Below are 72,089 nucleotides of genomic sequence, written 5' to 3'. Positions count from 1 at the left end.
TACCTTTCAAGATATTTTGTGTGATTTTAACAAATGCACAGAAGAAATACTGCGAGAGAAGAACATTTAAGGTAGCATCTGGCTCTCCCAGATGAAATACTTTTTTATAGCCACCAAGCAATAAACATAGTGGTAAGCAGTGAGGTGGTATAGTGGAGAGAGTGGAGAGCGGCCTGAAGTCCTCCAGGAAGACCTGAGTTTCCATCCTGCCTCAGACACTTACTAACTGTGTGGCTCTGGGCAAGTCACTTAACTTCACCTGCTTCAGTTTCCCCAACTGTAAAATGAAGATAATAATAGCACTTACCTCTCAGGTTGTGAGAATTAAATGAGATTTTTGTAAGCACTTTAAAGTGCTTTCTCTTTTCGTTTCAGTTAATTGTGTTACTATGAAAATGTGGCCTACTGTATAATATTTGGGAAAGCTTACCTGTCTCATACTTTCATTAAGTATGCCCTTGATATATAGGATCACTTATTTAGAGCTAGAAGGCACCCTAGAACTTATTTTACAAATGAGGAAACTGAGGTCCATAGAGGTTTTATAGAGATATGTTTTGCAGAAATGTTGTCTTGATCAACATTTTTTCAGAAGTATTAACACATGTGACTTTTTTTCCATAGTTATTTCTTATCTACTCTCTTTCAAATATTGAAATTCTGTACTCTAATGCCCTTAGAAGTATGTCATCCTCATTAGAGAATACCTCTGGTATATTTGGCCTAGTTCAGCCAGAGCCATAACTAGTATGGTTGGTTCCACTGTAGTTGGGCGCTACAGAGATGATTTGTTCTAATAATGTTTTCCAATTTTGGGTATGTTAGTTTTTCTTCTTCTGGTTTCATATTTAAATGGTCTTGTGATCATTTGGCTTAACTTGGTCTCTTCCCAAGCTTTTTGTAAATTTTTTTTCTACAAATATGAATTATTATACAGAAAAAGACATTCAGTTATTGCCATGTATACAAAGGACAGAACAAGAGGAAAAGAGCTCAGAGTGTAGAATGACTAGTTCAGGTTCTCCGGGATTGGAATGAAGAGTCATGACTCTTTTGGTTTGGGCTCCTTGTTATCATATCTTTTTGGAATTTCACATGTGGCTTCTATATTCCTGAACGATCAGCAGCACAGTTGAAGGCAAAATTACTTCTTAGACAAATCAACAAATATTTATTAGGCACCTACCACAGTTATCCCTTCTACATCTTGGGAGCTAGAGGCATGGCACCCTCATGATCTGGAAAATCTGCATAAAATGTTTTGGCCCTCCCTTTGTACCAGAGAAGAAGTCTGAATTATTGTGGTATTAAAAGATAAAATACGTTGATATCATACAATAATATACATATATTTTATGTATTTCTCAGTTTCTAACCTTTTCTGTGTCATCTGCAGCTTCTGCAAAACTCCCCCAAAATTCCCATTTAATTTCTTATGCCCAACACATCATATATCAAAACCACAATGTGGAAAGTCAAGACGTGGAAGGGATGTGTGTACCAGGTTCTGTGCTAAGTGCCAGGGATGCAAAGAAAGGCAAAAGGCAATCCCTACTCTCCAGGAGCTTATGTCGTCTAATGGGGCAAACAGCATACAAACAATTATGTACAAACAAGAGATACACAGGATATACTGGAGATAATCCACAAAGAGGGAAGGCACCAGCATTAAAGGGGATTGGGAAAAGCTTCATGCAGAATGTGGGACTTTAGATGGAACTTAAAAGAAGGAAGGCAGGGGCAACTAGGTGACACAGTGAATAGAGCCTCGGTTCTGGAGGATGTAAGTTCAAATGCAGCCCAAGACACTAGCTGTTTGATCCCTGGCAAGTCACTTAATCTTTGTTTGCCTTGTTTTCTCTTCTGTAAAGTAGGGAATAATAATAGCACCTACCTTCCAGGGTTGTTGTGAGGATCAAATGAGATAATCATTGTAAAGTGCTTAGTACATTGCCTGGCTATGTAGTAAGCACTATATAAATGTTAGTTCTTTTTATTTAATAATATTAACATTAACAGAATTTTACTGATCCAGTCTCTAACCTGGGAATGATGGATCATAAACAATCGTTTCCAGGGCCTGAGTGATTTCCCATGACGAGCCCACAAGTCCATAATACAGGTGTTTTGGAGTCCCGTGGGGACAGTATTGTTTCAGGTCCTTGGTGGGTCATAGGACCAGAGTTCTGTGACTGAGGGGAACAGATTCTACAATCTTTGATTCACTTCACTTAAGGTACATAGGTACAAGAATGCAGTGATTATGAGAGCCTTGTCAAGGGTTTGATCATTTCAAGCTGCATTGTAAGACTCTGAGTCCCAAGCCAGAGTCTCCAGAGAAATCTAAATTATTAGCACATTCATTACACATATCATATTGATTAATATGAAAATCACAATTCCCTTCACAATAGTTATCATTGTTATTAATAAAACAGTCTCTGCTCTCAAGGAGCTCACATTCTAATGGGGGAAGATAACAACATGAAAGGTTTCAATCAGATGGAAAGGTCCCATGGTCCTTAGGGTATAATGGCAAAGCATCTTTATTTTATTGTCTTAAATCGCCTCTTCTCTAATGTCATTTCCACTGATAAAATCAGATCAGTTTCTGATGTTGAATTACTTGATAATGCCAAGGACTCTGGTGAAAAAAACTTTATTTTCTGGGTCTTCAATAATTGATCCTGGAGGTGATAGGGCACCACTGGACTTTGTTAACTAGGGAGGTGACATGGTAAGACCTAAACTTCAGGAGGATTAGTTTGACAGTTTAATAGAGGATCCCTGTGGGCATGAAGAGGAGATTTCCTGAGGCTGTACAAAAGTAGATTTAGCAACCTAATGGAGAAAGGAATAGGTGAAACCTAATGGAGAAAGACCCTCTGCCTGGCCTATTTCTCCAAAAAATTTCTATGGCTTTCTCCTCCCAGGTCCTTTGCGTGATTTTGAATTCTCAAATGTGAATGGATAGGACAAAGGAAAAATGTACTCATCATGGAGGTTAAACAGAAACAAGTACTTTCATAGGTTCATAGAACTAGAGCTAGAAGACACCTTGGAGGTCATTTAGACCAAATTCCTCATTTTACAAATGAGGCCCACAGAAGTTGAGTGAATGACTTGCTTTGTTCAGTTGTGTCCAACTCATCATGACCCCATTTGGGGTTTTCTTGGCAAAGATAATGGAGTGTTTTACTATTTCCTTCCCTAGCTCATTTTACAGGTGAGGAAACTGAGGCAAACAGGGTTAAGTGACTTGCCCAACTAATAAGTGAGACCAGATTTGAACCCAGAAAGATGAGTTTTCCTGACTCCAGGTCCAGCACTCTGTCGCTGTGCCACCTAGCAGCCCAGTGACTTGCTTCCAGTCAGTCACATAAGTATTAAGTGTTAGATTCAGGATTTGAACCCAGGTTCCCAGAAACCAGAGTCAGTGCTCTTTCCATTGTATCAGGAAGCCACTGAAGACATATCAGGAATGAATGATTGAAATGATTGCAATTTTCTTTTCTGAAGATATTTAAATAAGTCATTTGTCTTAGATGGTTTTATTACATCTCCTCCTCTATAGCTAGGGGCAGAGGAGCTAGATAACCCTTGAAGGAAGAACTAGATAACAGTCCTCAGACCTGGTAATTTTTTACATTATCTTTTATTTCATGGAACCAAATAGTTTCATTTTCATAGTACCAGGTTTCATTATGACCCACAATCTATTTTAATAAGACTAAATTTTGGGGGCAGTTTTGGGGGGGTTTTCCGGTATATATAGCTGATTGCTACCATGAGCCAAAATTTCCTCTCTGATTTGACCTAATTATCCTCTGCAAAGTTGTTCCTCTTAACCTCAAAACTCCACTGGGGAAGTTGAATCTCATTCTATTTGGGGAAGAACAATGAACATTCAAATTGAAGAATTTCTCACCTGGAAGTGAGAGCCTACCCAGGTAGCACTTGGATCTTCCTACAGCAGCTAATTCCTAAATATTACTCAGAACAATTCCCCTTCCATCTGTCATTATAATGTTTGGACACATCTGTGGGATGAGTAATGCATGACAAGAAAGTACATCTTCTGAGAAGATTGTACTTTAGAAATTCATATACAGAATACACCTGCAATCTATTTCTTTGTTATTGTAGCAACGGGAAATTCCAAAGAGGGGAAAGACATCTTATCTTTGCTGAGAAATATAAGTTTACGATCTATAAAAGAAACAAAAAAAACATGTACCTGATTGCCACTATATCCCTTATGCCAGAATAAACACGGACAAAATAACATTGTCTGCATTCTACATTTTTAAGTGCCTAAGACACGAGGAAGACTCGATGCTAGTTGTTAGGAAAGACATAAAGAAGACACAGACCCTGCCCTTAAGGAGCGCCTATCTAATAAAGGGAGATCAGATATGTACACAGAGAAACAAAACAAAAGTTAGAGAGTCTTAAGTGCAAAACAGGTGTAGCACATATTCTGAGGCTACTATCCCAACTCCCTTTCTCCCTGGCAAATCTGATGGACAGAGTGAAGCTACTACTTCTCCTGTGGTCCCACTGCTAGGGCTAAGATGCGAGGTCTAAATCCTCCACGCTCTGAAGTTCACAAGGTCTGCCTCTGGTCAGGTACAGAGCTAAGGAGACAGAGACTCTTCTCCTCTTCCTCACCCCTCCAGCCAACAGATGCCCTCTTAGGGGCTTGCATGGAACTGCTCTTCCTTAGTTTGCCACTCAAATATCTTGGTTCCAAACTGGTCTGCTTCTTTATACAAAACAAAAGGGGAATGACTGAGTTTCTTCAGACAATCTAAATACACCTTTTGTACAGTTCTACGGAGTCTGTCACTCCATTTCATTCTGATAGCTTTCATGGACCTCTGACACCTAGTGAATGCCTCTGATTGATTAACTAGATAAAGATTTCTAGGCCTTGTTCCCACGTAATTCATACCTCTGGCTGATGATAGACTAAATGGAGGTGTTCTCTCCTGACAGAGATAGTTACTTTAAATGGGGGTGGGGTGATTGAAGAATCAAATCAATAGATTCCTACACCTTTAAAGAAGAAAATAAAATGCTATAATGCCAAGTGAAGGAGAAAACATTTTCAGCTGGGGAGGTCAGGAAAACCTTCCTAGGAGAGGTGGCACTTCAGCTGGGGTTTTAAAAGGTAGGAAGGGAACGTGAAGAGAGGGTGTTCAGGGTGTTAGGAAAAAGTGTAGGCAAGTGTCTAAAGGCAGAAAAAGAAAGGATGATGAGTAATTCACAGTTTGGATAGGAATACTTATCTGGGGAGCTGATGAAAGGTCAGTAAATGATGAAACGGTCACAGAAAATGAATTCAATTTCTCAGTCATTCGGAAATAATTTTTTCCATTACTGGTTAGACAAAAATTCACAGAAAGGAACTTAAACCCGGTATGTAACTATGCACTGGTTATAGGAGATTAGGACCTATGTTGGGTAAGGAATAGAGATGCCAGTGGTCACACTCATTCTGTGTGAAATGACATAGAACATTCTTTGCAGAAGTAGCAAGTAACTCACAGCAAGTACACTTACTTACCCACCTACTTCCTTAGTGGCATTCCCCAAAGGCAACTACCTCAGAAAATACTTTCATTTTTGGAAAGAAAAAACAAGCAATCCTCCTTAAGACTCCAGAAAAGTTTTCTGAATTTGTTCTTTTTTAGTGAGGACAATACCTACAGAAAACACCTGCAGGCCTATAATTGGATTAAAAAAGGTAACTAACAACGAAGATAACTCTAGAGTTAAGCTAAGAGTTACATAGAGACTTTAAATGAGAATTAAATGTGAAAAGTACCATCTTATATTGTGATGTAAGAAAATGTCCTATAAAAATAACTATCAAGTTCTCAGTGGCATGTGAAAGATTACTTATCTTTTTTTGCTTCTTGGAGATATTTTCTAAATATTTCTGAAATCGTATTAGATTTGAACCATCTTTAACACTGTAGCAAGGATGTTTAAAAAGGAAAAAAATTGAAAAAAAATTGCAAAAAATCCAAAATACCCTACTAAGAGCACTTCTGCAATCTCCTCATTTGGTTAAACCCTTTGAAAACATAGCAGGGATGCCATGCTTGGTAATATCTGTTTTCATTCCAACTGCTTATTATAGTCCTAAGTCTTTCATAAGTATCAACAGATTCAATTAAAGAAGGACTTTTACATTATAATATACAGTTAGGAAGAGGGGCTAGATCTGTGATTTCATTGATATATGGAACTTCCAGGTGAGGAAACTTGCTTTACCAAACAGGTCGACATCTTTTCTACAGCTTAGTCTTAGGGAGCTGCCTAAAGCACTGAGAGGTTAAGTGATGTGTCCAGGGTGCCAGAGTCAGTATGTATCAAGTGCATGACTTAAAACTAGGTCTTTCTGGCTTTGAGGCCTATCCCCACTTTCCTAAACCACAGTACTTTGATCATTCCACTAAAAAGGATAGCTTTCATGTCGAAAAATAGTCATATACAAGTGTTAACCTCTTCCAATATTAAAAATATTCTTAAACTCATATACATGGTTTAGATTTTTTTATATAACTATAATAACATGAATGATTGTAATAATGACAGTAGTAAAGCACAGTTCTAACTACGTCATTCTCCAGCTCAATATGTTAACTCTAGGGTTTAATACAAACACCTCGGTTTGTTATTTAAAGCCCTTCACAAAACTGGCTCCAATCTATCTTTCCAGTCTTATTACACATTACTCTCCTTTATGCCATGTCAAATGGGCCTTGTTGCTATTCCTCAAATACACAATATTCCACCTTCCATTTCTATGCCTTTGCCCTGGTTGGCCCCTTTGCATGGGATATGCCTCCTCCTCACTTTTGTCTCTTATTATTGCTAGTTTCCTTCAAAGCTCAACATAAATGCCATCTTCTATGTTGGGCCTTTCCTGAGGCAGCCCCAATTGTACCAGTTACTACTGCTATTTTCTCCTTCCAAATTTACCTGTATTAATTTTGTATGTATCCTGTATGTAGATACACATGTTTTCATGTATATATGTAGATACACATATACACACATATGTATATATATGCATATATATGGAAATATATGTGTGTGCATATGTATATGTATATATACTTATGTTTGGAAAGAAAAAACAAGCAATCCTCCAGAAAAGATTTCTGAATTAGTTTGATGTTAGGATAAAATGAGGCACTCCTGAACCATAGAACAGAGGAGGTTTACTTTGTTCAAACACAGAAGAATATATGGCAGGGATAGAGTAGTACTTAGTTGCTCTGGATTTGGTCTCCTTCCATCTGGAAACTTGTTTGATAAGTATATCATCAGGTATGGTGACTCCAGTGGTTTCTGGCACCCACCAACTCTGAAAGGTCTTGACTACACATATGGGTGGGATCTTTTGTGTCCCCAGGCCAAGAAATTGCTTGTCAGGGAAGCTGAGGACAATCAGGAGGAGGCAGTCAGGGATGTTAGGGAAGCTTCAAGAAAACTGCTTGTCCTATCACATACAATCCCTTGGGGGCAAGGTCCTAATGATCTAGAGGACCTTCCACCATTAAATGAGTACACAGTCCTCTTTTCATAGGTAGCACTAAGGGAGAGAAAAGGAAGAAAAGGAAAAAGAAAATGAAAACAGAAAAACAACAAAAACAAAAACAAAACAAAAATGTGGAAGAGGACAAAGGCCAGAAATGTTATGCTTTTCCTTCCTCATTTTGAAAGACTATCTCAAAGTCTCGCAGTCTAGCCCATGTGTTGGGTGATGCCATATCTTTGTAGTTCACAGTGTGCCTTCTAAAGCAAAATGGCAACTCTGGATAAAAGGTAGTATGACCCTATGTCAGCTGTTCCGTAGTCACTAGTGCCCAGTAAGAGTCAAGTGACTGGTATTCAAAATACCTAGCAGTGGCTTATTCTGTCCGTCTGTTGGTACCTGGTAAAGTTTCCAGCCAGCCTGGTTTTTATGGACAAAGATCTCCAGAAACCTTGGGCCCTGAAAAGTCATAAGGGTCCAAGGAGAGAGACTGGTAGAGAGTTAATCACTCAATCAATCAAGAAACATTTATTAAGTGCCTACTGTGTGCCAGGCACTGTGCTAAGAACTAGAGTTAAAAAAAGATACAAAAGATAGTTCCTGCCCTCAAGGACCTTGCAATCTAATAGAGACAGCTTGTTTTATACATACCAGAGCTTTAATCTGTTCTGGGTCCCTTGTGAGAGAAACAGACTTATGGATGACTCAGTAAATTGAGGCCATCAGGATATCCAGGTGGAGAATGTGGGTTTTCCAAAACTTACAAAGTTCATGGGAACTTCATGGGCTTCTTTCTTAGATCATGGGGAAATGTGTCAGTGGCTTATTCTTGTCTGGAATGCTCTGGGTTTTCCTCATCCACTATATTCCCTCAAACTTGACTGAGTAGCCTGGACCCTCAATTTCCTTAGGGATGATTTTTCCACCCCTGTTCTTCATGTTGGCTACCATCTGATCTGAAGCCTCTGCCACTGTGGCCTCATCCAGTCCAGTCAGTTTTGTTATCAGCATAGTGATGTACACCAATGCCCTCAGGAAGGGAGGTCTCTTTCAGGTCTCTGCCCACCATGATGCAGCAGTATAAAGGAGAGGTCAGGTGGCTCTGAGGAAGGATGATGAAGGTATATATGGAACGCCTTACCAGGTGAAAGCGAATTGTTCCTGGCTAGTCTCCGTCACAGGAATAGAGAAAAAAGCATTAGTTAGCTTGAAAACCCTGTACCACTTACCATGGGCCTTCACTACCTAGTTTACAACATTGTCAAGGTTAGGAACAGGTAAAGAAGTATGCTTGATGACTTTGTTCAGCTCCCTATAGTCCACGGTAAGCTTTTGTTGTTGTTCAGTCATTTTCAGTCATGTCCAACTCTTCATGACCCCATTTGAGGTTTTTCTTGGCAAAGATCCTGGAGTGCTTCGCCATTTCCTTTACCAGTTCATTTAACAGATGAGGAAACTGAGGCAAAGAGGGTTAAGTGACTTGCCCAGTGTCACACAGCTAATATGTGTCTGAGGCCTGATTTGAACTGAGGAAGATAAATCTTCCTGACTCCAGGCCTGGCACTCTATGCACTGTGCCACCTAGCTGCCAGGTCCTATCTCTGCCTTCCTCACAGGAAACAGAGGGCTGTTGTAAGGGATCTGGCATAAGGTAATACTCCAGCTTCCTTCATCTCCATCACTAGAGAAGAAATATCTTTTACCACTCCTCCCTCCCCAACTCCCCAGTTGATAGTTTGGTGTTAACATGGGATTGTTCAGGTAATTAAGGATTTCCATTTAGCCCTACCCACAGTAACAGGCCGAGAAGTTGCTGAAAGGGTATGCACAAATACTGAATCCATAATACCCCCTTCTCTCCATGGAATGCCCTCTATAGCCTCCTATGAATGATCCATATGGGGCAGGGGTTTTGGAGGATACTTCAGGCTTAGGTGGAGCTGAAGGGATCCTAGTGCCCAAGGGACCCTAGTGCCTAGGTGCTTAATTTCTGGGTACAGCACCCTCATAGTCTGTCCATCAATTGCTTTCTTATCAATCCCAAGAACTAGACACCACATCAAAAGCTACTGGGTGGAAATGGTATCATTCCCTTCTGCCTATCTAGCAGGGCAGTGGCAGGTTCTATGATTTCTCTCCCAATCCCAGAATGTCTATTTGCACGGACAAATAGACAAATAGTATTTGCCCAAGTCATAACGGTCCTGACTTCCTGCTCAATTATCAACAATTGATAAGCCCACACTTATAGGATAGTGTGATGGGGAGACCCATAGCTAAAGTTTGAAGCCATTCTGGTGATTACACAGGCCTAATTTACTTTCATTTTGGTGGGGCTTCACCTGTCTCTTATTGCTCCAGAGACAGGCTGGGCAGGCCATAGCGGAGTCACATAAACCTATCAAATCCATTCACGTTAGGAACTTCACCCCGTCTCTTGCAGATCCCCATTTCATAGCTGACTACAAAGCCAGGCACACACAGCCACCGTCTCAGTCACCTAAAAATGGACAGAGAGAATATTCCCTCCGGAAGCTCTAACAAATTGTCTTGGGTCAATAAAAGTAGGTCTTCAGAGTTTTCCCCTGGCTCCGGAAGATAACCTTGCCTGTTGGGCAAGGGTGCTTCATTCCCCTCTTCCATTCCCCAACCAGAGCAAACTCTTCATTTGCATAGCCCCATCTCCATTAACGGCCCCTTTGTTTTTCATGTCTGTAGCTACTGAATGCAAACGCCCAATTTACTATCAGTCTAACTACCTTGGCAAATCAACTCCAAAAGAGTAGTCAACAACCTCTAGGAAATGCTGGCCGTGGCACTTTTTTTAATCCTCCTTTGAAGTTTCCTTTAGCACCCACCAAACTAATCCATCTGCTTCCTAGTTCCACAGAGAGGATTACTCATATAAGATCAGGAGGGACCTGTCAACAAGGAGCCAGGCAGACCACCTCCTCCCACCAGAATCTGATCAGAAGACCCTCCTCTTCAGCCCAAACTACTAAGACTACCAAACGTTGTAGGCTCGGCTCTAAAGCTAGCAACACCCTCTTAGTACATTGGGAAGAAATTAGGCACTTGTGAGTCATTCATTGGACAAAGGAAGTTTACTCTATCCAAACACAGCAAAGATACACAGCAAGTATACTGTGGCACTTAACTTCATATTTATGCACATACATGCTTGTGAGGTTCAGGGAAGGATTAGTCCTAAATGGCATGATCAGATCCTCTATGTACCACATTAGTACTAATCCTCTCCTAGCTGATGACCAACCAATAAAAGTAAAGAAGAGGGAAATATAAAAGACACAAGAATAGACAGTTCTTCAGAGCAGAAGAATCCCATTCTTTAGATGAAAGTTGCTATGGGAAGCTCTGTTCTCCCTGATTTAAAAAAAAAAGTACATAAATTAAAGGTCCATACAATGCAACTATAAAACACTCTTTGAAGCTTTGGCCACAGTTTTAATCTTCTAGGTGAGTAGGTGAGTACAGACTACCTCACTTAACCCTGCTTTAGTTACCAGATGGCTAGACCACATTTCACCTTCATAACCTCCTTAGTCATCTAAATGTTGCCATCTGAGAGGCTGAGACCGCTCAAAGACTGGAGTACAAGACCGGGTCGTCTGGAATGAATTCACAGACTCAAGCATTCTTTGAGTCAAGTTGGCAAAAAGCTTAATGTTATACTTTTCATGGGGCAAGGATTTTTAAGGAGCCTGTGACCTTAGAGGGGTACAGTTAAAGTTTATGTAGGATAAAATATAATAAAACATGTGTCAAATATGCTAACTAGATGATTCAGGGTGGGATTAGGGAGTGGTTAAGGAGCGGTCAGTTCTTAAAGGAACTTGCACTTCTTGTACCTACTTTGCAGGCATTTTACCCAGAGTTCACTAAGAAAAGTCCACAAGGGGGACCACACGGAGGTGTGGTTTTAGGCCTTCTATGTCACTAAGTTAACTAGAGGTCAGGGGTAACTGAGAGTTGCCCAGTCTGCCCCAGTCAATGTCTTGTTTGACAAGACAGATGTATCCCTATGTCTTAGGTCCAGAATACAGATAATGAGGAGTCCAGGATGTAGATAATGAGGTAGGGCAGTAGTATAGATAGTCCAGTGGGTAAGAATATCTTTATGAACCAGTGCAAAGACAGTTCAAACTAATAATTCCTTCAGGTGCTGTTTGTAACTGCACCAGGGAGAGAGATAAGGGTCTTGCTGGGGCCCACTCACGACTAATTGCTGTGCACAGTGTCCTTGGGCTGAGAAGAAACTGCCAGAGACAGTATTTCTGAGACTAGGGAGAATTTGGGGTCCAAGTACAAGCACAAGCACCCAAGCACCCCATCACAACCACACACCCAAGAAATTATGCCTTCTGCCTGCTGTTGCAAGTCTGCTTCTCTTACTCTCCACATTGGACTAGGACCTTCACAGCAGCCCTGGAATTACAGAATGGATTGAGGTAATCCAATCTTTGACCTAAGATTCCTAAGGACTCTAAGGTCTAGCTCTCTAGACTGAAGACTAAATGCAAACTAATCTACTTAACCCACCATATCCTTCCTTACAAGGCTCCTTCACTTTCCACCCCCAAATCATCTATCTTGTTCTGGGAACAGTAATCAATTAATGGGTGAGGAAACTGAAGCTCAGAGAGCTTGGAGTGATTTTTCCTGACCACATAACTAAGTGTAAAGATGAGAATTGAACTCATATCACTTTGGCAGCTATGTGAAAGACAGATTAAAATGGAGAGAGATTTGAGGTAGGGAGACCAATTAGGAGCCTAATTCGAAAGCCCTGGTGATGGGAGATGAGATCCAGAGATGTTGCTGTGTAAGTGGAGAGTCAATTATCTATAAGCATTTATTAAGCTCCTACTATGTACCAGGCACTATGCTAATACGCACTGGAAATACATAGAAAGGCAAAAGGCAGTTTTTAGGGAAAAATACAAGCTTTTTTTCCCCATATGTTAAGTTTGAGATACCTGGCTGTTTCTATCAACATTAGCATCTTTTATAGTTACATTTTTGAATGATGTATTTTTTTCTGGTTCTTTTGTGAAAAGAATATCTCACATTCATTCAAAAACAAGATCTCATCTTTTGCCCTTTTCCATTTTTTCCTAAACATTGAGACATTTTCTCCTTAAGTTTCTTTAGCATTTATTTCCCCTTATGGGCAGAGATCATCTTGCTTTTGTAATTATTTTACCCAGAACTCAGCACTGTGCTTGCCACACAGTAGGCAATTAATAAGTGCTTACTGATACTTTTAAGAGCTGAATTTTAGGATTATATATTTAATAACTCCAACTCATTCATTTTTACAGATAACAAAAATGAGGCCAGTGCATAGCACATAGTAGGACTTTAGTAAATGTTTACTGACCAGTGTTTATTGATAGAGACGAAAAAAGTGATTTACTCAAAGTCAGTTGCAAAACTCACATTGGAAATCCCAGTACTAATTAAGCATCTCAGACGGGGTTGAGTTCGCATCTCCTCTGACTACAGTACCAACAAGCACTTTCCACTAGAACTGAAACAAATATTTGATCAGTGTAAAAGTAAACAGGCAGTTGTATTCTAGAGAGGTAAAGGACACTGTATACTTGATCCTCAGTCAAAAACTCTGTTCCCTGGTTATGTGAGTTGCTGTCACAACCAAAGCATGCTTACTTTCTGGCGAAAGGAGCTCAGTGACTTGGCACCTGGCTAAACTCCCAACCAGGGAGACATACGCGCGCGGCAGACTGCAACAAGCCTCTGCTCCTCTAGCTCCCGCACTCCCTCCCTCCCGTTCTCCCACAGCCAATGGAAGTAGCGTTGCCCCAGGAAACTCCGCCGGAGTTTCACGAGCATGCGCTCAATGGTCTGGAGCTCGGCTCGGGGATCCAAGCCGGAAGCGCGTGCACCGAGGCGGGCACAGGCGCAGCGCCGCTTCCCTCCCCCGCCCCCTCCGGGTCAGAGGCTCCGGGGCGGGGCTAGCGCTCCGCGCCGGGACGCAGCGTGCCGTGACGCGACGCTCCTCGCGGCGCACGGAAGCGTCTGTGGAGCGGGTCGCTGCGGCCACTCAAGCCGAGCGGGGGCCGAGGTCCGGAGCTCCTGCTGGGGCGGGAGGGGTCCGGACCGAGCGGGCTTAACCCCTTCCGCGCCGCGGCCGCGCGTGCGGCGCTTATGGCAGCTTCTCCTCGCCTCTGGGCAGCCGCTCGCGCCGGAGGAGCCCGGTCTCCGTTCCTGCCGGGGGCTCCCGGCTCGTTTCGGGGCTCTCTATGAGTCAGGGAGCGATGCCCCAGCCCGGGGGGTGGCCGGGGGCAGGCGGCCCGGAGGGGTCCAGCTTGGAGGCGGAGCCCGCCCCCCTAGGCCGTGGGAAAGCAGCGGAGCGGCAGGAGTCGGCGTTAGGGCCGGCCGTCCCGGGGGACCCGGGCCCCTGCCCCGGCCGGGGCTACTCGGGAGAGCAGTAAGTGCATGGCCGGGGCCGGGGCTGGGGATGATCTCACGGCCCGGGAGCCGCTGCCCGGGGTGCGGGCAGGAGGCGCAGCCGAGCTCCTCCGGCGGCGTCGCCCCGGGGCTGGGCGGGGGGCTCCCGGGATCCCGGCCTGGGGTCCTCAGCCCTGCCCGGCAGGCGTCGGCAGGAGCCGAGAGGGTCGGGGGTGGGGACGGCGCCGTCAGGTGACTGGAGCGAGCGAGGGCGGAGAGCTAGGTGCTGTTTCCTACTTTAGAAATCTAGCGAAGCCCTAAAGTTTCAAAAGACACGTTTTTGAAAGCATTTATTATATTTCTTTAAAGACGTCGTGTTCTTTCTACAAGCTCTACGAACGGTCTCTCGTAGCTGCAGCGTTAACACATAAAAGCTCGCAAACGTGGGGGAGACATTGCTGTGGACCCGGCTGCAGCGCTGCAAGATGAAAACCTCGCAGACTTGGGGAAACGTATTAGACAAGTTTTTCCTAACTTGACATACGTATACACCTGACCCAGTACGCAGAAGTGTTCACACCAGTGCCAAAAGCGGCGTGCGCGCCCGCGAGTCAAGTTGGCGCTTGTGACCAGAGGCCCCCCAGCGTGACCGACGCTCCGAGACCTAATCTCAGGCTGGTTTAGCCACCAGCAGGTTGTGTAGTCATCATTTTCCTGCTGTGGAAGACGGTGTGTGTTAGATAGATGAGGCAGTGTGGTGAAGGGGAAAGATGTGGAGACTTTCGCTCAAAAAACATTGTTTTTACCTTATGCCAGGAACTATTCTTGGCACTGATAAATCAAAGCCAAGGAGCAGTCTTCATCCTCAAGAAACTTACTCCCATTCATTTGATGGAAAATAACATATACACAAATAAATAAATACTAACTGCGTGTACGGGGCAGCTAAGTGTCAGGTCAGGATTCCGGAAGACTTTATCTTTCCGAGTTCAAATCCAACCTCAGACATTAGTTGTGTGACCCTGAGTAAGTGACTTAACCCTGTTTGCCTCAGTTTCTTCAAATGTAAAATGAACTGGAGAAGGAAATTGCAAACCACTCCAGTATCTTTGCTAAGAAAACCCCAAATGGGGTCAGGTAGTGTTGGACAGGACTGAACAACAACAACAACAACAAACTATGTATATATTAAAAGAGGTAGAAATTAGTGGTGGCGATTGAACTGAGACTTGAAGGAAGCTAAGGAATCTAAGAAGTGGAGGTGAGGAGGAATTAATTGCTTTTTTGGGGCTGGTGCAAAGAATGGAAACTGGATATGAAATGTCCTGTAAAAGGAGGGTAGGGGTAGATTAGCTTAAACAGGAACAAGTAGGCCAGTCTGATGGGTATAGATGATGTTGAAAGGAAAGTAATGTGCAATACATGGAAGGGTAGTTCCGGAGCCGGATTGTGAAGAACTTTAAATGCCAAGCAGAGGAGTTTGTATTTTATATAAGAGAGAATAGAGAGCCATTAAAGTTTATTAAGCAGAAGAGTTATCAGACATATGCTTTAGGACTATCAATTTGGCAGCTCTGTGGAATATCAGTTGTACTAGAGAGAGGCTTGATGTAGAGAACTAATGGGAGGCTAGCCTAGGAGAGAAGAGAAAGGATTGAACTCAGGGGACCAAGTGGAAAGGAGAGACGTTTTTTGGAGGTGGAATTAGCAGTTGATTGCAAGTGAGTGAATGAGTAAAGTATGACTTCCTGAGGCTGAATCAAAGGATCAAGTTTAAACCTGACTCTGCTACTTATTACCTTGAGCAAATCTCTTCACTGCTCTGGGACATTTCTTCCTTTGTAATTTGGGGATCTGATCTGATGACCCCATAAGGTTCCTTCCAGTGCAAAATCTGTGAATGTATGAACTAAGATTGGATCCATGGTAAAGACATGCAAATTTAGTTTAATTGGAAAGAACTAGGGCCTGAAAGTCAGAAAATCTGCTTTTATTGTTATATGACCTTGGGCAGGCAAATGAGGGATGTCTGATAACTCTTCTGCTCATGTGTATATGTATATGTGTATGTGTATGAATGTGTGTATGTTTCTCTGTATATATGGGTGTATGTGTGCACATACTTACATAAACAAAGGAATAGATTTGATTAGTTGAGTGAACCAAACTGTCTGTGAAGTTGAGGCTGATTAGCTTCAGACACAGCTTAGGTATACAGTATGGTGAACTTTTGTATAGTGGTCTTTTCTAGTGTTTTTCTTGGTAGAGGAGGGAATCTACAGTGAGAATACATTGAGAGTCTGTTACGCTGTGAGCCAAATCTTTTGTCACAGATAAAAGTAAACGAGCATCAGCCAACTGTTGTTGCATCTGGGTGCTATTATTTGCTTCCCTCCTGTACCATACAGTAGCTTTTGAGATGCTCTGGTAGGCAGATTCCTTAGTCCTCAGTAACACTTAACGTACAGCCTACACATTTTTTCTTTCCCGTGGCTAAAGATGGGAAAGTATCCCATGATATTACACAGTACAAGGGTAGAAATTACCAATAGTCAACTAGCATTTACTAAACACCTGCTATTTACTAGGCATTGTGCTAAGGACTGTGGATACAAAGAAAGGCAAAAAACAAAAACAAAAAAACCCAAACTGGTCCCTGCTCTGAAGAAGCTAATGATTTTTTAGGTGTCTTAGAGACTGTATAGTCTACTCCATTTTAGAGATAAGGTAAGTGAGTGGTGAATTGACTTGTCCCATCTCATGGATAGTAAGTAGTGGAGCCACAACTTGAATTCAGATCCTCTGACTCCCGATCTAAGGCTTCTTGACTGAAGAATATCTCTTAGGTTCTTAGTCATCCAGACCAGCATCCTTGTTTTGCAGATGAGAAAAATGAGGCTGGGAAAATGAAATGACTTGAAGATCACGTGGTCAATTAGCGTCAGAAACTAGAGCTAGAACCCTGACTGAGGCTCTAAGCCCAGTGCCCTTTCCACTATACCACATCACAATGAATGAATAGCAATCAGGAACTTGATGAGACCTTGGTAAGTTATCTGGAGATGTAGCAAAAATCCTGATTTTTTTTTCCAGTGCAGATTTTTCTAGTTTAGTTTAGTGGGTTATTTAGGAGTTGGGTTCATTTTTTCTTTGATATGCTTTTGGTCATTTTGTTTCTCAGTAATTCTTTGGAGGAAATAGGAATATGATGTTGAACTTTCAGAACTTGATTTCTGATTATCACATCAAGATATATTTTAGGTATACTGATCTGTTCCTTTTCTCCCTTTCCTGTTAAGTGCTGGATTATATTATTGAGGTGGATGACGTGTCAGTTTTTATATTTGCAGATGTATGTAACTTAACAGTCTTAAGATAAATTTGAAAAGTTTTCTACCCATATTAATTGTTTATAAAGCCTTTTAACCTTGTGCAGTTGTCTAGAATTGGATCTAAGGCTTTTCCCTTTACCATGAGAATTGATTTTGTTGGCCTAATGTTATGCAAAGGAATTCAATTAAATAACTTGCAGTTACAAAGCTTTGAAAATAGGAAACATAAATGCTCAGTATTTCATAATATCCTGTGATTTCATCACTAATTTATACAATTGGAATTAATAGGGATGTAGCTATATATACAAATTATATATGTCATAATTCTGCATTGCCAGATATTATTAATTGTGTGTGTAAGTCCTTAAGAATAAAGGGTATTTTGCTTACTAGGAGTTTCAATACCATAGCTTCTCTGATTTCTTTAATGAATAGGTAGAGGGTATTCATGTAAGAGTTTAATGAAAGGTGTTCTAAGTTTCTTTCTATGAACTTTTTCCATTATCTGACATCACATTTTACTAGGTAAGAGTATAATCGAGGACCATGTGGGGAAAACTACTTTGCGATATCATTTTGACAAGTTTGATCATCATGATGCCAGGAGTTAGTTGACAATCTTGGTACAGGGTATGATTTTGAGGGGCAGGGGAACTGCCAGAATTGAACCTCAGCAGATTATAGGAGTCGAAGTTTGTCTTGTATGCATGTTTTATCTCTTTGTTAGTGTTCTTTCCCCACTTGTAGCCTGTCTTGTTTTTACTCTCCTTGCTGACTTTGAATACTGGCCACTAGTCCTTGCTAGAATATTAGGTGATTTAAATTTTAAGTTGTTATCCTTCCCAGGAATATTTAAATTCCAAAAAAGACTTGAGGAGCTTGAAGATGGGGAACCCTGGATCCAAAAGGATTAAGCCATAATGGTGGAATGGCAGGTGGTGTAATTGACCCTTTTTTGGGGGTGGGTAGTGGTGGATGAATTGGCCTATTGTAATTACAGTTGCTCATTTAAAGAGAGATGCCTAGTGTATGTGGATGAGGGAAGAACCTGCAACCCTGCCTTTTTTGGTCCCTTTTGATCAGGGACAGGACAATCCTAACTGCCTGTTGATTTTAGCTAGGAATTTTGTGCTGCTTTGACTTCCTTTCAGCTTCTCAGCCCCTCTAGGGAAGGAAGACTTGGCCCATCACCCAAAAAACCCTTATAGAGAATGCCACATTATTATCAAGTTGACCTGTTGTAACAGCTGTAAGAATAACTTCTGTTTTTCTGAGGTTGTTCTCTTGTTCCTTATATTTCTCTGTGTTTTGTCTTCATTTGAAGGCATATGAATAACTGGTCATGAATAAAATAAAACTATTCGTAGAAGGAAGAAAGGAATTTTGGTACTTTCCAGCAGTTTGAATATCTTTCCATCTGTCTGTCCCCTAGTGTGTAGCCTATATGCAGTGTGTCAGCCCTGTCTGGAGCTGAGGCTGGAGAAAAAGGATATTTGGGAGCTAACCTTTCGTCTTTCATACATAGTCTCCTGTCTTGGACATTGTGCTGTGTCTCATACTTAGTGTTCTTTGATCATTTCACTGCTGTTATCTTCCCTGAGCTTTACCTACCAGCTTGGACCACTGGTAATTTCAGGAAATATAGTAATAGAATCATAGCTGGAATTTTTGCTGCTGTGTTTAAAACTGCAAGAATAAACTAGAGCCAGATTATTATAAACTATATTATAAACTAGAGCCAGATAAATTAACATCAGTTCACCTTTATAAAGAGCTTTGTACTTTGAAGAACACTTTCCTCATTACCCTATGAGGCAGGTGATCCAAGTGTAACCCCGTTTTGCATATGAGGAAGTTGAAGCTTAGAGATGTTTTTTGATTTGCCTATAGCCACACAGCTAATAAATAGGAAAGCCTGGATTGGAATTCAGGTCATTCGGTTTCAGTTCAGTGCTTTTCTCACTATTACACATTGACTCTTAATTAGGCAGCTAAAGGAAATTTGGCCTAAAATCTAATAATGGTGAAAAACTGAAATACTATATATCATATTCACATAGGCTACATAATTGATATTTTAAAATATTGAATGTTGAATTGTGCCAGAAATTGAATGTTAACTACAAAGAAGAAGCTTTCTTTTCTACACAATGGATATATTTTGCTTAGGTTACTTTGTTTTATTAATGTTTGTTCATTCTTTCAACAACTGCATGTGTACAAAGTGCTGTGCTAGGTGCTGGGAGAGAAAAAAAGATTATGAAATAAAATTTGGTCCCTATTATGTAGCCTCTTGTCTAATGGGAAATGTAATGAATAAATATGTCTCATTATACAGATAGTGATGCAGAAATTGCTCTTTGGCATTAGAAGGGAAAAAAGACCATTTCCAACTGATGGACTCAGGGAACATTTCATAGACAATGGACTTTTGAGCTAGGTCCTAAAGTATGGGTAGCTTTTTCTAAGATAGAGATGAAATATGGGGGAGGTATTTTAAGCGTGAATATGAGCAGAGGCACAGAAACAGGAAAATTTTGGACTTATAAAGGATAATAACTTCTTACAGAACAAGTAAAATGGAATAGTTCCAGATAAGATTAAAAAAATAAGGAGGTACCAGGCTATGAAGTCTTTGAATGCTAGGCTAAGGAATCCAGACTTCATTTAGTAAATAGTAGGGAGCTATTGAAGGATTTGGGGGACAGAAGTGGTATGATCAGATCTGCACATAAACTGGCATTTAACGAAGGAGGGATTGAAGTGGGGAGAGGGTAGAGGTGAGTAGATCAATTAAGTTGTGGTTCTAGTTCAGACAGGGTAATGAGGGACTGGAATAATGTAGTGGTGCAAGGCACTGTGGAAGGCTCAATGGCTATGATTTGGTTCCTGGTTAAAGAAGAAAAGGGAATAAAAGCTAGCAGAGAAATTTTGACCGTGTGTTGCTGGGTAAATGGTGTTACTATTGACAGAAATAGGAGTCAGGAGGAGTCAGTTTAGGGGGAAAGATAAGTTTGGTTTTGGATACAGTTAATGAGTTGCTATTCCTACCTCTACAATATCTCATTGATATCCAATACCAACACATACAGCCAGTACCTTGGTTCTGGCCCTTATCACTTCTTAGCTAGATGATTACAATAGCTTCCTAATTGGTTTCCCTGCCAAAAAACACCAGTGGCTCTCTATGACTTTGAGGACCAATTATAAAATTTTCATCATCTGGTTTTCTCTGTAACTTACCTTTCCACCCGTTCTCTCCTTCCTTATCCTTTTCTCCTTATTTCCCTCTTTTCCTTCAAGTCCTAGGTAAAATTCCACCTTCTATGAGAAGCCTGGCCATTTACCTTTAATGCTAGTGCATTCCCTCTCTTGGTAATCTCCAGTTTATCCCATATATTGCTTTTTTGTAAATAGTTTTCATGTCTCTTCAAGGAGATTGTGAGTTCCTCCAGAGCAAGGACTGTTTTTTGTTTGTTTGTTTTTGCCTTTCTTTGTATCCCTGGTGCTTAGCACAACTGGCCTGGCATACAGAGGAGACAGTTAGGTGTCTCAGTGGATAGAGCACTGGGCCTGAAATCTCAAAGACTTGAGTTCAGATACAACCTCAGACACTTGATGTGTGATTCTGGGCAAGTCCCTTAACCTTTTTTTTGTCTTAATCTACTGGAGGAGGAAATGGCAAACCACTCCAGTATCTTTGCCAAGAAAACCCCATGGACAACATTGGCATGCTGTGGTTGACTGGGTCACAAAGAATCAGACGTGACTGAACAACAACTGGTATTTCGTAGGTGCTTAATAAATGCTTGTTGACTATTTAATCATACTGTTGCCAAAGTGATTTTCCTTAAATGCACGTAGGACCATAATCACTCCTGTACTAAATCCACGCCAGTGGCTTCCTATTGATAGTAGTTAAAATATAAACTATTCTGTTTAGTTTTTTAAAACAGCCTGCCCTCAACTTTCCAATCTTATTGGACATTACTTCCCCTCTGTGCTTTTCAAACTAGGCAGACTGGCCTTTATATTCTTCACAAATAACATTCTCTGTGCTTTTTTACCTATCACTCTCCCCTTGCCTAAAAATGCATGTCTTCCTCACCTCTGTCTCATAGAGACCCTCTCTTCTTTCAAGACGCATCTCAAAAACCTACATGTAGGCTTTTTTGATTCCATCAACTGTTAGTTCCCTTTCTTCCAAACTACCTTGTATTTAACTACTTGGTGTTTGTTTGTATCCTCTTTGTAATTTGTATATATATGTATTGGCTTTCTGTCCCATGTAAGGTATTTGCAAATAGGATTGTTTCGTTCTTTGTGTTTGTATCCATAGTTCCTGGCCTATAGTAGATCCTTAATATTAATGCTTGTTGACTATTTTGGGAGGAATTAGTAGGACATCTAGGTGGAGATAGCCATTTTGCAGTTGGAAATGTGACTGTGGAACTTGGTTAGAAATACAGATTTGGGAGTTATTTGCAAGAGATATTTTACCATGGTCATATCTAAAGTTACCTAGGGAGACTGAAGAATTTAAATCAATAAATACTTATTAGGTACAGATTGTGCATTGTGTCTTCATCAGCATCCATCACAATGTAATAAAACATGGTCTCTTCTTCAAAATTTAGTCTAAGGAAGAATATAAAAAAGCCAGGGATAGAATTTGGGGGTGTTGGATATTGAAGAAAGGCCAAGGAGGTTAAGGTATGATGGCAAGTTAATTGATAAAAAGGCCATTGATTATTTTTGAAAGAACAGGATTAATAGAGTAGTAGCTGGAATGCAAGGAATTGGGTATATTTTCCCCCCAACAACTAATATAGTATTAGGTAGGAAAAAACCCTCTATTATAGTGCTGGTAGTCATTATCATTTCAGTTGGTTTTGAACAGAGTTGAAACCTTGTGTATACGTTGGGATTTGTCTTTTTTTTTTTTGTTCCTTTTAGATAATTTATACAGTTGAACGTATTAGCTTATTCAGTATTATGAATTTGTTATGAATCTCATCTCTTAAGGGAGAAATATGTAAATATCAATGAAAGCTAGTTTATTTATATTTTAAAATAATGTTGAAAAATTAATCAAAATTCTAAAATAATGATACTTTTTCTTTTTTTAAACGAGATGAATTATGGATTTGTGAATCAGGACTTATTTCTTTTGTTTCATGATTTTAAAAAATGTCTTTAACTCAGACTTGCAAATTAGTATGTCCCACATTAAAATACCCCAAATTGATTCATCTTTAATTTAATTTTTTGCTTTTTCAGTTTTATGTGTTTTTTATAAAGCTCTTAGGATAAACCTTTACTTTCTATTTTGTAAAAAAAAAGATGTGTGGGCATTGGAAATTTTTTTGGTAGGTGATTCATGAATCATGTAGTGATAAAACCTCAAGAGTTCATCTAGTTCAATTGGTACTTTAGCTGTAACCCCTTCTAAAACCCTCTGAAGACTTCTGATAAGGAAATCATTCTCTATGAAGGTAGCCTGTTAAACTTTGGGCCAGATTTTATTGTTAGTAAAAGTTCCCTTATATGTAGCTGAAATTTGCCTTTTTGTTAATTTCTGTCCCTTTGGGGTTAAGCTAGATTAAATCGGAACAAATCTAATACTTCTTGTATATTAGAAATGTTCAGATAGTAGAAGGCAGTTGTGTTGTCCATCTTACAGCTCTGCTATAGGTTACTATTTGCAGTTTCTTCAATTTATCTTCATTATAACATGGTTTCTACCACTCTCACTAGCTACTCTCCACTAGATATGCCCCAGCTTATCAGTAATCTTCTTAAACTGTGATTCCCCCAGAACTGAATAAAATATTCTAGATATGGTCTGCCCAGAGCAGGGTGATGTTCTGGGTGTTGTGCTCCCCTTACTTGTGCCGATCTGGTGAACCTTGACTCATTGAACTCTACAGCCTCTATTGCCTCACCTCCTGCTCATGATCTCTGCCACATTTCACCCATGTTATAGTTGCAAAGTTCTTTTTATGAACCTAAATACAGGACTTTATCCATATTAAATTTCACTTATTAGATTTGGCTCAGCATTGTAGCTTGTAAGGATCTGTCCCTAGCCCTTGTGTCATTTTTCAGATTTGACAAATACACCTTTACCCAAGTCATTGATAAAAATGTTACAGTGCATGCACAGATCATTGAGGCACTCTACTCCTTCCACCTGCCATCAAAAGGAATACACATTGAATCTGGCCATTCAGCCTGTTTCCATACTGTTTTCTAGCCATGTCTCTCTTCATCGACAAAAAAAGCACAGGTGACTTTTGTCAAAAGTTTTGCTAAAGTCTAGGTAAATTGTATATACAACCTTCCCCTAATTGATCAAATCTAATAACCTTTTCACAAATGAAATAAGGTTAGTTTGGATTGTTCTTGGTAAGCTTCTGGTGATTCTTAGTGATCACCATTTCCCTTTTTAAGTACTTACAAAGTACCCCTTGATATAAAGCATTCCGATATTTTGCCAAGAATTGAAATGAAACTTTAGTTTCAAGAATCTTCTTCCCCTTTTTGAACACTGGAACATTTGCTCATCATCAATTGTACCTTTCCTATTCCCTGAAGTTTATAATGAAATCATGACAGCAGCTCAGTGATCCTATCTTCCAGTTCTCTCAGGGCCCCTGTACAGTTTGTCTGAGCTTGGTGAATTGACAGCAGCTAGCAACTTTGTTCTCTTACCAACTTTTTATTTACCTTAGGTTTCAATTCCCTTTTATCTATTTCTGTTGTTCCTTTCCAGTCTGAAGATTGTTCTTCCTGGAAAGAAGACTCAGAAGCACAATTAGGATTGAGTGGAGTATCTTGAGCTAGTCTTTATCATCCAGGATCATCATCCATCCTGGACATGAATTCTCTCCTTTGTTTTTCGTGCCCCCAACGTAGCTTAACAAAAGAAACCAAAAAAGGTCCCTTTTATTATCATTCTTTGTATTAATTGATAACTTTAACTCATTCTGATTTGAGCTATTTTTCTTCTTGATACTATTGTTAATAGAACTGTGCTACTCATTCATCCTGTTTAAAAACTGTCCTTCATTCCCCCACAATAAATTTTAATCCCCCCCAACAAAAACCTGAAAAATAAAGTCCTCAACACATGTAGCTTCATAGTCCAGCAAAACAAATTCTCACATTGATTACGTTTGAAAATATGTTTCTACATTTTAAGTTCATAACCATCAGTTGCCAGAAGGTAAGTGGTGTGTTCCATCTTCATTACTTTGGATTAGTGGTTTATCATTCTCCTGATCAGCTACCATTTCATCCCTAGTTACCAGCCTTTCTGTTTTCTTTACATGGATTTTAAAAAAATCTTAAGTTGGGTAATTAGTTCCCTGTACTTCCATATTGTTCTCTCTCTCTTTTTTTAATTTAAAATTTCTTTTTTCAATTAAGCATTTATTTTTTCCTATCTCCCACTTGCTCCCTACCGATGGGGGAGGGTCATGGGGGAGGAGAGAAAAAAATGAAAAACAAAACCCTTGTAACAATTACACGTTAATGTTATGTTTCATTCTACATATTGAGCCCATCAGCTCGCTGTCAAGGTATGGGTAGCATTCTGCCATGATCTATCCTGTGGAATTGTGGTTGATCATTACATCAGTCAGACTTCCTTAGTTTTCAAAATCCATTAACTTTACAGTATTGGTGATATAGTATATGTTGTTCTGGTTCTGCTCACTTTACTGCATTAGCTTTTTCCTCACTGCAATCATTTGTGTTTGTGCTATTAGCATTAAATTAAGGGTATCCCATCCTGAGACCAACTGCTGTTGTGGAATTGTTAGGTAATTGGATCCTACATATCCTTACTTTGAATATTTTGAAATCTCTTATCTCAAAATCTAGAGTGTACGAAGTATGCCTAAAGTTCCCTTCCTAATCTGTCATGAATTGTGATGCTATGCCTACTTCCTCTCATGGTTTCTGTGATTTCTACTTAAGTAAACAGTTCCTCCTTTGTGGTAAGTCAGGTCTAGAATAGCAGTTCCCTGCATCACTTCCTCTACCTTTTTAAAAAATGAAATTATTATTAAAGCATGTAAAATTTTTGCTGTTTCCTTTTAATTATAAGAAAACTAATATATGTCCAGACAGTTGAAGTGTTTCCATCCTTGTTATATCTCTTTGCAAAACTTGCAGTCTGTTTTATGAAGTCATCTATTTTCTCCTTCTGGACTGGTGGTCAGTAGTGTATTTTACCATAACATAATTTTTGTTTATCCCTTTTCCACAAGTGCTATATCTCATACTTAATCCTTTCAGTTCGTGGCTTTTCTCATATATATTCTTTTGGTATATAATGCTATTCCGCTGCTCCTTTTACTAATTTATTATTTCTTTTGAATATGATACTTTTTGTTTCCATATTCCATTCATGAATCACATCTTACTAAGCCTCAAAGATACCTACAAGATGGAGTTTACCATCTTTCTTAGTCTGTAGACATTTACTTGTCTACTTTGCAACCTATTGAAAGAGAGGAGTTGGGTTTGGGAGGTATGTTACCAAGGAGCTATGGAGACGATTGGTGTGTGTATATGAAAGTCAAGGAAGCTTTTCCAAGTTGGTGCAACATTTTGTGGTCCTAGATTTGTTTTTTATCTACCTGTTTTTATCTTATACTGTAATATGAGTTTTTCCTTACTCTGTACTTAAATTATTTGTCCCCATTTGCTGCCTCGCCAAACAAACAAACAAAAACCTCAAAAAACTCAAAATTGACATCAAAACTAAGCAAAGAAAATGTTTTCAATACAGAAAATTATCCTCATTTTCAGTGGTGGAATTTTATTTCCTTCCTCTCTTCCTTCTCCTATGCTTTTTGTCAGTTGAGTATATTCTTTTAACTTTTGAAGTAGAGAATATTACTTATTTCCTCCTAAGTTTATACATATATGCATCTTGCTGATTGAGTGTGGTATTCAGCAGCAATTCAATCGAAGACGTGTACTTCTGGTAAATAGACAGTTTTGGGGTCATTTGACTCATAAAAGCCATATTAACATTTTCTTATGCCATGGGGTGGCTATGAAAATTAGCATATGCACAAGACCTAAGAGAAATACATCAGTTGCTAAGAGAATTTTCAATGAACTCTGCCTTTTCTATCCATTAATTTTGCTTTTTTTTCTCCCTCTATCTTTGATACTTTCCACTCTCATTTTCCATACACATGAAAATAGATAGCTTTCCATTATTCCATGCAATTTATCTTTGTGCCATCTTACTAGATTTTCACGGAGACTTGAGTGAATGTTTAGTGGTAGGAACTTGTTTACATTTAGTCACCCTGCATAGTGACCCTGATAAATGAACTTTGGTTAACTCCTAATTTTAAAGAATACATTTCCAGGGTAACTACAGAATTATCCTGGAATGTGGTATTTAATCACATGAAAGAAAGCTGATTCTTCAGTGGTATTCTATGCATTTATGAAACATTTTAAAGGACTGTTTTTTATAATAAGAATTGTTTGTTTTGTTTTTTTTTGGTAAAACTGAATTGTGCCTTCTGAGAGCTACTTGTAAGTAAGGGATGGGCTAACACATAGATCACCTTTTATTTTAAGTTTTGATGCACCAGTCCCCTGTGACTATCTAGTTTCTGTTTGCTTTGACTCTGGCATGGACTCAGGAGGCAACATCACACCTTATACTTAAAATCTTACCAGAGCCATTGTTCTTGGAAAGTACCCTTCTTCCCCTTGCCTCTTTCCCAACATAAGTGGTTTTCTTTAGTTATCTCTTATGTTATGAAAGTGAAAAGTGACATTTACTTAGAGACAAATTAAGAAAGGGAGGGGTGTAGTGGCAAAAGGTCTCTTTCCTGTTCTGCTCCATTGAACATGACAATTTGCACCAATGGCAGATTCATTAATTATCATATAACTAACATTTAATTGAACATCTAATATGTTCCAGGCTCTATGCATGAGTCTTTGATAGATGGATAAGACCTAAACATAACTACACTTCGGTAAATCAGGGATCCATCATTTTACCTGTGTAGTATTCTTCCCTCTAATGTAAATCACAGCACTTACAACAATGTTCATTTTGAGTTACTCTGGACAAAGATTGATCACTTTGCAACCAACCTGATAATGAGCTTCTCCTAACTTAGCTAGGCTGCTCCTCTGATAGGCATACCAAGTCTGACTCAAAGACTTACTGGGTTAGGAGGACCTGCTATAGCTTGTGCTGTCAAGGCCTTTGATGTCAAGGCTTCTGATGAAGCAAAAGAAGGGAGTTCAGAAAAATTACTGTCAAAGAAGGCTTACAATACAGCCAACATTTTTCATGGGAACCATTTCTTCCTGGTCTCATTTCCTGGTGTTTTTATCTCTAGGTGTACCTTCTTGATCTGAGTGGCTTTGTTTTTGTCTGCATTTGTTTAACATTGTAGGATCTCAGAGTTGGAAGGGTCCTTGAAAGCCTTCTGATCCTACTCATATCAGAACAAGAATGCCCTCTATAATGTATAGAACAAGTAGTCATTCCAGTGAGGGGGAAGCTTCTGTTTTCAGTTTTTTTCCTTAAATTGAGCCTAAAACTGTGTCTCTGCAACTTTTACCCATTGTTTCTAGTTCTACTTTCTGGAGCCATGTATCTGTGTCCTCAGCTTCAGTCATTTATCACCAGCTGCCTGCTAGACATTTCCATCAGGATGCCCCATAAGCTTTACAAATTCAGTGTCCCATAGCTATTTAAGTGTCTGAAACCAGATATGAACTGAGGGAGATGGGTCTTCCTGATTCCAGGCCTAGCACTCTGTCCTCTGTGCCACCTAGCTGCCCTTAAGGGCATAATTATGTTTTATTAAAACCCTTATGGATAAGTCACTTAACCCTGTTTACCTCAGTTTCTTCATCTGTAAAATAAGCTGATGAAGGAAAAATGGCAGACCACTTCGCTGTCTTTGTCGAGAAAACCCCAAATGGGGACACGAAGACTCAAACATGACTGAAAACAGCTGAGGAACAATTATTGCCCTCAAGGAGCTCACTGTTGCACATGGGGGAAGGCCCCAACACAGGTGACTGTATTATGAGGTATTGTTAGCGTATAAGAATTGTCCAGAACATTCTCTGCTGTACCACCTAGCTGCCGTCAGTGTTATCACTTAAGATAAAATATAAGAACTAGAAAATTTTTAATGCATTTTTTACAACGTGAATTCTGATCTATGACATAAAAAAGAAAAGTGCTTGAAATGTCTTATTTGGTATTCTTTCAGGGAGGAGGACATGTATCGTGCTGAAGATGAAATAGAAAAGGAGAAAGAATTACTGGTACGTGAAAGAGGGTTATCAGGTACGTTTGAATTTATTCATATGTAGTACTTCATATTTACAGAAAAAATTATAGAATTCACATCTAGTTTCCCAAAGTACTTATACATGTGTATAAATTTTCATTAGATTGTGAACTCTTTGAGGGCAGTAACTTATTTTTTTCCTTTGTATCCCTAGCACTTACCTCAGTGCCTGGCACATAATAGATGCTTAATAAATGTTTATTGATTGAATGAATGAATAACAACAGCAATAGCTAGCATTTTCATAATGCTTAAAGGTTTGCACAGTGCTTTGCAAATATTTTCTCATTTTGTCCCCACACCAACTTGGGGGGTGGGGTGTTAAGGTCTATTATTCTTCCCATTTTAAGATAAGGAAACCAAGGCTGAGAGAGGTTGTGACTTGCCCTCGCTCACAAAACTAAGCCAGCTCTTCATGAATTCAGATCAAGCAGTTTATTCACTGTGCCATCTACTAGCTTCTAAACAGTTATAACACTCACACTTTTTACATCTTGCATTTATTATTGTGTCATTTGAATTAGTTTGAGCAATTGAAGGGTGTCAGGGAAAAGAGTGCTTCCAAAGAAAGTTTGATATGGGTACAAGTAGATTTTTCGAAATTCTTTAATTCGCATCATTTATTGTCAGTTGAAAGCAACTTTGTTTCAATTATACATTTTTTTTATCTCAGTAGCAGAAGAGTACATTGTTTCAAATGTGTTTCCTTTGAGTGACACTGGCTAAGTACGTTTATTTGTACACTTTTCTTTTTAAAAATTTGAGGAATTTCCAAGAAAGGTGTCTTTTGTGCATGAAATATATGGTGCAATATTACCATTCACTGTTAGTGATTTTATTTAAACCATGGCTTCATTGTTAATCTCTAAGACATGGATCCAAACTTGTTCCCTCAACCATGGGACCTCAAGTCACCACTTCTTTTGTGATCACTGGAAGAGGCTTCCGCTGGATAGGATGAGGTGGTTCATATCCTACTCATTGGCTTCAGATACACAGAAGTAGTGTGAGGGGGCCATGCAGGCACTGCTTCTGGGAACCATCAGCAACCCCAGAAGCAACAGTAGGTAGTGGCAAAAACCATGTGAAGAAGGTAGAAGGAAGGCAGCTCACTTGCAGTTGTTTTGGCCAAGTCTGTGGCTTGGGGAAGGATCTGAGGGATTGATAGTTTTATTTTTCCTCCTTAGGTCAGTGATAGCACCTTAGCTCTAGATATGCTACAAACAACCTGTCATAATGAGACACATTAATCTCCCTGTTGCATTATGAAACTTTACTTTGCTTCTGTGGACCATGTATGTGTGACGATAAAGCAAGGAAATATAACCAGTGTGTACCTTGCTATTCAGTTGTTTTCAGTTGTGTTTGAGTCTTCATGACTCCATTTGGGGTTTTATTGGCAAAGATACTGGAATGGTTTGCCATTTCCTTCTTTAGCTTTTTACAGATGAGGAAACTGAGGTAATCAGGGTTAAGTGACTCACCCAGTGTCACACAGCTCATTAAGTGTCTGAGGCCAGATCAGGGAAATGAGTTTTCCTAACTCCGGGCCTGGCACTCTATCCATTGCACCACCTCTCTGCCCCAGTGTGTACACAGGGTGTCCCAAGAGTCTTAATAGCTTTAATAGCTTAAATAGTTGGGATAACGATTACTATGTCACTGTCAGATCAGTGTCAGGAGTTCATCTTTTCTTTAAGCAGTTTTAAGAATTTTGTTAATAGCTTTAATAATTCTCATGATATTATTCAGAAATCCTTTATTTTATGAAATGAATGCAAGAAATGTTCACAACAGATTTCCCCTTCTTTATTTTATCATGTTATAGCTATACCTTTTTCCTGGGATAAGGAGAACAACATCATTTTGTTGAAAGAGTGGACTGTTGCCTTTGTTATGAGATTGCTACTTTGTTTTATGTTTTCTTGGTTGTTATTGTTTTGTATTTGTTCCTTAACAGAGCCCAAGTTAAGTGTGGCCCCTGAAATGGACATCATGGATTATTGCAAAAAAGAGTGGAGAGGAAATACCCAAATGGCAAAACGGATGAAAAAGGTGTGATTAAAAACTAACCACATCTTCATACATTTACATATGTGTGCATGTGCTGATATGTGTGTGTGCTTTAGTGCATGCTTTCATTGATAGTCTTACAGCTTTTCCTGTTTTTAGAAGTTCTTTAAGATAATATTTATTAGGTTATTTCCAAGAATATTGTTGTCTTGATTTTATGGGTGATGAAACAGAGTCCAAGGATATATAGATACACACACACACACACACACAGAGAGAGAGAGAGAGAGAGAGAGAGAGAGAGAGACAGAATTTAGTCCTGGTTGGAGTCTGAATATGCAGTTGATACCAACTCATCACACTGCTTCTAGTTTATAAATTAATTGTTATTTTACTGAAAGATTGATTTTCCACTTTAGATTTAGGTTCGACCAACCTGTGAGGACACTGCTTTTCTCCATGGTTGAGGACTTAGCAAGAGAAGGACACCCTGCTATTGTGATAGTAAGGGACGTGGCAGCTCCTGATTTATATTATTGGGCCTTGAGAAGATTATGGAAGCTTTGAGGGGACACTTTACAGTCCAGTCCTAGAAATCCAGGAAACCCCTGGAAAAAGGCAGTTGCTTTGCTCCTCAAGGGTCTAGTCATTATGAAGAGCCCTGTGGGACATGGGCTGAACTAGATCCCCCAAGTCCTTCTTTAGAGTAACTAGAAACGAGGATCAGGGGAAGCTCAGATCCTCTTGTCTTCCTTTGGAGGGTAGTTACTCCTCAAAGAGTAGTAGTGGCTCCAGCCTGAAAGTATATCTCTTATGCCTTCCAGTCATGTGGGGCTCCCTCTTAGATTGTACAGTCCTCAGGTTACCCAGGATTTTAGGGTACAGGCAGGTAGTCCTTGTATCCTGGTACTGTTTTGATGGGTTGTGCCACTTCAGTTCCAGTTAAGTAAGTATTGGTTGGACATTTTCTGTGTGCCCAGTAATCGGTCCTGTAGAGGATACAAAAATAGTATAGAACATAGTCCCTTGTCCTTAGAGGAGCTTGTTTTCTGTTTGGATGCCACATTGTAGGACTGCTCTATATCTCATCATTAGAGAAGAGCCATTGGCTGCTGACCACAAATTACTGTTTATCTTGAGAAACTTTTGGCACTTTCCCCCTTGTCATTGTTAGATGATGCAGTTCAGCATCACTTACATGAAAGCAAAACTAGTCCTGCTTGACAAGTTTCTTTCATCATTCAGGTGGAGTCCTAAGTGACTTTTTGACAGGACAGTCCATTCGGCTGCTTGATTCAGGGTCAGAATGTATTATGGAACTAACTCAGCAGGATGCTCTTCTTTTTAAAATTGGACATTCTGCATGGGCCATATGAAGGTCCCTTCCAGATATGACAGTCAGTTGCTAACATCTGCTGTAACATTTTTTTCCTGGCTAAAATAGTTTCTTCCATGCTAGAACTCTGGAATTTTATCCAAATATGCATGCATTTGTGCTTGAGAAGATACAAAGCCCCTTTTTATGAGGGAAAATTTTGGCTTTATCTGCAGGCACCCCTGCTGCCCACACTTAGCTAAAGTGAGTTGGTTTTTCCCTCTGGGCAAGAATACAGATCTAACTCTTAAACTTTCAGAGCAGATGGAGAATTTTTTTTTTCTTATTGCACACCTGCATATTTAAAGCCCATGACTACAGGTTTAATCAGTAGCATACATATCTGCACCATAGGGACTTGTTAGAGAATAGAATCTTGTGCAGGCTGTGATCTGCCAGAGATGAAATTGAGAGACTGACATTTGAGAAAGGCAACTTGATAGACATATAAAACGGCCATATAAAAAGATTTTCTGAGCTCTAACCCTGCATGAATTTAGATAATCAGAAAGCAAATATCTGGTTCATGTTATTTTAGCTCCCTAAAGAAACAACTTTACTGATTTCTGGTTTGATGTAATGTCCTCTGACTCTGGAGAGGGCCAGACTGAAGACCTGGAAGACACTTCACAGCAAATATCTGGGCCTTCACTTCGATCTCACAGAGGAGGAAGATGAAGTCTAGAGAAGTGAATGCCCAAAGTCACCCAAGTTTTTATTAGTGAATCCAGGACTAGAACTTGGGTCTCCTGACTCCTAGCCAGATGCCATTTCTTTTTCATCTGGCTGCTTGATGCTTGAAATGTTCATTTGGACATGGCTACTGTCTTTCGCAAACCATGGTTGAAGACTTTCTCTACCTTGCTCCCCAGTTTTTCTTTATTATGAAGACTCAAGCAATAAATTAACTCTTGAATTTAGTTCTTGGAAACAGATAATTTCTACAGGTAAATTTGTATGCTTTCTTTGATCAGACATTGAAAACCATGTTACCCAGCAGGAAACTCCGTTCTCCTTGCCTGGTAGAGAGCACTGCTTATCCTTTACACTTTATCATGAAGCCTCCCCTGTGTGCCCTCATGTAATGCTGGTAATAAGTAACCCTTCTCCTCTACCCTGACATACATGTCTTTTGTTTTGGAAAGTTCTTAATAGAGACCCTATAATATTACATGTTGTAGTTGTCAATGTTATTTCTTGTCCCCATTTTAGACTGTAAGCTCCATAAGGGATTGTTTTTCCCCGGCACCTATCCGGTTCTTTGTACATGAAAAATGCTTAAAAATATTTATTGAATTGGGGAAAAAATTACATTTTAGTTTTTTGATAAAAGCATTTGAGTTCTTTGTGGGGAGAATTAGACCAAATGTCCCTTCCCTCTTCTCCCTCCTCCTTTTCAGGGGGAAATTTGGTTATTTAAAGAATATCTGTGAGTTTTGAGACATGGAGTGAATTTTTCCTATATGAATAAAACTTTCTAAGCCACCTGAACTTAGTAATAGCTGTATTGGTTTCTTTGACAATTTCACACAGGGCTATGAAGAAGTTTCTCAGAAATTTACCTCTATAAGGAGAGTCCGAGGTGATAATTACTGTGCTCTCAGGGCAACCTTGTTCCAGGCAATGAGCCAATCAACTGATCTTCCTATCTGGCTCAAGAATCAGGATATAATGCTGGTATGTTTCAGATTTGCTCTTATAAAAATTTAAAATACTTTGAAATGCTACATATCTAAAAATTGAAATACTTTAAAAGATTAAATGCTTTTTTTCAGAATGTCTTTTTTCTGGTGTCCCATGTTTATTTTTAAATGAGTTTTTTTTCCCAATTAACCAGAATTTCTCTTCTTTCCCTCCTCCCCTTGACCCCACTAAAAAAGAAAGAAAAATAAAGCCCTACGTAAATATTTATATTTGAGCAAAACAAATTCCTACATTAGCTGTGTCCAGAAAAAAAAATTATGTTTCAGTCTGCATTCTTGAATCTATCACCTTCCCATCAGGAATTGGGTAGCCTGTTTGGGTAGCCTGTTTTATAATGAGTCTTCTGGAATCCTGGTTGGTTATTGTGTTGGTCAGCCTTCTTAAGTCTTTAAAACTTGTTTGTTGTTTGTTTTTACAATATTGTTTTTATTGTATAAATTGTTCTGCCTCTGCTAACTTCTGTCTGCATTGGTTCATCAAATCTTCCCAGGTTTCCCTAAAACTATCCCCTTTGCTATTTCTTAAAGCACAGTAGTATTCTATTATCTTCATAGACCACAATTTGTTCAGCCATTCCCCAAGTGATGGACACCCCTTCAGTTTCCAATTTTTTTTTTGCCACTACAAATAATATGTGTGTGTATATGTATGTGTGTGTGTGTGTGTGTATTTTTTTTTTTTTTAGTACATATGGATCTTTTTCTCTTTGATGAATTTTAGGTGTATTGACCTAGTAGCAGTTTTGCTAGGTCAAGATGATATATGCAGAGTTTAATAGCTTTTTGGACATAGTTTCAAATTACTTTCCAGAATGGCTGCACCAAGTTTACAGCTCCATAGCAGTGCATTAAAGCATCTGTTTTCCCACAGTCCCTCCAGCCTTTGTCATTTTCCTTTTCTGTTGCCTTAGCCAATCTGAAAGGTAAGAATTATTGTTCAGTTATTTTAGTCATATCTGAGTCTTTGTGACCCCATTTGGGGTTTTCTTGGCAAAGATTTTCTTGGAGTGGTTGGTCATTTCCTTTTCCAGCTCATTTTGCAGATGAGGAAACTGAGGTAAACAGGGTTAAATGATTTGCCCAGGGTCACATAGCTAGTAAGTGTCTGAGGCCAGATTTGAACTCTGTAGGTATGAGATAGTACCTCAGGGTTTTTCTGATTTGCATTTCTTTAATTATTAGTGATTTAGAGTACCAGATAATGGTTTAAGAATACATGCAAGATAGCTTGGCTTTCTTCCTCTGAAAAGTACCTGTTCATATTTGTTGATCGTTGTTATCAATTGAGGAGATAGTTCTTATTCTTAACTAATTTGAGTCAGTTCCCTATAAATCCTAAAAATGAGACCTTTATCAAAGAAACTTTGTGAAAAGACTTCTCCCCATTCACCTTTTTCTTTTTTAATTTTAGCTACATTGTTTGTGCAAATACTTTTTAAATTCTGTGTAATCAAAATTATCCATTTTATCTTTTGTGAACATCTCAGTTCCTTATTGGGTCTTGAACACTTTTTCCTATCCAAGGATCTTACAGGTAATCTCCTTGCTCTTCTAATTTATTTTTTATTTTATCCTTTATGTCCAAGTCACATACCGATTTGGAGTTTTCTGACAGACTTATGTTCCAGGTTCCCCAACAATTTTTGTCAAATCATGAGTTCTTAACTCCAGTCACTGGAATCTTTGAGTTTATCAAATAATAGGGTACTGTACTCATTTGCTTCTATGTATGTTTCACTGTATGACTTCTTTGTTCTTACTCAGTACCAAATTGTTTGGATGATTACTGCTTTCTTGTATCCTTTGAGATCTGGTAATGCTAGGCCTCCTTTTCTTCCCAATTTTTTTTTTCATTATTTCCCTTGAGAGTCTTGACCTTTTGTTGGTCCAGTTGATTTTTTAGAAAAATTTTCTGTCTCAATGAAGTATTCCTTGGGTAATTTGGTATGGCATGAGTAAGTAATTTAATTTAGATATTAATGGAATTTTTATTATATTGGCTTATCCTATCCGTGGTCAGTAATTATTTCTCCATATATTTAGATGTCTTGTGTGAAAAAGTGTTTTGTAGTTGTATTTGTACAGTCCTGGGTATTTTATATGTTCTGTAGTTAGTTTCAATGGAATTTCCCTTTCTATCTTTAACTTCCTCTTTGGGGCAGCTAGATAGTTCAATGGATAGAGTGTCAGGCCAGGAGTCAGACTGTGTGATCCTTTTCTCAACTAAAATGGGGATAATATTGGCACCTACCTCACAGGGTTGTTATGAGGATCAGTTGAGATAATATTTGTAAACTATTTAACACAATGCCTGGTAGGCACTTAACAAATTCTTGTTCCCTTCCCCTTTCTTCTTTAGGGAGGGATATAGTGAATGATAGAAATATTAATAGGCTGGAATATTAGGCCAAAAAAAAGATGAAATTTAATTGGGACAAATGTAAAGCCTAGAACATAGGTTCAAAAAATATTTATTAGGATAATCATAGTATTCTAGGGTTAGAAGGTATTTCAGTGATCATCCAGACCAGCACCTGTTCTTTTGTGTAGCTCCAGAGGAGGTTACATTCATTTTGTGATGAGTTCAAAAAGTTTGGAGTATTTGTGGCATAAAAATTTGAAGTATATCCATATATCCAGGGTATTCCAAAAGTCTTAGTGTAGTTTTAAGTTATAATAGCTTAAAACTGCACTAAGACTTTGGGGGCACCATATATAAGCGCTTACTTAACTTGAATATAATGAAAATCTTTTTCAGTATCCCACTCTCATATTCCTAGTGTGAATATATTAACTCAGAAAATATCATAAAGGCTCCTAGAAAATATCTAATTAGTTGGTAGATTAATGGTATTACCATCTTAAACCCTTCATTGAGTTCATTGAGAGAGAATGAATATTATGATGCCTTCCTGTAGGTTTGTTCTTCTCTAGGATTTTTAAACTTTATTCTAAATGATGGTTGGAGAAATCATACTATCCTTTTCCACCTTTCACTTGACTGAAAGATGTGTCATTCTGTTCTAATTTTCCTGTCTCATGAAAGTATTCATTGCTTAGGGATATTTTCTTTAAATTTTTTGGGTGGTTTAGAAAGCAGGTTCGCCACAGAATGTAATCAGGACAAAATTGTATAGAAGAATAATGAAAACACTAGCCTACAAATAGTTTTATTGACTTACACTTTTGTAACCCTTTCTAGTCACTAGTCAGCCCTTCCCTCCTTCCATCTCAAATCTCTCATAATCCCATACATAACCAGTTCTATCCTTCACTGAACCTCCTTCCTCTGGAGAATTTATTTCCCTAAAAACTCCCTAGAACAATGCTGGGTCACCTTGTCACCCTAGTAGGGGACTTGTTGGGACTATGAGGAATATGTATGCTGTGGCAGAGTGGAGTAGGTTGGGATAGAAGGAGCTGGTCATTCTGATTGATATCTGGTTTTAGGAAGACAGGGGATTGTGTGTTATTTTGCTTATCATTTTCATTAGAGTGCTTGGATTCTATAGCGTACCTAGCCACTAACTTTTCATTTTCTATATATCCATTCACACGTCATAGACAGCACAGTGTAATAAAGAGGATGCTGGCCTTGACGTTAGGAAGACCTGGGTTTAAATCCCGTCTTGTTGAGCAAGTCACTTAACTTCTTTGGTCCTCAGTTTGCTTATCTACAAAATGAGGTCGATAATACTTGTAGCATCTAACTCACTGGGTTGGTAGAAAAGACTCAAGTCAGATAATAATCTGTAAAGTACTTTGCAAATTTTAAAACACTATTTAAATATCAATTTTTTAATTACTTTATATTTACTCAAACCCAATGTAGTTAATATTTTAGGATGATTTGCAGTTGTCCTGTTTTCATATGTGGTGTAAAAGGAACATTTGTTTAAAAAGTTTGTGGAAGTGAGTTACAAGCCTTATGTATGGTATAGAAGTCACAATATGTTGTTTTGAAAATCATTCTATTATTAATCTTGTTAATTGCATAGGAATAACATCCCTTCAAAAGGTAAGTTTTTGTGATCTAGGAATAACTGTATGTTTATGAATTAATGGAAAAACATTTATTTAGTGCTTACTGTGTGTCAAGCACTGTGCCAAATGTGAGAATATAAATGGGAAAAGCGGATAGTTTCTGGAATGGCCCAGAGTCAGAGGAGAGGGTGAAGGGAGACAACAAGAGCTGATCAAGAGCTGATCAGATTGGTGTGCTCTTTTTTTTTTTTCCCTTTTTAAGGGAAAAAAGGGGGGTGGAAGGGAATATTTAATATTGTAACATAACATACCAAATGTTGAAGCCGTTATAGTTCTGTTTATTTATGCTTTCTCTTGTCTGTTGGCAGTACAATTTAAATGTTGATGATTGTACCAGATCAGTCTTCATTGTTCTTTAGATGCCACATAGGTGTCTCAAACTCAACATGTCCAAAATAGAATTCATGATCTTTCCCCCCAAATCTACCTCTTTTCTTCACTTCCCTATTTCTTTTGAGAATACCACTATCTTCCCAGTCACCCAGGTTCAAAACTTCAGAATAATTCTTAATTCTCCTCTTGCCACATATGCAATCGGTTGTGGAGTCTTATAAAATCTACCTCCACTCTATTTTTCATGTTCTTTACAAACCTTTAAATGCTGTATAAATAATATTCACTCACATGGCCAGTATCTGAGTTCAAATCCTTATCTCCTCTAGCCTGGACTTAAATTACGTTAGTCGACTGGTTGGACTCTCTGCCCTAATTTTTCTTCTATCTCCATTTATCCACTCAGCTCCCCAAGTGATTTTCCACATGTCTGACCATGTTACTCCCCTGCTTGTTAAACTCCAATGACTCTGTGTTTCCTTTAGGGTCACATGCAGGCTCGACTAACATTTTAAAAGTCTCTCACAGCCTAAAAAAGGTTTTTCACAGCTAGCCTACCTGTCCAGCCTTGGTATACATGCATAACTTCCTTTCATGTATTGTCAGTTTAATCAAACTACCATTCTTGTGTGTATGTATATATGTATAATTTCCCAGCATCTGGCAAATACTTAATAAATGATTATTTTTGCATTTGCTTAATGAGGAAGTTGATACATAGTAGCATCATTCTGTTGGATGTAAGTCTTTATGAACACTCAGATCATTCATTGGCCTCTACTGGAATAGGATTTTCAGAGCATATTGAGTCTTTAGCTTTTTTCTGGAAACCCTAGAGCAACATTAGCTGGGCCAAACAAGATCTCTTTCTAAGACTTGAGATACCCCCAAGTGCATTGGGAGCTCCCTTGATGTTGGTACATGGGTTAACCTTCCCTCTTACAACCCAGGATAACAGCAGGTAAATAGATCCTACAGTAACTCTACGCTGTTGAACACAAATGGTGATTCAGCCTAAGGATCTCTCTCTGTCTGGAGGCTGTGAGCTATTCCCTAAAGAGCCCACTGATTTCTATTAAGTTCTTCACCATCACTTGCATAGCTTTTATGAGGACTGCCTTGGTGAACCCATTTTTGTTATTGACCTATAGGTAGCCTTCGGTGGTAGAACCTGAATCTGAGTGAAGTTTACTGGTCCAAACCAAAACCTAACTAGGCATTCCCTACAAAACATTCATTCAGTCTTTGCTTGGAAGACCTCCAGTATGAGACAATGCATTGCTTCACGAGTCCATCTTAGAGACCTTTAATGTTAGGAATTTTTCCTTTATGTCACGCCTAAATCTGCTTCTTTGCTACTTCCACCTACCCTCTGGGCCCAGGTATAAATCTACTTCCACATGGTGACTCTTCAGATACTTGAAGAAAGTTGTTATGTCTTCCTTAAGTTTTCTCTTCATGCCAGACATCCCACGTTTCTTCAGCTGATCCTCATATGTAATGTTTTGTGTCACTTCACACCATTTCCTATCATTCTCTCCTGTGATGCTTACCAACTCATCAACTTTCTTCCTTAAAATATGAAGTTCAAAATGAAACAGTAACCAAGACATGATGTGACAAGGGTAGAGTACAGTGGTTCTATCACTTCCTTTCTGAACATTACTCATCATGTAATGCAGCCTAAAATACCAGTAGCTTTTGTGGTGTCCTATCAAACCATTGACTCATTAAGCTTAAATTCCACTAAAACCCTTTAATATTTTTTTAAAAACTGCCCTCTATCCATGTCTTCCCCATATTATAATTGTGAAGGTCCTTTTTTTAACATTCACAATGTTTTACATTTATACCAATTGAATATCATCTTATTGGATTTGGTCCAACATTGTAGCTGATTAGGGTTTTTTGTTTTTTTCTTTTTAATTTCTGCCTGCCAACATATTAACACATTTCTCATAGCTTTGTTATTTACACATTTGATAAGTATGTTGTTACACAATTAACTAAGTTTCTGATTATAAACATTGAACAGCATTACACCAACCACAGATTCTGTGTATAGATGACTGAAGACTTCTTTCTGTATTGACAGTGGCATATTAGACCCATACTTTTGGGTCTAGCCATTTAGTTAGTTCCAAATTAACCTAATTATACTGTTTATCTAGCCCACATTTCTCTATCTTTCCCCCAGAAATATCTACTTTCAAATGCTTTGTTCAGATCTAGTTAAAACTGTATTTGTGTCATTCCCCTAACCTGCTGGTCTTTAATACTTTTCAAAAAAGAAAATGAAGTTAATCTGGCGTTACGTTTTCTTGGTGAAGCTATGCTGACTCTTGTGTGATCATTTCCTTTTCTAGTTCTTTGCATCATAATCCATTTGACAACATAGTGTAGAATTTTACCAGAATCAGAGCCAAATTTACTGGCTTATAGTTTGTAGACTCCACTCCTTCCGTTTTTGAAGATTGTGATCGCATTTTTGTCCTTCTCCAGTCCTATGAAACCTTTCTTATTCAGTCCAAACTTTAAAAAAAAATTTTTTTTTTTTTGTTTTCCTGACTAGAATTCCAAATAACATAGCATGCAAAATAAAGCAGTTGATAGCATCCATTCTCACACGAGGGACCTTGAGACACTGCATCAGAAGGTTTCTGAACTGGCAACTGAAGTTGAACAGCATTTTTTTGCATTGTTATAATATTAAGGTTAATTTGCATCATTGGATACTACAAAACTAAGCAGTCGTGTATGACTTTTGGAACCAAAAATATACTTGTATTTTTGGATAAGTTTTCAGCATTGAGGCAGTTGTAAAATATTTGCTTTCCTTAGTGAGGGCATTTGTACCAGGTTCTCTTAAAAATATTGAATGAAATTGTATGTCTCCCTTGTAGCAGTTATAATAGAAATTTCTTTCTGTCTCTATTGCATGCACATAACTAGTGTAAACAAAGTCTTGTGAGCTTAAAATGATGCAACTAATTTCTAGTCATCACAATCAGAATGATTTTAACATGTTGCTTGGCTTTTCACATTTGCCTATTAACTAAAAAATATTATTTTATGTCTTTAAATGACACTCATACCTTGCTTGTCTTCTGATTGAACCTCTCATGACAAAGAAAAAAAAATAAACTCAGTGCACAAAACATGTGTGACAAGGTAAAAATATTCAGCCTTAATAGTCCCTCATTCCTCTGACATGAGGAAAGAGAAGAATGTTTTGTTATCTCTTCTCCAGGACCTTTATGACTTTTTCTATTACTCAAGAGTTCTTTCTTTTGGTAGTCTTTTCATTTACATTGTTATCATAATTGTTAGTAATTAATAGATACTGTTCTCTTGGTTTTTTTATTTCATTGTACATCAGTTTATACAAATATTGTCAAGTTTCTCTTAACTCTTCATAGTTGTAATTTGTTACTGCACAGTCACCTGATAATTTTAGATTTTGAAGTTAATCTTCGCAGCAGGTCATCTTTAGATTGTGAAAGATACTCAACATATTCAGAATTAAAATACAACATTTGAAAGTTACTAAGATGTACTTCAGAACATCTTTGGAGTTAAGGAAAAGAAGGTAGCTGATGAAATCTGACCTTTCCTTGGATGGAGAATAAAGAGAATGTCCATTTTTAACTTGATGTTATGTAAACCAGGTTTGTATTTTGGGTAGGTTCCAATTGATCTTTGCTTGGGCACGTGTCAAATGCTTTATCAACAATTTAAATGCTACCTCAAACTCAAAGCCCCAGAGTAAATAATTTAGATTTTAGGAGGACACCGATAGCTTAACTTTTAAAAACTTAACTTGATTTATAGGCATTAGATTATTAGTATTGCTAAAATTCATGGAGGATATATTACAAAAGTTTGTTCCTTTAACCATGCATGTAAAAATAGGAACATAAAACCTGTTTCTATTGTTGAATCATTATGTGACCACGGATGTTCAGTGAACCAGAGTGAAAAGTGGAACTCTTAATTTAACATTTTTTACTTTTTCCAGGTCAAGATAAAATCTGCCTTTTTATTTTCAAGTTTTTGAGTTCTACTTAAGCTCATATTTGCCAACCTACATTTAGTGAATTTGTATCTTGAACTGTAATTTGGGATGCCATTTTTCTCTTTTTAGTTTTGTAATTAAAATTCTACTTGATTTAAACTCTAAACATTATTTACCACTGGTAAAATTCTTTGGATCCCTTTCATATTCAAATTTGTGAAATCAGCTTGAAAATCCTTTCAAATTTATATGTCAGAATTAAAGGGGCAAAATTGAGTGGATTTGGTAAAGACATTTATTGTTTTGATTTGTTCTTACCCCACTTGTCTTAGAGATGTAGCCATCTCTAAACATCCCAAAATGAGTTAGGGAAGCATATCTGTTGACCTGACTGATTCTTTTAATAGTAGAGATGCAGGTGAGGAGTGAGGATGAAGCTGCTGAAAGTTGTGGGGAATTTCTACCATGGTGGTGATAGAACTGTTCTATAAATGTGAGGATACTGGAAGAATAGTAGTACTCACTGAAGAATTAGTGCTTGTACCTGGTGATATGATTGTTGCATTTTAAGAGTGAATCTGTTTGGTTAAGTGGAGGAGCAACAGGGATTCCAGGTAGTGCCTCATGATTCATCATTTCTGTGCCTACTCTTTTGGTGGCCTGATCCACCTTGTCCTCTCAGCAAGTCCATTCCTGGCACTGCCTCTTTGACATTCTTCACTTGAGGCAGCTAGGTTGTAGCACTGTGTTTGGGAGGCTAAACTTGGAGTCAAGAAGACCTACCTGGAGTTGAAATCCTACCTTAGCCATTTTACATAGCTGTGTGTTCTGAGCAAGTTACTTAACATCTCTTAGCCTCAGTTTCCTTATCTACAAATTGAGGGGGGTAGGGGAAGTTGTGGTAATAATAGCACCTCAAACAATGTAACATATAAATCACTTAAACCTAAAAGAGCACTATATTAATGCTGCTGTGAAGATTTCCCCTAGCAAAATGGTGGATGAGAACAATGTGTTCCAATGGCTGTGAAGGTAACTGAAGCAGGTACAGTGCAGCTCTTAGAGCTCGGTCAGATGTTGGAGATGCCAGGGTCATCCACTGCCTGGGCAGTGGATCCTGGGCCATTGCTGGATGTCTTGACTTTTGTCTTGCCACTGGACTTTGATGGCTATGGAAGACAGAGTGAGACTGATGAATTTGTGCAACTCTGCCTCACTTAAATTCATGTGTGAGTCAAGACATCACCTTGATGTCATTAGTCTTCAAAACGCGAAGGACAGACAACAATGTAATTGCTGTTGTTATCATCAATTAATCAGTCATTAGTCAGTGACACTTTCCCACAGTCTTTTAAACATCAGTGACTCAGCACTTATTCCAGTTCTCACAGTACCTGGTAACGTATGTCACCTGTGCCTGGTGATTTGAATTCAGTAAGAGCACCTAGGTTCCCACTTTTTTTAGTCTTTTTTTCCTCTCTCTTGTTCTTCCTAGCATGGGGGTCTAGTGTACTGAGAGCTCGCTTTGGAGCCGGGAATACTCAGCTTCAAGCTCTCTCTGTGTGACCTTGGACAAGTCTCTTCACTTCTTAGAGTCCCAGGCAAATCTGTAGGACTATAAGTTGCAGGGAAGGTAGCAACCTGCATAGGGGGAGGTTTTTTCCTGATGCAGGAGTTTGCCAGTCAGTGAAATCTCAAGTCTGTACCCATCTGTAATACTTACTCAATCCAAAAATTAAATAAATAAGGATGCTGAATAAACAGAAGCTAAATAGAGTTGAGTTGCCTCTTCTATTCTTCCCATCCTATCCTTTCTTTGATTCCACTGCCCATATAGCTTTTTAAGAAAGCCCTTTATGTTGTTCCCAGCATTACTCTCAGGATGTAGCTCATTCTGGACTCTAGTGTTTCTGACACTACTTAAAGGACATTTTTATGCTCTCATAGTCATTCTGTCTTATCTACCCTGGATTTCATCTTTTCTCTATCTTTTAAAAATCTAATTACATTGATGAGTTTTCTTTGTATACATACCACTCCTTTAAAGCAACTCTCCCCTTTCCTCTCTCCTTGAGGTTGTTTTTCTTTGCCTTTAATTTAATTCTTAATTAAGCATATTTCTCCTCTGCTTACCTTTTGTGGATTTTTTTTAATGAGATCTTATGTATCCTTTCTCTATATCCTTTCAGATCTTCTCCTGCTCTCCCAAACCAGGTACATGTCAGGCTGTGCTAACAAATGACTAGATGGAATGGCCCTCTCCTCCTAAGGTTCCTATTGTTTCTACTACAGCAACAAGTTCTTCTTTGTCAAAATTGAGTCCTGAATGACAGTTCCCCTCATCACTGTCCTCATTTTCTGAGTAATGAAATGGTCATTAAGAAATTGTAATTGCTCTGCTTTTGCCAAAGAGAGAACTCCAGTAGATAAGTAAATAATTCCCTCTGATCACTAACTGTGTTATTCCTCTTTATTAGGTGTACCAGCCTCATTTTGTAAAGTCAAAGTGTGTGATGTGTACAGCATTCTGTCTGGTTGTATCTCTTAACAGTGCATTCATATTTGTCAAGATCCCATTGGGAAGAAGGTAGACAGGGACTGTTAAAGGTTGACTCCTGAGCTAGCATAAGTAGGACTTCATAATCTTTAATGTATTTTTGACTGTTGATTGTATGCCTCTCTGGAACTTGTTGTCTTTTAAGCTGATCTGGAATCATTCTTACTGATTTCCTTGAATTCTTTACCTTGTCTTCTTAATCTTTTGCCCTGACCTTGGTTCCTATTTGCTACTGTGCCTTCTTCATCTGATGTTACTCTACTCTGCTCATTGTGTTTCAGACCAGTCTCGTAACTTGACCTTGCTTACTCCCTGACTTGAAAGTTTGGTTTGTGATTTTTGACTCTTGAGTGTATACTCTGATTTTGATTAACCTAAAGTAGTGGTTCTATTAGGCAGGAAAGTACATTTAGAGTCAGAGACCATATCTATGCTTTCTGTCACCAGCATGTAGGACAGTGTTCTCCACACATTAATAAATAAATACTCATTTAATTGAGCAGAAAGGAGCCCCATATCTTCCCCCTGACAATGGCTGTCTATTTTGGGCTGATAAATAGATAACATCTATCTAATTTATGTTGTCTTATGTGTTCAATGTGGATGGGGATTAGAATATGGTATTCCTGTGGTAATGGAGGTGATATAATGTTAAACTGAGGAAAAAGATTTACTTTTATTGTCTTTTTCATTCATTTTGACTGACATTTAGGTATCAATTATTGGCAGAGTATTGTGCTAAGTATCAGAGAGATACAAAGTTTAATTTAGCCACAATTCCTTCCTTATGGAAATTACAGTGTAGTGGTAGGGTAAGATGCATACATAGGTAACTAGTAGACAGTGATGCATGTAACAATGCATAATAATGCTATATGAGTTCATTTCTCTGCCTCTTGACTGAAATGATTCTGAGGTTACCAGAGATCTCTTAGTTGCTAAATCCAATGGCCTTTTCTCAGTTTTCATCCTTCTTTATCTGTCATTTAACACATCAACCTTTGTTTCTGTTCATTTTTTGTGACACTGCTATGTCATGCATGTATTGCCTCCTCTGTGTGGGGCTACCCTAGGGTTCTGTTCTAAGATGTCATCTCTCTTTTTTTTTAATCTACTCTGTCTCTGTGAGTTTATCTCTTCTCATAAATTTAAGTTGTCTTCTTTATGCAGATGTACGTGGGTTTTAAAAACCTTTAATCTTATCCTCTCCTGTCTCATCCAGGAGATTGCTTCCTCTATTAAGCTTCCTTTCTCTAATCTTCAGTCTCTGTTCCTTTGTGGCCACCTGCACACAGCCCAGTTCTCACATTTCTTAAAAACTCCCTCATTGATCACTAGATCTAGCTAAACTGTTCAATGCCTCCACTTTTACAACTTCTAAATTGGACATTCAAATACATCGTGGGTTATTGGCAACATTCAGGAGTAACCAGAATAAAATGTAGCAGGGAAATATTTAATGAAATAAGTTAAAATGCAGTTGAACACAGATAATGTTAAAATGTGTTTTTCTAAGTCGATATGGTGCCCCTAGGGATCCTTATATATGGTTCAGTAATTCCTGTTTCTATTTGAGTTTGCCACCACTCTTTTAAACCCTCTGCAACCAGACTTCCAACTTCATCATTCATTTAAAATTTCTCTCTCCACAGTTACCAGTGATTTCTTAATTGCCAAATTTAACGACCTTTTCTATCTCAATTCTCAGCCTTCATTTCTACTCCATAGCATTTGACGTAGTTGAATGCTTGTTTTTTTGTGATACTGCTTTCTTTTGATTGTCTTAACTGACCACTCCTTCTCTGTCTCTTTTGCTGGCTAAATCATGCCTACTAATTGTTAGGTGTACCCCAAAGATGTGTCTTGTTCCCTCTTCTATACCCTATATTCTCTCATTAGGTGAGCTCATCAGCACCTATGAGTTCAGTAATCTCTGGTTATGCAGCTGGTTCAAAGATGTGTATATATCCAGCCCTAGCTTCTCTCTCAATCCTGAGCTAAAGTTCCCTTAGCATCAGCTGTCTATTGGACATTTTGAACTGGATGCTGCGTAGGCATCTCAAACTCAGCAGGTCCAAAACTGAACTTACTATCTTCTCCCTGAAACGTATCCTTATTCTGAATTGTCCAATTCTTATTGAGAATATATCCTTCCACTCTTAAAACCTTAATTTCTTATTCTACAGATCCAGTTTGTTGCTATGTCTTATTTCTGTTCTTATAGCATCTCATATCTGTTCCTTTCTCTCCCCTTATACAGTCCTAACCCTAGTTCAAGCTCTCACTTGGACTACTGCAGTAGCCTTCTAATTGGTCAAACTTTAGCAAGAGTTTCATCTTTGTTGGGGATAATGGGACTATTTCCACTTTCTGATATCATGTTTGATTTTTTAACAATAGCTCTACATGCTTCACTTACTGCTCCTTGTTTTCTCACTGCCTTCAGGTTTATATTCAGCTTTGGATTCAGAATCATTCCTTCTCTTTTTTGTGCCTATTTTAATAAGTTCATTCTCAAAGATTTGTATACATTTATTACTTGTGATTTCAGATTGTTGCCACTTGATGGCTGTAGCAGTTCAGAATTTAAGAGCTAAAATTAAAGTGAAGGATAAAATTTTTATAATAAAACTATTAAAACATTATAAAGATAAAGAAAAACAGAGAGAGAGAGAAGTTTGCCTAATGTGATAAATTGATTCTTTTGGTCTTAAACTCTGTTAAGCATTTCTGTGGCTTAAATGTTTAATTTTTTAAATGAAATGGAAAACTTGGATTTTTTTTTTTTTCATTTTCATTAGTGATCACCGTTTTAATGGATTGCTTTTTTGTGGACATTTCAAAAACACTTTATTTCATTTTTTTGGCTTATATGTGATTACTTTGGAAAAGACTGAGATGTCATTTAAATCCCTGTGTTTTGTTTTTGTGGATGTATTAAAATCTCTTTAGCATTGTTACATACTAAAAGGTAAAACTGAAATGCAATTTTAAAAAATGGACCTAGAGAGATTTAGATGGATTCTTCAAAAACTAAAGAGTTGGAGGGGGGATGTGTCTCATTTTAAAAAATAAATGTCACTAATTTTTTTTTAGAAGCATTTGGTGGTGCAGTGAATAGAGTGCTGAGCCTGTAGTCAGAAAGACCAGATTTTAAATCTGTCCTTGGACATTTACTTAGCTGTGTGACTTTGGGCAAGTCCCTTCATCTCCCTCAGCTTCAGTTTCCTGAGCTGTGAAATGGAGATAATAATAGCACCTGCCCTCAGAGTTGTTGTGAGGATCAAATGAGGTAATATTTGTAAAACTGCTTAGCACAGGGTCTGGCATGTAGTAGGTGCTATATGGATGCTCATTTCCTCCCTCTTCCTTAAAATGATCCTAGAGCTCTTCCATTAAAGACTTGATGTATATGTTCCAGATCTTCATTCGGCATCTTTCATTTTGATACAAAGTTTATTTTCTATATTTTGTGACTATGAATTAACACATTTTCCCCCCAGCCCAGTGACATGATTTTTCACTGAAGGTCCCTAGGGTTTCTGGCACATCCACAGTTCTCTTGCTACTAGAAGCTAGGTTCTGCAAACTCATTCCATTGAGCTGAGAGAGGAAAAAAAAATGCAAGGATAATGTAGTTCAGCTGTTAATCCTTCAGCCATTGGACATCTCTTTTAATCCCATGTACAATTTTTGCGTTATGTGTGTATTTTCATACCATCAGTCATTTTATCTATGTTTTTAAAAATCAATTATCAAGTGTGTATTAAAGTGCTTACTGTGTGTCAGACATTTTGCAAAGTGCTTGGATACAGAGAAAGGCAGAGTAGATCTTGCTCAAGAGTCTAGTCTATTGTCTAATGAGGGATATAACACATATTTGAATAGGTATGATATACAAGATATATACAGACTTTGTTCAAGGACCAACTTCTGTGTGAAATCTTTCTTGATCCTCCTCTCCTCCTGATATATTTATTTTGTATAAATTTTTTATATATTCGTGTATATCTCCTGTTAGAATGTAAGTTCCTTGTGGGCCGAGACGGTATAGTTTTTGTCTTTATATTCCCAATGCTCAGCACAGGTGCTTTTAAAATTGTTGTTGGATTGATTGATCTGACAGGTTCTTAGATATATAATTTCATAGGTACTAGGATATCGAAAGCCTGAGTGTCTGTGTTAATATGATATAGCAAAACAATTTTTCCAATAGCAAGGGCCTCATTTTTAATAGTAAATAGTTTAATAGTTAACACTCCACTTATCCTGAAGTACCTGCTAAGGCAGGTCAGTCATTAGTATTCTATCTGCAAATGACCTCCCAAAGCCTTCAGATGATCTCTATAAAGATACCTCATTGAAAGAAAGAATGTTGACCCAGGTCTTGATTTATTCCTGCCAATTGCTGTTGAATTTCCCAGACGGTTCTTAGAATAATCACACAGGTTTGCATATTTGGGTTTCATCTAAAACATCTGTAATATCCCCTCCCAGATTTTTAGTTCAAGGCCCCAAGAAAGGGTGGGATATGGTGGCATGGAGATTTAGGTGGTCTTTGCTGAGTTTGAATTGATTGAAGAGACCAATGAACTGTGAATTTTTTTTTTTCTTTTTGTGGTAGATAGTTGTGGACTTCTGTGAATGTTAACACCTTTATTTTTCTGTTTCCTTGATACTATAGTTGCCAGAGGAACTAATAAGCAGATATAACTGGATCAAGCAGTGGAAACTTGGACTGAAATTTGATGGAAAGGGAGAGGACCTGGGAGACAAAATTAAAGAATCCTTAGCGCTACTAAGGAAGAAGGTTTGCAACATTTTCATTATCTTGATTTATGATTTTTTTCCATTTGGTTACCTCCCAAGTCTTCCATTTCTTTTTTCCTACCTGATAGCTATGGAAACAAAACATAAGTGTTATAGAGAAATGTTTTAGTAGTTCCAAGTATCAGCAAAATTATTTTACATGAATTCAGAAACTTGTCACTTAGACTATTTATAAAATTGAGGTGGCAGTTCTCAGAACAAATGGCATGTATAGTGTCCTGCTAAATTGTAAACTGGGCTACTTACATGACAAAGGAATATCCAAAAAGAAATTTGGGAAAACCCATATATCATCATTTCATGGCTATTATCCAGCCTCTGCTACTGGTAGTCTTACCAAATGATATGAAGTAAAAATTGACTTTGTATTCCTCGAGAATTCTTGTGTGTTACATTAAGATTTTAAGTTTCTGTTGAGTAAAAATTCTCTATTTCCATTTTCTAAAGTTTGCTTTATTATAAATTGTTTGGTAACTTGTCCTTTGAAAAACATTTTGAGTTTTATTGAATTTATGAAATTGAGTTAGAATACAAATGCAGTGGATCTTTTATGACTCACACAGGATGAGAAAAGTATCATGGATGGTTGGATTATGATCTTCACCATTAGAAGAAGTTAACAAGATCCACAAATCCATTGAAGTGTAAAATTTAGTTGAATTTTTGGAATTGTAAAGTACAGCTTGGCTTTCAAAAGTTTGCTTAGCCTTCAAAGTAACTTCCATTATCCACCATCTGTTTTCTTTGTTCCACCAGAGAATACTGTTAAACTCTTGACCATGAAATTGCTTTCTTTTGAGCAGTTTCAATAATGATATATCAATAAATAACCTGTTTTAGGCTTACTGTGTGGGTGGAGGGGTAGAAAGGGTCACTATACTAGGCACTGAGGAATATACAATAAAATCTAACACATGATCTTTGTCTTCTAAGTTCTTGAAGCCTTAGATGGATAGATTAGATGTAAACATATATATACTTCTTTTGTCTCTTCTCATTTTAATGTGTATTCTACACAACTGCCAAATTGTTTTTCCTAAAGTGCAGATCTGATTGTCACTTTCTGTTGTACGGGTTCTTTTATCTTTTTTGTGTCATGGACCCCTTTAACAATCAGGTAAAGTCTACAAATCCCTTTTCAGATGAATGTTTTTCAGTGCAAAAAATAAAATACTTAAGATTACAAAGGAAGCTAATTGTATTGAAATACTTATCAAAATACTGAAAATAAAATTTCATGGGCCATAGGTTTAGAACTCTTGCTCTTTTGCCTCTAGAATAAAATATTAACTCTCTTTTGGTATTTAAAACCCTTCACTACTTGGCCAAGCTTGTTTTCTAGACTCTGTATATATTATTTCCCTTCCCATCTTTCACAGTCAGACAGATTGTCCTTATTATTCCACAAACACAACATTCTGTCTCTCATCTCTGTATTTTCCCCATGGAATACATTTTACTTCTACCCCTGGAAACCCCTAGTTTCTTTCAAGATACAGCTTGATGCCATTTTGTACGTAAGGCACTTGTTCACTCCATTTGTAAGTACCTTCCCATTCCATGTTACTTTATATCTCTTTTGCATAAATATACACAAATATGTGCATGCATGTGCATATGGTATATTTGCATGTTATTTCCCCTGTTCAATTATAAGATCCTTGATTATTGGAACCGTTTTTTTGTCTTTATTTGTAGAGATTAGCACAGTGCCTGCCACATGACATAGCAAGTCTTTAATAAATGCTTTTATATATATCTTTACATACAGATATATAGTGTATATTATATTGTATTACATTGCATTACATTGTATCATATTTCAGTAGTTGCAGCTTTTCTCTAATATTCAGGGGAAAAAGAGTGTGTTATATTTTTGTATCCCGGAAAGAGACAAGTTTCCATAAAACACTGAGTTGTTATTATCTGACAAATACAGATATTGTAGAAGATACTGAGGACAAAGCCCATGTTCCCTTTAGTTAATGTGTGAAACGTCAGTTTTGTATGATCTGTGGTGTTTTTCTTCATTTTCCCTACCCCCCAACCTCTTTTAGCTTTTGTAAACTTGATAGTTGTTTCTTGGAATTGCCAACTGTAATTAAACTTTTATTCCTTGTGAATGACTTGAGTTTTTAGTTTTTAGTACGTGCAAAGTTTTTTATCTTTAATATAAATATATCTTGAACTAAATGAGAAGTGTGTGTCGCCTGTTTGAAGAAGCAGCCTCAGGTCCTGCCTCTGGTACATGTTGGCTTTGTGGCCTTGGTCAAATCACTTTATTAATCTCTCTGCTCCAGGCTGCAGAGCAGTTGTTGGTAAAGGGAATGTCCTCAGCAAGGCGCTCCCTACCTTGATGGAATTGTAGGTCCAAACCAATAAACATTTCTCGAACCAAATGAGATGAGTCTATCAATTAATCCTGCCTCTGTCTCCTGCACATGTAACCTTGGTCAGACACACTACACATAGTTAAATAACATAAAGTGCCTGACTGATTTCTTCTGACTGATGCTCAGGAATTCCTTCATTAAAGGTGACTGTGGCTTTTCAAAGCCTGTGCTGACTGAGCACAAGCTCCAGCAGACCCCTACAATTTAAAAAGGCTTTGAGTGTGGACCTAATAACAGATTATATGTTTCTTGTCTATGGACCAGCTGAGTTTTTTTTTTAAACATTTAATTTTTATTTTATTTTTGTCCTCAGTTACATGTAAACAAAAATTTTTTAACATTCATTTTTTAAAATTGAGTTCCAAATTATCTCCCTCCCTTCCCCCTCCCCCTGAGAAGGCAAGCAATTTGATATAGATTATATATGTGCAGTCATGCAAAACATTTCCATATCAATCATCAGCCAAGCTCTTAATGTACTTGTAAGGTTAGAATAGAAGTGAGCCTGTTACTGGCCAAAAAAATAGACTCGCTTTCCAAGGGATGGGAAAAAACTCTATAATATCCTCTTACAGTTTTACTGTTATTTCTATTTAATTTTAGGTTTTTTTGTTTGTTTATTTGTTTTTGGTGAGGCAGTTGGGGTTAAGTGACTTGCCCAGGGTCACACAGCTACTAAGTGTTATGTGTCTGAGGCCGGATTTGAGCTCAGGTCCTCCTGACTCCAGGGCTGGTGCTGTATCCACTGTGCCACCTAGCTGCCCCCATTTATTTTAAATGTACAGTTTTTCTATTTTTTGGAAACAGATATTTACCAAAGTCTGTTCCTAACAACTGAAATGAATGTTAACACATCTTATTCACTTCTTAATTGAAGCGCATCAGTCCAGAAGGATTTTTCTGATTTATTTAAAAGTTCAGAGGAACAAATGTGAATTTTACTGAGTACTTAGCAGAGTGCCTTGTGTATAGTAAGTGCTCAGTAAAAATTAATTTGTTGTTCTGAGCATTTGCATCTAATTCATACTTATTCAAAGGCCAGAAGGTTAAAATGAGAAAATTACTTTTGGGAAGACAAATACCCTGTAGTTGTTCTCCTTTGCTAAAGTATGCAAGTCATCAGTATTTCTGTGTCAGTTTTTATTTTTGAGCTCTCTGTAGCTTTCTTTCTTTTTTTTTGTTTTTAAAGGCAATTGGGGTTAAGTGACTTGGCCAGGTTCACACAGCTAGTAAGTGTCAAGTGTTTGGTCTGAGGCTGGATTTGAACTCAGGTCCTCCTGACTACAGGGCTGGTGCTCTATCCACTGTGCCACCTGGCTGCCACCTCCTGTAGCTTTCTTCAGGATGCCTCTAGCCATATCAGCACAGCACTCTCTATCTCTGTTTGCTCAGTCAATATTTGTAAGACTGGTTCATCCTTGTTGCATTGGAAGGAAAGGAAATAAAGAAGAAAGGGGAAGTGGCAAAGAAAGATTTATTAAGTGCATATCATTTGATCCTCACAACAACTAGGAGGTAGGTGCTATTATTACCCCATTTTACAGTTGAGGAAACTCAGGCATACAGGCTAAGTGACACTTGTCCAAGGTCATGCAGCTTGTAAGGGTCTGAGGCCAGATTTGAGCTGAGGTCTTTCTGACTCTGGGCTCAGAGCTCTACCTAGAAGCCCCAGTGATTCTGGGAGGTGCATACTTCCACTCCCTAAGCTTGATACTACTTCCCCTCATTAACCTCCTGTTTGAACCATATGTAAACATCTGGCATTTAGAATTCTTGCAGACTGAATGTCAGCTGTTGTTTTAATGCTGACTTGAAGTCATGAACCTATGATGATACCTTTTTTATCTGCCTCTCATATGTCACTCATTGCCATAGATTCTGAGGGTGATCCTGTCCTCCTTCATGTTGAGTATACATGGATTCTGGGAAGGCATTTGACTCATTTGTGATTATATCCTCCTGTAGTGGGCAGGTTTGACTGCAATGAGAACTGCAGAAGAGAGGCAGGTGGCTTGTGATGAGCTCTTCCGAAATGAAGAGGAAGAATATAGCCTCTATGAAGCTGTGAAATTTCTGATGCTGAGCAAGGCCATTCAACTATACAATGATAAAGAGAAGGGAAAAGAAGTGCCATTCTTCTCTGTGCTTCTGTTTGCTCGAGACACCTCAGGAGACCCTGCTCAGCTACTGAGGAATCACTTGAATCAAGTGGGCCACTCTGGCGGCCTTGAGCAGGTAAGCTGTCCTGGCCCCAGGGAAGTTCAGGCCAGGGGTATCTTGGGGAACATTCTAAAATCAATAGACTTGACAGTGTCAGGCTGCTAGTAAAAATTTAACTCTTGAAATACATGTCTTATTCCTAGTCTCTCTGGCCAAAATGGTCTTGTAACCTTAGATTATCTTGACCCTATTCTGGCAGCTGTTTTGTTTATTTTTCCACGTTGGAGGCTGCAAAGCCTTTTACAACTCTGCTAAGTTGGCTCCTTTAATTGGAAACCACATACAGTGTGTCCTTTTGCCAGGCCCTTTGCTCCACAAACCACATTAGGGTATGGTATAAACTACACATTACCCATCAGTAAGCCTAAAAAGTTATTTTCTGTCATTCAAAAAAATAAGTTTTCAACACCAAGCATGCAGTTTAGTTTTAAAAAGTAATCAGGCATTTATTCAAAATTCTGATAAAGAGATCTTATTTCAAACCCTCATTTCTCTGGTTATTGCAATGTACTTGGCTGGGACAAAATCCAAATGCCAGGATAGTTCGGGGCACTACAGTGGCTAGAGATGAATGGTGGTTTTCATACTTGCCATCTTCAGCAGCCGCTACCCCTCATATTGGCATTCCTTGCCAGTAGGGGAAAAAAAAAAGAAAAATTGCTGTTTCACTCCTTGGACAAAACAGTGTTTAGTATTAATAGATAGATAAAGGTGCCCACATGAGTTATCATTGATTTTTAAAATACAAGTAAACCTCCTCCCTGGATTTTGCTAGACAGATTTTTTTGGCTTGCAAAACTGTGTACTATCTTGGCATTGTTTTCAAACTTTAAAATTGAAATCTGGGAATGGAAAAATCAGATTTGTTTGTTCAAAATCTATCTAAATTCACCTCGTCACATTGCCAAGTCCCTATTAGACCACTCTTTGATTTCTGGTACTTGGTGATATCTTGAGCTCAAGTGTAGACTCTTAGTAATGGAATGATTTAGTAGATCCAAAACTAGTGCACCGTTTTAAAAATTGCAAGAGCAGCATTATTAGTATAGGATGTTTTGAATGAAACTTTAGGCTTTTTCTTTATGAATGGCAAACACATAATGATTCTGTTTAACATGATTAAGCCAAATACAGGCAATTCTTTATGACCCATACATACAGACCATTGTGACTTTTGTTGTTACTCAGTCGTGTCCTACTCTTCATGATCCAGTTTGGAGTTTTCTTGGCGAAGATCATGGAGTGGTTTGCTCTTTTTGTTCTCAAGCTCATTTTACAGATGAGAAACTGAGGCAAACAGGGTCACGCCACTAGGAAGTATCTGAAGCCAAATTTGAACTGAGGAAGATGAGTCTTCCTGACTCTAGGCCCAGCACTCTCTCCACGGTACCACCCAGCTGCTGCATATCATCATGACCGTTCCTTCTTTTTCTGTAACCTCTGCCGAAGTTCACAGAGGATCATTCGTGAAAAAACTTGGAGCATTTATAGACTCTCTTGCTTAGAAGTAGAGCGAGGGAAAACACTGTGAAAAGAAGGCACAGACAGTAGCCTTGACCCAAGGGTGAAACTCCCAGAAGGCCTGGCATAGTCATTCCCCAAATTTTCTTTTGTCATGTTTGAAATTTTTCACATCTTTTTGGTATCTCTGCCTGAAATTCTACTAACTAGGTCATTTAAGTTTTATAAGTATCCTCTTTTTAAAAAAACCCAAATACTGAAGAGTCTTTGGTCATTCACTTACTAGTGTCATTTAATTCAATCAGATTGTCTTCCTCCTTAAGACTGCTTTGGAAGGTAGACTAGACTTGGGGAGGTTCTAGGATGGGAGTTGTGTTATTGTAACCTTGTACCATCTCTTTGCCACCACCAGGTAGAAAAAGGTGAGGACGGTGTGTGGAGGATAGTGAACACATGAGTATAAGGGTCAAGCCAGATTAGCTATTTAGAGATTATCTGGCTTTTTGGATTTCTATTTTCTTCATTTGTTTGAAATAATTCATCTCTAAAGTTACTGTTATGCTTCAAGGTTGCGCTGTTAGCTTCACTAAAAAAAAATTCTTTCCTATTTACTCTAGGTTGAAATGTTTCTTCTTGCCTATGCGGTACATCACACCATACAAGTTTATCGACTATCTAAGTATAACACTGAGGAATTCATCACGTCTTATCCTACAGATCCACCCAAGGACTGGCCTGTGGTGACTCTGATTGCTGAGGATGACAGGCATTATAATATCCCTGTCAGAGTATGTGAGGAGACAAGTTTGTGATAAAGAGATCAAAAGAGAGAGAAACTTGTTAGGCTTGTGGCTTGAAATATTGCTTAGAGTGGTCTAAGAGACTTCTTCATCCTCTTTGAGTTGAATTCAACATCTCTCTGGGGTGTCCTAAAGCCTAAATGTTTGCTATCAGGATTAACATTGTATATAAGCTTTTTTTTCTTCCTCCTCCAAGGCAATAAATTTCAGAGGCCTTCAGAATAACACACCTGTTGGAAGGTGTAAAATATATGTCCTCAATAAAGCAAAATATTCTGTATTGTGCCATCTTGGGGCTGGTTTGGGAGAATCTCAAGTCAAATCCCCTGTCATGATACATTGGTAATTTGTTTTTTAAGGAGAGAGTAAACAATTTTCCTCTAGTAATGAGTCTTTGAAGTAACCTGTCTATGCAATGCATTTGTTGGGATGTTGGTAGTAAGTCTCTTTCTGCCTAGTCTTGTTATACCTCTGGTGTTTTCTTCTGCATAATACAGAGGGAGTAAAATTGGGTTGAAATATTTCTTAAAGGTATTTTGAAACAATCTGTAACAGGAGAGGCAGCATAGCATAAGGAATAGAGAGTTGATCTCAAAGTCAGGAAGACCCAGGTTCAAGTCTTGCCTGTGACATACTGATTGTGGGACTGAACAAGTCCCTTAATATCTCAGTCCTCCAGGGGTCTCTCCAAGACTCTTAAGTTAATGATGAGTTGCTGATCTGTATTGGTAGGGGGACCACTACTACGAGTTTTCCACAATAATGAAATCTCAGTTCTGGACCAAAAAAATAAAATCCCCAGCATAGAAGTCCAATAAAATCCCCAGCATAGAAGTTTAAGGACTGGGTCCAAATGAGCGTATTGAAAGCATTTTAGAAAGCTCTGTTGGAGGAGAGAACACCATAGAATTGTTAGTAGGATATATAACCTCCTTCTTTGGGGTTACTGCTCATTCAGAGTAGCCTCAAATACATCAATCAACAAGCATTCATTCACATACTCTATTCCAGGCACTGTGTTAAGTACTGATACAAAGAAAGGCAAAAACATGGTCCTTGACCTCAGGAAGCTTACAGTCTAATGAGGGAGATAACATAGAAATAATGTACATGCAAGATATATGCAGCGCAAATGGAGGGTAATCTCAGAAGGAAGACACTAGTCCGTCACCTTTATTTAGGTCAGAAGCTATGTGGCTATAGAAAGAACACAAGTAAGACAACCTGGGGTCAAGTCTCAGCTTTGACTTTCAAACTGTGGGACTTTGGGTTATCACCTAACTTACCTTGGCCACTTCAGTTTCCTTCTCTGTAAAATGAGGGGTTTAGATTTGATATCTTTTGAGATTCCTTCCAGCTCTGCGTCAGTGACCCTAAATGTGACCCTGGTCAAATCTTTAAAGCTCAGTTTTCCTGTATTTTAAAAGGAGAGTTGAACTAGTGGTCTTTTAAGATCTCTCTCAGCTTGATTTTGTGATGATAGGTGCTTTTTAATTGAAGTACTGCCATTGGTGGCATTCTCTCCCCTCAACATATCTCATACTGGGAGCTCCTACTGCCAATATTTTCTTTCCGTGGGATGTGGGCTAAAGAGTAAATCGGATCTAGTTTTCAAAGCTGACATGCTAAAATTTTACATAGGAATTATGTTATGTACTGCTTTTACATTAAAAATAGAGCAACACCTGGTGAGCTGGGCAAGTTTGTGGATTTGCTGATGATGTCATTTAAATTAGTTCAATTGGAAGCATGATAGACCGTCTCAGATTATGAATGACAAATAACAGTGGCTATTTGTACAGTCCTAGAAGGAAGAGTTGAAGTTAAAAAACCTATCTGTGTGATCTTGAACTGTCCGCATTGGGATGTTCATCAGAGGAATGAGAGAATCCACTACACTTTTGTGGCTATGTTGACACAGTCCAAATGAATGTAATGACCTAACATTAATGTGATTGGGGGAAGAATTGGGATTCACTTTTCTCTCATAATAATTATTTTGTCTGTTATTAGATAAGTACTTTGATTTAGTATGAACTCTTTTGAAGGTGGAGGGGTTGGTTTAATTATAATATTTAAGTAAAATAAGTACATATAATACTGAAAATTTGAGGTCCTTGGTTAAGGAGAGAGCTCTAAACATGTTAACTATGCAAACTCTACCACATGACTTTACTCTATTTAGATGTTGCCTACTGCACTTCAGTCAGTGCACGATTCCTCTACTGTGTTTACGTTATAACTAAGAGCGTTTGAGTCAAATTCTGTTCTCTTACATGATGCCGACATCTCCCACTGAATTGGACTGAGCTGCAGAGGCTGGGACCAGATCTGTAGATTTTTTCCCTCTCACTCAGTATATGGAGGTGTGGTGAATGAAAGATGTTCCTGAAAGCCGTATGAGAGTAGTAATAATGAATTCTTGGTTTTGATTCCCTTTTAGTGTTTTTATCTTATCTGTACAAAAGAATTCTTAATATACCCCTCTATCAGGAACTCTTAATAGAATGAATGGTATTTGAGGCAGCAAGGATGTAGGATGCTCAGGCCTGATGTATCTTGATATACTGGGTCACATCCTCTGGTAGCTTTTGGTAATGAGGTTGCATATTCTGAACCCATTCGCTTCTTTTTTTCTCCAAATCCCAGACTTCTGTGTTTGAACTGGAGCCCCCGTATTTTACTGCTGTAATTGTTTGCTTGACCTTCCCTCCCTCCCCCATATTGTATATATGTTGAAAATCGCAATAATGAATACAGAAGTCACATTATGTAGATCAAAGGTGGAAATTCAAAAAGATAAATCTTATGCTCTTCCATATACTTTTGGCTGGCTGCTGTCTCAGACACTTGTAAACTTCATCTGTTACTTCATCACTTGGGATAAGTAGCAGGGATAAGTAAGAAGAGGATGAGACAAAAGATGCTTGTCAAGAGGGTATTTTAGGGGAATACTGGGTAAATCATTTCTTTCCTTATTGAAATGTATTTAGTGATTGCCTATATTCTTGAATCTCTTTACATTCATAGCCTGTGAGCTGGTCTTTTTTCCTTTGAGGAGGAGGAGAACAGGTTTTATGATTAGTTGAGTAACAATAACACAGTAGAAATTGAATGAAGACCCAGATATGCTGAGAAAGCTTATCCACTTACAGTGAAATGGTTACTGTTCTGAAAGAGGAACAGATAGTGGGAACTCTCAACACACTGACTTACTACCCCAGAGTTGACTGCACAAGGTCAGAGGTATTCACATAAGCAATTGAGCTGCTGAAAGAATCCCTGTGCCTTGTATAAGGACGTCACAAGCATTCTATCTCACTGTAAGAGACATTTAAATCAAACAGCTGCTTGGTTCCTAATGTGCCCCACTGATGACCTTTGTATCAGCATGTTTCCTGTTCCCCTCCTAATCTCTTACACTTCCGTGCGTTGACCATCCACTGGTTTCACTCATACTCAAGGAAGAACTATGCAGCACAAATGGGGTGAGAAGCTGCTGGTATGTGGTTTCTGACTTCGTGTTATCAACCTCAGGCATCTAGGATACCAGTACAAAATAATGCTTTCAAGTTCATGGGAGAGCCAATACTGATTTGCATGTAATATCTAGAAATGTTTTAAAAATTGGATTGATCTTTTTCTCTAAACTATAACTATTGAAACCTTTCGTACAATACTCTTATGTTCATTTTATGACTGACATTTTTACATTACCAAGGCATGTGCTTTGGGATCCCTTTAATTCCTCCCACATGTTTTATAGTTTAGCAAGTAAAATCTCAGGCTCCATGTCTAATAGGAAAACTAACCTTAATGTGGGAATAAACAGTGTTTGTAATCTTACGTGCTGACTACATTTTTTAAGGGCTTTGTGGTTCCCTTAGCTGAAAAGGTGCTATTTTTTTTTTTTTTTTTTTAGCAAATATGTTAGTGTTCTGAATCTTGTACATGTTGGTAATATTAGTGAATTTCTGTGTTTCACCTGCATTTAAAACCTAAACATCAATTTATATTAAACTTATACATACAGGAGTTACACAGACCTGAGTTGTTTTCTCTGGTGCAAAATATTTATTTTTTTAATACCGGAAAAAAAAAAAGGCAGTTTGTATGTGTGTTAGTTTTCTGTTGCCATTTGGAAGCCAAAGATTATTTTGAGAAATATGAGCCATTTAGAAAAATCTTAATTATAGCTATAAATAAAAATAAATGCTTTTATTTAAATTTTATGTTTTTTAAAAATACTTCAGTGGATATAGGTTCTCATCAATGTAGATACTCCTTTGGATTTAGATTCAACAACAGATTAAGTAATCAGTTAATGGATTTGCATTTCTACTACCTTATTCTAGGCACTGTATTAGCAGCTGGGGACCCAAAGATGAAAACAATCTCAGCTATGAAGCTTACATCCTACATTGTAACACAGACATACCATCTCAACCTGTGTTATTCTCATTCATAGTCTCCCATAAATTGTTCATGAAGGAGTAGAGCCTAGAAGAAAAGTGCCTTGAGTTTTATACTAATTAAATTATCATTAAACTATTAAATTATTTTAAATAGTTCACTCTTAAAATGCACATTTTCCTCAGTAGATTAACAGAAGCAGACCCAAATACGGATGGAATTCATTAACATGTCCTAGGGAACTATTTTCATATTTACCTTTAGTAAAGTTATAATTCAACTGAAGCTTATGTACTACCTCATCTATTCAATCATTTGTATCCTTTAGCCAATTTGTTTTCTGAAATTTAAAAAAAATTCCTTTACCGACTATCAAAATATTACCAAGTTTTTCTAAATGTTCCTATTTAAACATCAGTAGTTCTGAATTTTTCCTTCAACATATCCATGATTTTATATTGGGGTATTCCTTCCATTTGATTCAGCTCCTCTTGGTGAAAAAGCAAAGGAAGTTATTTAGCCTGAGTTGTTGGTGTTTTAAATAAAAATGAAACTAGAATACTACATGTTTAAAGTGGTGTAATGGCTGCTAGATCCCAAGATTTGGTATCAGGACCTGGGTTTGGATTCCAGTCCTACTGTTTATTACCTGTGTAACCTTGGGCAATCCACTTTGTCTTTGTGGGCTTCACTTTCCTTATGTGTAAAAAGGATGGTCAGATATCCTTAATATTTCTGCTCATGCCAAGTATGATTGGGTATTTAAATTGGAAAGAAAAAAAATTCAGTGAAATAAGGTTACTTTCTATCAGCTATTAGCACAGTAGCTAACACATAAGTATTTAATAAATCCTTGTTGACTGAATATAGTGGGGTGTGTTTGGACTAATATAGTGCTTTCTTAGTTAAGAAAGATCCCAGGTTTTTAAATTCAACCTCTACTAAAGTCTACTCAGATAAGACAGAGCACAAACTGACAGGTTTTACAAAATTTTTGAGTAGCTAAGAATAGACTTATCACTAGAAGGTTGGCTACCAACTGATGACTTTTTTTCCCCTCCCTTTTTGGCTACAGAAATTCATGACTTAGGTTCAAGAGGGGCTTCAGTCTGTACTGATAGATGTAATAATGGTAAAAACACAAGATCTTTTGAAGTACTGATGTGAAAATTCCAAATATTTCATGTTTAGATAGCATTTCAGGAAACCTGGTAATATTTTGCTAGCGGATGGAGACATTTAAACATTCTGGTTAATAAATTGTTCACTTAGGACCACAGTTGCTTAGTGAACATATAAAGCATGTGTCTTAAGTTTTGCCTGAATGGTGATGATTAGTGAGACTTTGTTACAGCCTTGAAAATAAAATAATCAAGTGGCTCTGCTAGCTGCTTGCCTTTCCCTGGATATAATAGCTCACCTTTATTTATGTGGTTCATTTCAGCTTGCCATGCAATTTCTTCACAATTCCTTGAGGGTAGTGGTGCCAGTGTTAACCATCATCTTTCAAATGTGAAAACATGCAGGGAAGTGAATTGCTCAAGTTCACACAAGCAGGGCACAATCTCAGGACTCAAGATGCCCACAACTGGCACTACTTTTGCCACAATTGTGGCTAGACTGTCATGTTTCCACAAACTTCAAGAAGCCTTCAGATGGAGGTGGGGGAGGGGAGAGTTACATTTCAGGATGGCAGCTCTTCCCTTCTTGCAGTGGGGCTGGGGAACCTTAGTATCTGGGAAGAGTGTGGGAAGGTAGCCTACTGTTTCCAAAGTCTGTTAAATCACCTTTCAATCGTAAGCTTCTTGAGAGTAGGGAGTGGCCGGTTTTGTTTTGACTGGGGTGGGGTGGTGATTATTAAATCCCAAGTGCAATGCAACCTGTTCTGTTCCTTCATTTCTGGGCCTAGTTCATTGTCTATCCACAGTGCTGTCTGGGATACATTTACTGAAGGACCAGCTCTTTGAGTTGTACCCGTATTACTTTCTATCACAGTTTGGACAGCAGACATTCTTCATATATTTAGTTTTTTCCAATATGAAGTATAATGGAAAAATAATAAAGGCAGCATACTATTATGCCTCAAACTGATGCCTTGAGATATGTTTTCCATTTTCTTTGCTGTAAAGCTGTACAGTATCTGGATTTCCTACAAACCTTTTTTTCTCTGAAAAACTGTCTCCGTCCTCAATGGACCAACTTGGTTACAAAGTGACAACAGATTAGTGCAAATGTGGGTCAGCTAGCTACTTCATAGGTGTCATACAGCTCTTTAAGAACTTAAAAGGTTTTTTTTTTAAATATGACGTACTTTTTTGTCTGTGCCTAAAGATCAGACATGTGCCTTCCTTAGCTTTGTTTTGAATATCAGAAAACCTTGATCTGTTTCTGTGTTGGTTGCTCTTTGTGCTATTGGTCTTCATTGTCAGAGGCCCGAATCAGTTCCAGTGCTTTGCAGCTGATCTCCCTCAGTACGCCAGATGTAGGACACCTGCTGGATATCTCAGAAAGCACACACTTGGCCATATTCATATGGCCAAATGTCTATCTTAATGAATTTGGCAGTTTGCTTTTTAGCTCAGTGTTGGGTTTGTCAGATCACTAAAACCACATAGTGTTAGGGTGGGTGGAATTTAATGAGGAATTGTCCCTTCCCAGGGCTTTACAGCAGGTGCTGGAAGGCTTAGAGCTTAGAGACTAAGGATAAAGCAGCTCATTTTACAACTGAGTTAACAGACGCAGAGAGGTTAAAGTGACTCCTTTAAGTTCACACAACTGGTAAATGATTACTGGCAGGATTTGAAGTCAGCTCTTATTGACTCTAGATCCAGCTCTACCCTCTAACAGTCTAGGCTACCTACCTGCTTTCAGCCAAAGTGCTCCCGTAGGTGGGGAAGGAAATAAGCATTTATAGAGCAGTTACTACTTGCCAGGCACTGTGCTAAGTGCTTTACAAATTATTCTCTCATTTAATCCCAGGAACTTGGAAATCAGCTCAACTTGCATCTTAGGGTGAGTTTTGATATCCTGAACAATGTTGCTTGCATTCTGAGACAGGGGTGCAGCATCCTTTCAGGTGTAGGATAGCTAAGTTGTACTCCTGTTCTGATGGGGAGTAGAGACCACCAAGAGTGGCAAGAAGGTTTCCCTACTAGATGGTTTAAAGGATAGAATGCTGAGCAGGAAGACTCAAAATCTGGTCTCAGATACTGGCTGTGTGACCCTGGGCAAGTCACTTAGTCTTTGCCTCAGTTTCCTCAACTGTAGAATGGGGATAATGATAACACCTATCTCCCAGGGTGGTTGTGGGGATCAAATGAGGTAACATTTGTAAAGTGCCAGGCACATCATAGGTATTTAAAGACTTGTTCCCTCTCTTCTCTGCTCAAAAGTATCTCATTTACACACTTCTACTAATTAGAGATTGAGATGAACAAATGTCTTTTAAAAATCAACTCCCCCTCCCCATATACTTTTCTACTAATTTCTTTAGTTAGCTTCCTTTTCTTTCTAAGAACTTTGTGAAATCTCCTGCACTGAAGATTGGAATTTTTGGAGGCAGAAGGGAGGAGTTTCAAATCTTTGGGTCACAGGCCACATCAAGGAGGCCAGATCTAGTCAAGGTGATGTTGTTTAGGCTTTCAGACAGTAAGAGGGCAGCTCAAAGACAGAAGAGGCAAACCATGAGAGAGCACCCATCATCTATGTGTTAATACAAATTATTTTTAGGCATCACAGTCCTTGCTAGATGGAAGAAATATATTTAAATACCAAGCCCAGTGCTGTAAGCTGACTACGGTGTCCGATTCCATTACCCTTTCCCCGTTAAGGACGGGTTTGACAATTTAGGCACCCACTGTCTTGGACTAGACTTCTTCCTCCCTGAAATCCTGAAAGGCACTTCCACCTAGTCTGGTTTGGCCCTCTAGAGGGCAGAAATGGGCACCAGATGGTGGTGAGCGGGGACTGATTGAGGGGGAAGGAAGGACAAAGTCATCTCACTTTTGAATCTTTATGAATACAAAGTCTTTGAAAACTAATTAGGAAACTAATTAGGAAAACTATACAAATTAGTGGCACTGGGGAAAGTAGGTGAGAGGGTAAATTAACAATCCTTGATACTTATTGAATGTTTTGTTAACCAGGCCATCCCAGCCTTCTTCTAGCTAGGGCCTACTTGCTTTATCAGAGTTTGTAGAAATCCATTTTCTCTTGTTACTCTCAATTCACAGTGATTTGAACTGACTGGCATTGAACTGACTGGGTAATAAATCAATTAACAAGCAAGTATTAAGTGGGCAACTGGGTGGCACAGTGTATGGAGTGCTGGGCCTGGCGTTAGGAAGACTCATCTTCCTGAGTTCAAATCTGGCCTCAGATACTTACTTGCTGTGTGACACTGGGCAAGTCACTGAACCTTGTTTGCTTCAGTTTTCTCATCTGTCAAATGAGCTGGAGAAGGAAATTGCAAAGTACTCCATTATCTTTGCCAAGAAAACCCCAAATGGAGTCACGAAGAGTTGGATATGACTGAGATAACAGAACAACAACATTAAGTGCTTACTATATGTTAAGCACTGGGGATTCAGAAACCAATGCAGAAACAGTTCCTACCCTCACTGTGCTTATATATGCACATCTTTAGTTGTATACGAAATACAGGCAAAGTAAACAGATGATGCAACATGGGGTTTGCAAACAGTGTACCCTAATTCCTTTATTTTGTTTTATATACTTGGATTTGGGAACTTCGAGAAATTATATCAGTGGCCAAAAGCCATAATAGGTTTAAAAAAACAAACAAACCAGAATTTTACATACTTTGGATGATGGAGATGCTGATATTTGGAAAAATTAGGAGAAGTGGAATCTAACTTTAGCAATGGTCTCTAATTGCCATTACTGTCTTCCCTTTAACATATGACCCAGGACTTACTTGGCAGGGCTCTGAGAATGCGCATTAATTCCTGTGAGAACTTATTTTCCTAATACTTGTCTAATGTTAACAATTGTAGTTTATACAAGCTTATGAGGTCAAAGGGGTGGGTACTATTTAACATGACCAAGATGAAGCAGGAAACAAGCCCAGGCTTCCAGATTTAGCTATCCCCAATCGTGGATGGTTTCATTTGCCCCAAAGAGAAAATCAAGAAAATAGCAATAACTACTGAAGCATGTCTCTTCTCTTATCTATAAAATCTTTAGGAAGGTGATATATTAAAGGTATTTTATATAAATGTATTATATATAAAGGTATTTTAATACCTGCTGTATTGAAGTTATCCTTGCTCATAACATGAGATGGAGAAGTCAGGTTTTTAGAAACAATTTCTTCTAGCAGACCAGTCCTTACAATTACAATGGACAATGTTTAGAGTATAGAAGGTTTCACTGTATTTATTGTTTGTTGATCATAAAACATCATTTATTTCAAACAAAATGAAACTACTCTCCATCAAAGTGTCTCCTCTGAAATGTTAATTTCATACCATATTTGTACACTATACATTACTTTCCTATACCAAGGGAGACACAATTGGAATCTGTGCATCAAAGGTGTTTGGCACTACCTCCCCCCAGTTTAGGGGTTCTTAACTGGAGTCTGTAAACTTAATTTTTTTTTATAACTACTTCAATATAATTGTTTTCTTTTGGAATCCTATATATGGAATGCAATTAAAAACATTATTCTGAGAAGGGGTCCATCTACTCTACCAGATCGCCAGAGGATGACACAAAAAAGGTGAAGAACCTTTGCTCTAGATGGTAAGGTCTTCTGGATGCTCCTATTTGTGAATGATATTGTGCTACTTATATCAAGTCCCAAAATATTATAGAACCTTCCCCAGAGAGATGTGTGGCCACACAAAGGAGATTGGCCTAATAATCTACACCCAAAAAATGGATTAAAAATGCTTCTTGTCCAGACTATGACATGCAGTTAGTTGGATAGGTGATGAAGTGGGTTGATTCATTAGTACAGTTGCTGTAGATTGACAGTGAGCTGAGTCCAGAATGGAAGAAGGGGAGGATAGTGGGATGAAGTATGTCTTGGAAATTGCACAGTGCATCTTTTAAAATACCAAATATTCTTCTAGTTGTATTATGTAATGGTAAATTATGGAACAACACCATCTCAGAATAATCAAAAGTACAGATGACTGAAGACAATGGAGAGAAGCATGATGTATGCCATTAGATTTCTGCATATTATCAGTGATGACTTGGGTATAAGAAGTGGCATAAAAGACAATCATCCATGAGATGTATGATTAGAAAAGGAGATGGGCTGATCCTGTACCAAGAGTGTATCCATATAATGTCAGCAAATATAGAGGAAGACCTTCAGAGGATTGGGTAGATCAACTGTAGAGAATTTATGGAAGTGCTTAGACAAGAATCTCATTGGATAGAAGGTATGGATAGGTTGTGATCTGTACTTTTAAGAGGGTGTGCCCTCATCAGTGAAACTACAATTACACTGAAGTATTTAAAAATCCCCCTATTTCTTGAAATCTGGGTTTGGTTAGTCTTAGGTTGAGATTTATGTGTTTTGTGATACATTGTTTTGTTAGGAAGAAGAATGCAATGAAGCCAATCAGTGATTAGAACACTAGTTTGGAGTTAGGACCTGAGTTTGAATGAACTTTTCTTGTCTTAATAAATGTAACTGGGAATCAGTTTCTTCATCTATAAAATGAGCAGGTTGGACTAAGTGATCTCTAAGGTCTCTCTTAACTTTTATGCCTAGGAATTCAGGGAAGGCAACTGGGCAAGCATCAGAATTTTCTGATATCCTGTCTGTCCCCAATGGTTATCAACAGGTATCTCAAATCAACGAATTTCCATGGAAATCATTCCCTTTTCTCATGTTTAATGCCTCTATCATACAGAAAAAAAAATTAAACATAGACCTAAATAAAAATCCCAAAGCTCACATTTCCTTTACCTCTACCTCTAATAGTCAAAGGACATAGGAGGTTGCCTGAAGAAGTATCCATTCTTAAAGTAGAATCCTAAGGAGAATTGTGAAGTGCTAATCATGACTGGAGGGAGAAATCTAAAATACTGTTCTTTATTAGGAGGGGAGAGTAAGAATTGGGTGTAGCTACAGTAAAGCAGGATAAAGTTCTTATTTTCATTCCACCCCCATTCTAGTGGTTTTAAAAAAGAAAGAAAAAAAGAAAAATTATTGATGACTTTTGTTTTCATACCACACTCATTTCCCCTTAATACTGCCTTCACCATTGAATCCTCACTTGTAACAAAGAACATTTCAGCAAAACCAACCATGGCACTTACTGCATTTGACAGTATATATTACATTCCATGTCTGTAGTCTCTCACCTCTCTACTGGGAGGTGTTTTTAATGCTCTCTTCTCCGTGACTGAGACTGGCAATTACACTGCATCAGAGCTGATCTGCCTTTTGGTGTGGTTTTTGTTTACGTTATTGTAGTCAATGTACATTATTCTTCCAGTTAGGTTTATTTTGCTTTATACTAGTTCATACAAATCTTCTTATGTTTTCCAGAATTCTTAACATTTGTCATTACAGCATCATGTTTATATGCAAAAATTACATGCAATTATATGCAAAATTTTGTTGAACTATTCCGTGACTGAAGGACAACCACTTTGTTTCCAGTTGTTTTTCCCCACTACGATAAAAGTACTGCTCTAAGTATTTTAGTACACATAGGTCCTTTTCTGACTTTGAACTCCTTGGGTGGGTTTTATATTTAATAGTGAGGTTTCTGGGTCAAAAGTTATGGACAATTGAATGACTTTTCTCCCATAATTCCTAATTGTTTTCCAGAATTGTTTGCACAATTCACAATGCCACTAATATTATAATAGTGTTCCTGTTTTCCCATAGCCTCTCAGACAATGTCTTATCTTTTATCATCTTTGCCAATTGAGATATAAAGTGAAACTTCATCATTATTTTAGTTTGCATTTTTCTCGTTAATGATTTGAAGCAGTCTTTCAAATGGTGGCTTACATTTTACAATTCTTTTGAAAACAATAGAATTTGACTATCTACTGGGGAATGGATCTTGGTTTTATATATTTGTGTCAGTTCCCTATGTATCTTGCGTATTACAGTCTTACTAGAGCCATGTGATACAAAGTTCCCCCTCCCCCATCTTTCCATGCAATCAATAGTTTCTAGCTGCATTGGTTTAGTTCACACAATTGTACTTCAGTTTTATGTAAACGAAATCATTTATTTTGTCTTTTATAATCACTTCTATCACTTGTTTAGTAAGAAATTCCCCTACCCACCAATCCCACCAGGCATGCTTACCTCCTTTGGTTCTCTTATAATTTTTTATAATGTGACTTGAAAAATATGGTCATATATCCATTTGGAATTTGATATAGTATATGGTGCAAGGTGCTGGTCTAAACGCAATTTCTTTCAAACTACTTTTTGTTTTTCCCTGAAGTTCTCATCAAATTAGAGATTTCTTTCCTCTTAGTTTGTATATCTTGATACCTAATTACTGGATTTGATTGCTTTTGAGTCTTGCATATCTAGTCTTTTCCATTGATCTACTTTTTTTTTTACATCAGTATCAAATTGTTTTGATGATTATTGTTTCATAATTTGAAATCTCTTATTACTGTTATACCCCCTTCACTCCTAATTTTTAATTACTGCCTTTAAGATTCTAGACTCTCTTCTTCAGAATAAGTTTTGTTATTACTTTACCTACTCAATAACAATTTGATTGATATAACACTAAATCTGTATGTTTAAGTTATATACATGTACGTGTGTGTATCATATTGGCAGTTCCTGCCCTTGAACAATGAATATCTATAGTCTCTCCAAGTCTTCTTGTGTTTTTTTTTTCTCTAAAGAGTGTTTTATAGTTGTAATTCTGTAATTCCAAGTATGTTTTAGACTAGGTTAACTCACAGCTATTAAATGCACTTTGGATACAAAGAAATGCAAAAAAAAAAAAAAAAAAAAAAAATTCCCCCCCCCCCAACCCCAAAAAACCCCCCAACCCCCCCCCCCCCCAGAAAGTTGCTGTTCTCAAGGAGCTCACATTCTAATGGTGGAGACAATGTGTAAGTAACTATTTATACAATATATACAAGACAAATTAGAAATAATCAGGAAAGGCATTAGCATTAAAGGGGGATCAGCAAAGGTGGAATTTTATTTTCTGCTAAATAGTATTTTATTTTTTTCAATTACATGTAAAGATAGTTTTCAACAATCACTTTTATAAGATTTTGAATTCCAAATTTTTTCCCTTCTTCCCCTCCCGTCCCCAAGACAGCAAGCAATCTGATATAGTGTATGCATGTACAATCATATTAAACATATTTCTACATTAGTCATATTGTGAGAGAAGAATCAGAACATCAAGGAATTTTTTTTTTTTTTGGCTAGGCAATGGGGTTAAGTGACTTGCCCAGGGTCACACAGCTAGTAAGGAGAAGAATCAGAACAAAAAGGAAAAACCACAAGAAAGAAAAAAAATAGTATGCTTTGATCTACATTCAGACTCCATAATTCTTTCTCTGGATGTGGATAGCATCTCACATCATGAGTCTTTTGGAATTGTCTTAGATTATTGCATTGCTGAAAAGAGCTAAGTTTATCAAAGTTGGTCATCAAATAATGTTGCTGTTACTGTATACAATGTTCTCCTGGTTCTGCTCACTTCACTCAGCATCAGTTCATGTTAGTCTTTCCAGGTTTTTCTGAAATCCACTTGCTCATCATTTCTTATAGCACAACAGTATTCCAATATGTTCATGTACCATAATTTGTTCAGCCATTCCCCAACTGATAGACATCCCCTGAACTTCCAATTCTTGGCCACCACAAAAAGAGCTGCCATAAATATTTTTCTACATGTGGATTCTTTTCCCTTTTTTATGATCTCTTTGGGATGTAGATCTAGTGGTATTGCTGGATCAAAGGGTATGCACAGTTTTATAGCCCTTTGGTCATAGTTCCAAATTGCTCTCCAGAATGATTAGATCAGTTCCCAACTCCACCAACAATGCACCAGTGTTCTAATTTTCCCACATCTTCTCCAACATTTATCATTTTCCAAAGGTGAAATTTTAGGTGGAATTATAAGGAAGCCAGAAGTCAGAGATGAGGAGGGTAAGAATTCCAGGCATAGGAGAAAGCCAGTGAAAATGCACAGGTTCAAGAGTATCTTGTGCTTTGAACAGTAAGGAGGCCAGTGTCACTGGATCACAGAATATGTTGGGATGAATGAGGTGTTAAAAAGCCTGGAAATCTAGGAGGGAGGCAGATATTAAACACTTTGAATTCCACACTGAAGATTTTATATTTGGTCCTGAAAGCAATAGGGAGCCACTGGAATTTATTGCATAGCGGGTGACATGGTGAGACTTGTGTTTTAAGAAAGATCAATTTGACAGCTAAATGAAAGACAGACTGGAGTGGGTGGAGACTTATGGCAGGGAGATCAACTAGCAGGCCTATGGCAATAGTTCAGGTGTGAGTTGAGAAAGGTATGTACTAGGGTAGTGGCAGTGTCAGGAGAGTGAAAGGGGAACATACTAAGAAATGTTAAAAAGCCAGAAACTATACAACTTGACAAGTGATTTGGTATGGGGGTAAAAGGGAGTGAGGAGTTGACATATAGGATAGGAGTCTGGGGGCCTTGGAGGATGGTGGTACCCTTCAAAGTAATAGGAAAGTTAGGAAAAGTGAAGGGCTTGGGGAGAAAGATAATGAGTTCAGTTTTGGATGGTTTGAATTGAAGATATCCAAGGGGCATCTAGTTCAAGATGTCCAACAGGTAGTTAGAGATGTGAATCTGGAGGTAGGGACTACATAAGTAGATCTGAGAAATCACCAGCAAAAAGATGATAATTGAATCCATGGAAGCTGAAGAGATCAAGTAAATAGAATTAAGAGGGCCTAGGATAGAGCCCTGGGGACACCCACTTTTATTGGACACGACCTAGATGAATATACAGCAGTGAAGACTGAGAAGGTGCAGTCAGACAGGTAGGAGAAGAACCAGGAGAGATTAGTGTCCCTCTAGAGGGAAAAGAGTATCAAAGAGGAGGGTGATCAACAGTGGAAGAGGCTGCAGAAAAAGGTCAAGAAGGTTGAAGACTAGAGAGAGTTAGGAAGAGAGTGAGATTAAAGGAAGTGGAGGCAGTGATTATAGATGGCCTTTCCAAGGAGTTTAGCCATAAAGCGGAGGAGAGAGATGGGATGATAGCTAACAGTAGTAGTAG

At 38.2% G+C, this 72,089-nt stretch overlaps 1 protein-coding gene across 2 annotated transcripts; it reads left to right on the top strand.

Annotated features, from left to right (window-relative positions):
• The first annotated feature begins 13,789 nt into the window (after positions 1–13,789).
• OTULIN (OTU deubiquitinase with linear linkage specificity) lies at positions 13,790–56,810 on the top strand. 2 transcript variants are annotated; one of them, XM_027869107.1, is made up of 7 exons: positions 13,790–14,024; positions 28,599–28,675; positions 30,640–30,734; positions 33,601–33,744; positions 49,404–49,529; positions 53,908–54,177; positions 56,241–56,810. In XM_027869107.1, the coding sequence occupies exons 1-7, from the start codon at positions 13,837–13,839 to the stop codon at positions 56,433–56,435; spliced, it is 1,095 nt and encodes a 364-aa protein (XP_027724908.1). In that variant the 5' UTR covers positions 13,790–13,836; the 3' UTR covers positions 56,436–56,810. The 2 variants fall into 2 exon arrangements, with proteins under 2 accessions (XP_027724908.1, XP_027724909.1); XM_027869108.1 differs by lacking the exon at positions 13,790–14,024 and adding an exon at positions 17,006–17,031.
• The last annotated feature ends 15,279 nt before the right edge of the window (positions 56,811–72,089 follow it).

Source organism: Vombatus ursinus, unplaced genomic scaffold (assembly GCF_900497805.2).
Source record: "Vombatus ursinus unplaced genomic scaffold, bare-nosed wombat genome assembly UNPS02014791.1, whole genome shotgun sequence".
In the NCBI taxonomy this organism is placed as follows: Eukaryota; Metazoa; Chordata; class Mammalia; order Diprotodontia; family Vombatidae; genus Vombatus; species Vombatus ursinus.
The sequence above is the reverse complement of the archived record's forward strand: the minus strand, read 5'-3'. Positions and strand labels throughout refer to the sequence as shown.

What these genes read in the sequence shown, in the direction of transcription:
- OTULIN (XM_027869107.1), top strand. Translation starts at nt 13,837, where the DNA reads ATGAGTCAGGGAGCGATGCCCCAGCCCGGGGGGTGGCCGGGGGCAGGC. An exon ending in CGGGGCTACTCGGGAGAGCA is followed by an intron (nt 14,025 to 28,598) that starts GTAAGTGCATGG and finishes GTATTCTTTCAG; the next exon opens with GGAGGAGGACATGTATCGTG. An exon ending in AGAATCAGGATATAATGCTG is followed by an intron (nt 33,745 to 49,403) that starts GTATGTTTCAGA and finishes TTGATACTATAG; the next exon opens with TTGCCAGAGGAACTAATAAG.